Raw genomic sequence first — 72,089 nt, 5'->3', positions numbered from 1 at the left:
TGTGACCCCACAAAATCAGCCTTGTATACATATTAATATTCGCTTATTACATAACCGCCCGGCTCCACCCACAAGTGCTTATACTGGAGGCGTCTTTGGGTTACATTACAGGGGAATAATACAATGGAGTCATCAGGAACTTTCTAGAACTGTGAATTAAAGGGGTTGTGCCAAGTTATAAAGAGCCTCCTCTCCACAGGATCCACAGGACGGGGTAACTTTATGATCAGCGGGGGTCCGACTGCTGGGAAACCCACCGATCCCAAGAACACAGTTCTGGTCAGTCCCTGAGTGAATGGAGCAATCGGACCCCCACTGATAATTCGGGATAACTGTATAACTTGGCACAACCCCTTAGAACATAGAAGAGACATCATTCCATTACCTGAGATCACACAGAAACGTGCGGCTGTCCGTCGTCACTCACTGCTGAGCTCTAACAGACTGAGCACAAGTGACAGTTGGAAGACTTTCAAACTCCAATCCTGCGATCCTATTGGTCGGTCACTGATGCTGTCGCCATGGTGACAGCTGCAGACTCACTATATGGATATCCTTATATCATGGTGTGAGATGTGACGCCGTAGAGCTGAAGTGACGCCATTATTCTGCTTCCGGCCACATTCACACAACATTTAGGAAGATTACTTTATCTTTCAGTTTTATTAGTTTTCCCCCTAAATGATAGAAAATGCTTTATCTGCTGTATTCCGACTATAATAAAGTAATGTTTTATCTCCGTGCCCCACACACTGGGGTCACATTTAATGCTTTACTACTAGAGATTTTTCGGGTTCCTGTTTTTTTCATCCCCCCGTTCCAAGCTATAACTGTTTTTGAGCCCTTCCTTTGCCCGCCGGCAGCCACGGAGCGCCTGCTTGTACTTTGTAGGACAAGTTGCAGTTTTTAATTGTACCATTTAATGTGCCATATAATTATACGTTTTTAAGTGGGGGGAAATGGAAAAAAAACGCATATATGTGATATTTGGTGGTGTAAATGGTGACTTACAAATGACACCCCCTTCATCCTGTACGCCGGCACCGTTACCAGGATTCCAGATTTAGAGTTTTTTCATTGTTTACTTCTTAGAAGTAAACTTTTCCTAGTTCGATTCTGAGCCCCGCGACATCTTTACTTTTCCATCAATGGGGGAAGGGGGGGGGGGGGGACTTGGTTTCTGTAGTTTTAGTGCTATTTTGGAGTACAGACAACTTTCCATCACTTTTATATAATTTTACTTGTGAAGTCGGGGGCCCAGACGGGCTATTATGGCATTATGGACTTGTGTTTTCTGACAGTGTTTGATAAATAATGTGATACTCAGGCCGTCCGTCCACGGGCGAGTTGTCATTGTGAGATCCGCGATGATAAATTGCCCGCAGACCTCGCATGACACGCTTTCCATAGGCTAACTACAGAAAGTGCAGCCTGGCGTCTAGAAGAAGAGAATCATAGCGATTCTCCGCTCGCAGGACTGAAATCGCGGCATGTTGTGATCTGCCTCAGTGAGACCATCTATCAGATAGGCTCATCATGGAGGCCTGTCAGTGCGCCCCCTCCTCCCCTGTGGTGGAATATCACTAGCGATATTCTGTCACAGCCGTGGACAACCAGCCTTAGAAAGTTCAGGCTTTTTCAGATGCGGTGATGACAAATATGTTTGTTTTTTATCATTTTGTGGAAAAATATAGAAAGAATATTTTTACATTTTCCACTTTATTTCACTTAAGTTATACATTTTTTGGTGTTCTCAGGGGACATGAACTTACAATTGTTTGATCACTTCTACAATATACTGCAATACTCCAGTATTGCAGTATATTGTATTTTTTACATTCACATATTAGGGCCAGCCACAGGCAAGGATTAATGTGATTAAAGGGGTTGTCCTAGTTGTACCACCCCTGGACAGCCCCTTCCCCATGCACTAATGTAACAAACTGTCATGCCGGTGTCAGAGGCAGAAGAGACAGAAGTGTAATAGATGCTTCAGCTTGCATTGATTTCAGTCAAAGTGAAGCCATCTATCACATTTTGGCTGTCCTCTCCTATGACGACGCTTGGGGCTGCTGCATTGACAGCGGGCTGGGCGATCAGTGCATCACCAGAGATCCCAAGTGATTAACTATTGATGACCTAACCTGAGGATCGGCCATCAATAGGTTTGTACCTGGAAAACCCCTTTATGTATTTGCATTCTGCAGGCGGATGGATGTCTCTTATCTGTGTCGGACAATTTCTGCACACAGTTCCCATTTTTCGTGTATGAGGGTCTCCACTCAAGGACCAGTGCTGTCTGCTTGCCCCCAGGTTAAAATCTGGCAGCCAGCCCCTGAGTGTTCTTCAAAAGACCCCTGCACATGGGCGGAAATTCCACGGCGGGATTTCCCGCAGAATTTCCGCCCGTGGAAGCTGCCATAGGATTGCATTAGAAAACGCAATCCTAGGCAGACGGCCGCCATTTGTCCGTGTAAAAAACACACGCGGCAAACAAATCGCGGCACGCCCTATTACTGTGCGGGTCTCACAAATTGTAGGTCTGATCTGTTATACATATGTTAGGAACCTATTGGGGCTGGGGGGGGGCAGTTATTATTTCTGTACATGATTTAATATCTTATTCATTCACATAATAAAGCTTACTTTTTCTTCTGTGTATTTTGCGGTATTTATGCAATTCTGCTTTATACTCGGCCGCTCTGGTCCGTGGGATGCAAGGGTTAATATGTCAGCTGCTACTAATTGGTTTTAAATATTCAGATACAGAAGAAAGTGATGCAGTCTGTGATGAAGGTGATCCAGATTCGTACTGCGGATTGAAACGCCTCCTGTCTTTGCATCTGACTAGAGATGAGCGAGCCTACTCGGCCACGCCCCTTTTTTGCCCAAGCGCCGCAATTTTCGAGTACTTCCGTACTCGGGTGAAAAGATTCGGGGGGCGCCGTGGGTGAGTGGGGGGTTGCAGCGGGGAGTGGGGGGGAGAGGGAGAGAGAGAGGGCTCCCCCCTGTTCCCCGCTGCTACCCCCCGCTCCGCCACGCCTCCCCCCGCCCCCCCGAATCTTTTCATCCGAGTACAGAAGTACTCGAAAAACGCAGTGCTCGATCGAGTAATTACTCGAAACGAGTATACTCGCTCATCTCTACATCTGACCTTTAAACATGTTCACACTGATTTAATAAAGGCTTTGGATGTTTTTCCCTTTTAAAAGCAGCAAGTTTTTTTCTGCATCTTATTCCTGATCGTTATTGCCGTGGAGGACTGAGCGGTGAAGCTGCCGAAGTGATAAACCAAGCCGACATGAAGAGGGTGTAACACGGGGAGAGACGGGGAGCACTTTTCTCTTTTTTTCTTCTACTCACTTCAATAAGACTCAGCATGCAGTACCAACCCAGGCCACTGTTCAATGTATGAAGCTGTCTGCCATCTACAGCAAAAAACACAAGAAACAGAGCAAACCCTTTAACCCCTTAGTGACCACCCCAATTTTTTTTGCTCCCTGGTTTGCTGGGCTTTAATCCCCAGGGTCGTAAAAACACGCTTTCTCTGGGGATTAAAGACCTGCAGGCTATGGACATGACAGCTCCAAGCTGCCAGCAGTAGCTGACAACCTGGAGCTGCCATGGGAAGCTTTCCCCGGTCACACAATTGCCGCTATCCACCTGGATACCGGCGATCGCATTAAAGTCAATACAAAGTTAAAAAAGTTAAAGTTTCAGCTCCCCTTACGGACCGTCCCCGTGAGAGGAGCTGAGAATACTCACCCCCGTCCTCCGTGATGTCCCGCAGCGTTCTGGTCCTCAAGGACCAGACGCCGGGGTCTGCGTATGTGCGCCAGACGTCATTATGTTATGTACACAGGGCTGGCAGGCCAGGGAAATGTAAAAACGCTCTGCTCCCGGCTAGTATGAGTAGCCGAGAGCAGGGAGCTGTCACCAGGAGCCGTTGTATGCGGTTCCCAGTCACATGACCGCTGCTATCCAATGGATAAAAGCAATCATGTTAAAGCTAAAAAAAAAGGGTAAAAAAAAAAAAAGTTTGTTTCATCTCCCCTCATGGATCATATCTATGAGGAGAGATGAAATTACATATCAGAGGGGGAGGGGGGGGGGCGTGGTCCTTTGTCGCGTGAATGCCGCTATTCAATAGAAAAACAGCGATCACGTAAAAGTAAAAAAAATTAAGTTTCACCCCCCGTCTCTGATCTGATCCGTGAAGGGAAATTACTTACCTAAGGCATCCGGCGATGTCCCCCGACGAGATCTTTATCCGCGGACCTTTCCCCAGCTTTGGCGCATGCGCCTGTGCCAAAATAGCAGACACAAGCGCAGAAGCTGGGGAGGGCCCGGGAAATGTAAAACGTCCTTGCTCCTGGCTACTGAAGGTAGCGAAGAGCCTGTAGCAGTGACCGAGGGCCGCGGTGAGCCGTCTCAATGGCCATCAGGTAAAAGACAGTTGAAGTTTGATACTCAGTTCGGTTTGGGCCCCGTTGTGCATCCAGACATAAGATTAGGGCCACAATGGGTATGTCTCTGAACACAGGACAAACAGGGGTATCCATTTTGGGGTGAAAGTCTTCATTCTGATGTGTGCTGTACAATAAAAAAAACTGTTTTTAAAATGACTCAATTGCCAAAAAAATGAAAAATTGCTATTTTTTTCCTTCTGATTTGCTTAGATTCATTCAAAAACTGTGCAGTCAAAATACGCTGCACCCCCCTAGGGGAATTCGAAGAGGGGTCTAGTTTTCAAAATGGGGTCATTTGTGGGGGGTGGGGGTTCTCTGTTTTTGGCCACTCAAGGGCTCTACAAGTGGGCAGTGGGCCCTCAAACACAATGCCACGCTCCTTCAGTGTGTTATTTCCTTACATTTGGTATATATTCTCTTTTTGGTCCCTGTTGCCTTTTTCTCTAAGTGCCGCCTGCTTACGGTCCGGCGTTAATATACTTACCACCATAGGAAATAAATAAAAGCAGAAAAACACTAAAGCCTCTAAAATAAAATCTCGTCTATTGGGGGACAGCTTAGGACCATGGGGTATAGCTACTGCCACTAGGGGGCAGACACTAAGCAATAAAGTGTGAGCTCCTCCTGCCAGCTATTCCCCACCCGCAGGCACCAAGCTAGCCAGTTTGTACGCAAGCAGTAGGAGCAGCAAGTAGACTAGGAACAGGTTAAAAACCAGAAACAATGTAACAGAGTTCAGAACCACGAGTTAAAGGGGTGAGCTCTATGACCTCTTCAGCCCTCTGCACACAGGCAGAAATGCCGTGGCACGATTTCCCGCAGAATTTCCGCCTGTGCCCGCTGCCATAGGATTGTATTAGATAATGTAATATGCAGACAGCCATGATTTGACACGGTAAACAAATCACGGCACGTCCTATTTTTGTGTAAGCTTCCCAGAGGCCCGCACAGAAACGTCACCGCTGACGCGCCGACTCTGCACTGCGCATGAGCAGCTGTGCGCCAGCCGGCACATCCCAGTGCAGAGAGAGTAGATGCCAGACGGGTGAGTATAGGTGAATACCGGGGCATGGGTCGCATCCCGCTGTGAGAATTCTTGCAGGCCGCCTTCCTCAGACGGTGATGTCACATTCATCCGTGCCATGACATTTATATAACTCTGCCCCATTCAAGTGAATGGACTGAGCTGCAATACAAGGAACCAGCACTACACACTGCGCAACACTGAGCCTGGTATACAATAAAGAGGCCGCAGCGCTCACCCAAGCATCGCAGCCCTATTAAAAAGCTGATACCAGAAGTCAGCCCACCCCACTGATTAGATATTGATGACCTATGACAATATGGAAGACCCAGAAAACCCCTTTAAACAAACAGCTGATGTCACCGGGTGCCACATACTGCTCCATGTTCCTCACAGTTACTTAGTAGCGGACCTGTACATATAGAACATCCCGCTCATTGATGAGCAGTAGTGATTTCTTACATTCCCCCCGTGTATCGGCACATCTGCTTCTATATCATCATAATGCAGAAACTGTAACGCATCCCACCAGTCACAATGTGAGAACCAAGTTCTTCCAATGCCCTTGCCAACGCCCGGCAATTAGAGATGACCCCTTTCTGCTACAACCTGAACTCTGCGGTCATGGCTTGTTTGTGTCACAGCAATACCTGGAATAAATCACCATATGGAATATATCGGATGAAACCAGAAAGGTTTGGTGGGTGGTGGATACACCATAAAGCCCATTTAATGTCGGTGGGTCGTACCTGCAATAGCGTGATTATGGGGTCCACCTTGTAAGCCAGGAAACACAGCTGATTAATCAGCCTCTTGTAATTGTACAGCAGTTTCTTCCCCGTCTTTGGATCCAGACTGCGAACTCCTGAAGAAATCCCATTAGTTTAGCGTTCGTAAAAGTCCCTCATTCAATCCCCCTGAGGAGGACAACTCACCCTTTCAGTAACAGATAACGCCAGCTCGGCAGCCGCACAGGGCCTTGTGGGTTGTGGTGGTCCCAACATCACAGTGTACAAAAGGAGAAGGCACAGGGGGCGTGGCCTGGAAGGGGAGCGGGATGGACGCACGTTGTCACAGCTCTCCTCCTAATCTGTCTAGTGACTGAACAAGCGACGGGAAAACCAGCTCAAATCACCGCCATTGTACCCCTGGAGACCACCACCCTCTTACAATATGCCCAAAAGGGTGAAAAAGCTCTCCCCCAAGAAACTTTTATGCCACACGAAGCCGGCGAGAGGAGCTTAAAGATGGCAGACCCGGATTCCTGTGCTCCGTGGGAGAGGAGGGGCCACAGGACGCCATAATAGGACCTGCTGGGGGAGACACGGGCCGCGGCGGAGGAAGAAGCTTTCCCAAACTACCTCCAGGAAGGAGGAATCTCCCCTCTGTTTCACCGTGTGAGACACTGCTGACAGTGGTCGCCGCTGATATGGAGGGCTGCCGCTCAAAGCAGAAGCCGGGAGATTCCCCTGCCGCTGATGTGGTCGGCTCCCCAGTGGATTTCCCTGCTATGCACCCTGACGCCGGCGCCGAGGGCTGCTCGAACCAGAGTCCCGGAGCCTCCCGTGCCACACCTGCGGGATCTTCGGCCGCGATCTGTATGGAGGCAGGCAGTGACAGCTCGTCCAGACGCATGAAGGCTCTCCTGCTCTTCCCGGGCACGCAGCTGCGCCTCTTGCTGTTAGTGCTGCCGCTCACTTAGACCGGGTGCATACAACTTCTGCTGACATGGTGGACTGCCCCCGGACTGTCTCAGTAGCGGGGCTCCCAGCCGGGATCGCTTCTTCAAGCCCCAATAAATGCCTGCACCCTACCTTTGGGGCCCCCGCGGGCAGGGGAAGTCCCTTTCGGGAGGCATCTCCTGCCAGTCTTTGGGCCGCCAGCCCTGGGGCGGACGCTGACAGCCGTCTTAAGCCGACAATTAAAGCCTTCACCAATACAGTGTCTGCTTCCTGGGCCAGTTCAAATGCTGAACTCCATAAGCCAGGTACTTTCCTGGAAGATCACAATAACCCAGCATGGGAGGATGATGCCTCTTCAGACATACGAGCCCCTCCTCACGCAACTTCTCCTGAGGAGTCTCTGAGTAAATTGGCACCCATAGCTGACAACAGCCACCCAAACCGGGCATGCAAAAACCACACCGACATCTCCTCTGCCAACTATGCCGTGACTAGCAGCAAGAGAGGAAAGCAGAACTCGCCATCCAATACAGAGGTGACAAAGAACAAGAAATCAAACTCTTCCAGCCCTTGAGGCAGCGAGCTCGCTACTCCTCTAATCCCGATTACTCGCCCGAAATGACCCTACAAGATATGCCAGCTTACAACCAAGCAGCCTCTGAAATGTTGATGAAGGAAGCAATGCTGGCATTACCCACCTCAATACAAAAAGACATTGCCAACAGCCTCGCTGGCATAAGCGCGTCGGTGGAAGAATTGGGAGGTCAAGTGGACCATACAGAGCGTAAAATGGGAGAATTCGCCCACAACTCATTGGTGGACTCACATCACAACTAAGAAGAAGAAGTTGAAACTTTGCGAAACAAGTCGGCGGATATCGAGGATAGAAACCGCCGGAATAACGGCAAATCCAGAGGTATCCCAGAATCAACACCCCCTACTGAACTCGCCTGATCCGGGCGGTCATCCCACAGTGCTCCTCTTTAGATCTTACCATCGACCGAGCCCACAAACTACCAAGAGCTCAGAATCTTCCGACTTCCTGCCCTCGAGACAGTATTGCACGAATCCCCTTTTTTCATATTAAAGACCAACTGATGCGGGCCTCGAGACAACTGCGGGCATTACCAGCTCCTTCCAGAACATTACGCTCTTTGCCGACCCCTCAAGCCACAATAACAGCAAGGAAAAAGTTGGCCCCTTATTGTAAACTTTTGCAGCAATGCAGGTGAGCCATTTGTAGAATTGATGTAACTAGAGGATGGCAGTTGTAGTGCTCACCAGCAATCATTAGTTTGGGATGAAACAAGCGGGCATCTTCCTCTAGTCTGTCGCAGTCTATATAACCGGCGTTTGGATTCACCTGAAACGCAGCCGCATAAATCATCTCATAATAGAAGAGCCATATAGACAGAGTGCATGAAACCAGAGAATAAGTGACATACAAGGATGCCCTCAGTGTAACGGCCATCACTAGAGCTCTGCAAGGACCCGCTGCAATGGCTGCTTACCCGGTACGGCATAGATCCAAAGAAGATGGATGTGGCAGAGGTTTTCTTCTTGCCAGTCATGAAGCCATGGGTAAGGTGCCCCCCATCAGGCAGGTCCAGTCCCATGATCCGTCCATGAGGCTCCACCAGAGCCGTGTACACTGCAACGTTTGCAGGGGAACCTGAAACCAGAAGTTATAAGGAGATTAGAGCAATAAAGTCCATCAGGTGACGGATCCAGCGCTCCACAACACATCCACAATACCCCGGATGTCCGCATCTTCTGGCAACCTTTATTCAGTCAGGAACACGTACAAAAGACCCCCGTCTGTGAGGGAAGTGTAGCCAGCCCTATATAAGTGACCAGGCCACACTGTAGTTTCTGCACAATGCCTGGTGAGGGCGCTGTTGGACACGGATAAGCAGTGAAGGGGCCACAGTGCTAGATCAGTGCTGCAGTCACTTCATCAACCAGCGAGGAGCCCAGCGATGGTAAAGTGCCGACCTCCATCAGCAACATATCACCAGTGTATAATATAGGAATACCCCCTTAAAGCGACCCTCCAGCCCCGGACAAACAGACGGCCGGACCGCTATGCCCATCTGATGCGCATGTGTGTTAGTGTGCAGCCGCAGTCTAAGGATGTGTTCACATGCGCAGTCCGTCCTTGAGTCTCTCCCTTTATGAGCCTCGCCTGGTTCTGGTTTCAAAATCCACATCCAAACCTCCATGTGTAAATGACCACATCCTGAGACACGGCACGCTGCTCCGACTGGTTAATGCTGCGCACGTTGGCAACGCTGGCCAATCACAACAGGTGTAGTGTCTTAGACTACCGATGTGTACTCATTCACAGTGTGCAGCAGTCAGAGATCCAGTGCGGCCATGTTGGGTTGTCTAGGACTGGAGGGTTACATCAGGCTTTAGTTTCCCCACTGAGACTAGTGTCACACGGCCGAGCGCTATTTGGGGCAAGGAAACTGGTCCGAGTATCACGCTTGTGCGATGTCCCCGCGGATGCTGGGCATGTGTGTCAAAAACGCCTCCCATGACTTCAGTGCGGCTGCGATCCAATGGGAAACCTCGCATAGCACGCTGTGTAATATATCCAGCCCCATTAAAAACAAGGGGTGAGGCGCCCAGAGATAAGACAGGCAGCGGGGGAGGAGAACAAAAAGCTCATGCATATTACCCCAACCAAGAGAACAGGGCTCATAGTCGTGCGTCTCGCAACGCGGGATTTTCTTGCCTGCATGAAAGCAGCCCGAATGGCACAAAGACCTCCAATACTGTGGAGTGTAACATGGCATAATGCAGGTGTCCATGACATGCAGAATCCATGGAAAGCTGGATGACAACTGCGATGGCCACCGTAATGGATTCCATTAGTGGTCAGCACAACAACAATCACAGGAAATGGCCGTATACTTACTGACTGAGGGCTTATGCAGACGCCCGTATTTCGGCCGGGTATTCCCGCCGTCTCTCTCTGCAGTATATAAAGGTTGGGTGTCAGCGGCTCATAGTTTTTAGAGATTTCAATCTCGGTGAATAATGAACAAACTCACCTGGTGCTCAGCGGGACTCCCAACCTGAGAGCCCGCTGGCACCCCATATCCACGATCGCCCGTAAACCACCCTGGGTTCCAAATCCGAATTGCGAAGAGTCGACTAAGGGATGCAGCCCACCACGGGCTGTGATACAAAGCAGCAATCCAAAAAATAAACAAAAAGTGCCCCGCGCTCATGGATCCAAGGATACGCTGTAGGACTCTGCCGTCCGTATATTACTTCTTTACTTTACATGCAACACGTTTCGGCAAGTTCCTAAGCTCGCCCTTTTCAAGCATTACATAAGCTAAAACAATACTCACATTTAGACATTTCACTAAATTACAAAATGTTACTCCCATTCCATGATGGACACCGCTGCCGGGATTGTCTCTCTCTGCAGGGGGAGGAGGAAGAGTCGGGAGCAGTGCTCTGAGCTCCTGCCACCTCTCTGCCTCCTCTCCACCCCCTCTCCGCCCCTCGGCACTATCTGCAATGAGAGGAGGCGGGACAGGGCGGGGCTAAGTTGTGGGGTTTTGTTCAATTAGCACCGCCCCCGTCCCACCTCCTCTCATTGCAAATAGTGCAGAGGGGTGGAGAGGAGGCCGAGAGGGGGCGGGAGCTCAGAGCACTGCTCCTGGCTCTTCCAGCCTCCTCCCCCTGCAGAGAGAGACGCCGTATATCGGCCTGCGTGAATACGCGGTCGATATACGGTCGTCTGAATAAGCCCTAAGGAGGGCAGATTGCTGCATCCTCTCACCATGCAGGTAGCAGACTACCAGATGAGGGAGCTAATTACACCTGTGAGGGACACTACATGCAAGGAACCTTGACGAGGTTAGTGGGCCGATGTATCTTGGCCAAAATCCAACTAATGCCTTGCATTTATTATCTATCATTCACATGCAGTGCGGCTTTAAGACTCCAGGGGGAGCCCAGCGTGGCAGTACCAATGTGGTTCACTGATGGAAGTGCAGGGCAACCTGCCAAACTATTATGGCGTCATTAATAGGTTGCTGGTCTGCATGGTGCACTACATGTATCAGAATGGTCTGCCACTTTGTATTTACTCTGTGTGGGAGTATACACCAAGCAGCCACCCCCACTATATAGGAGGCTGTGTGAGTGGCTGTCTCATCGGTGTCCCTCACAGGTGTAATTAGCTCCCTCATCTGGTAGTCTGCTACCTGCATGGTGAGAGGATGCAGCAATCTGCCTCCTTAGTCAGTAAGTATATGGCCGTTACCTGTGATTGGTTTAGGTTTCCCCTTCTGTGACGTAGCATTAGTGGTCAGCACCCGGCATCTATTACCCGATGGAGGGAACCAAGATGCCTTGGAGACTTGGATGTGCGGGTCATTCTGTAAGACCCTTTTACATGGGAACAAACATTTGTCAGAAGGTTATCTCCCCGATCATCCGCCCGCCTGAATGCGCCCCAATCAGCTGATGAACATCCAGAACGCCCGCTCACCGGCTGACTGGGTCTTATCCGTGGGCAGGACATCCTCCGTGTAATTAGGGGGGCGGCTGCTGACAAGAGCTGCTGCGGGTGAAGGATGACCAATATTAGTGACCGTTCCCCCCAATACTAGTGATCCTCCGCGCCGCGAGCGGCAGAGCGAGGACTGATCGGCCGGCTGTACTGTCAGCCGCTCATTACAGCCAGCAGGGGATCCGTCTGCTGTGTAGAAGCGCCTATAGTGCAGTGAGAGCGGAGCGCCTCGATGTCTGACCTCTGGACCATTTGTTTCAGGAGGTTCCAGGACCATCTGGTTATGAGATGCCCACAGATCGGCATGCCCGCCATTCATCACCGGGGAGTCGGCCGTCATCCTGCCTCAGATACTTCACCCCTGGAGCAAAGACAAAACACAAAGCTTTAATTCTGCAGCATTTCAAGATCTTTGCTTGCTGTTAATGAATGGAAGCATTCTTGTTTACTCCCAGAGTTGTATCCGGTCCGGGTAATCCTCTGCGAAGCCGGACCAAACACCCAGATACCGGGGTCTGAGGGAACAAGGCAAAGCGCTCTTTAACCCCTTAACGCTGCAGGGCGCCGGATCTTTATTACAGCGGACACCTGCGGGCAATAGCTGCAATCAGCCACGCGGCTGCTTGGCACTATTTACACTTTAAATGCCCTCAATGGTGTTCAGTGGTCCCATATTGCCCCCCTACCCGAGATGAGATCGCAGGGAGCAGTGTGGGTGTCATGGCAACTGGGGGTCTTCTGAAAGGCCCCAGGGCTGTCTTGGCAGAATGCCTTTCAAGCCGCCCCCGTGGGGATGCCCGATCGCAGTATGATGTAAAGCATCGCCAGCTGTGGTCCCCTGTGGGGGCTAAAAAGGAAAAAATTTGAAAAAAGTTGTACTAATTATTAAAAAAAATGATAAGTTTAAAAAAAATTTTTTCCATGTTTACAATAAAAACCTGAGTAATAAAACAAAAATCCATATCTGGTATCGCCGCGTCCGTAAGAGTCTGATCTATCAGAGTAACACGTTATTTATGTCACATGGTAAACGGCCGGGAAAAAAATAGTACAGAACACCAGAAATGCCCCCCCCCCCCCCCCCGTCTGAGAGTAAAAATGCAATGAGAAGCGATCAAACAGTTGTATGTATTCCAAGATGGCGGCAACGCAAACAACAGGACGTACCGCGCAGAATGAGCCCTCGCACAGCGACGGGGAAATAACTAAGTTACAGCGGTCGGAGGACGGCGGCAGAACAACTCAAAAACATTAAATGGCTGAAAAACAAGAATCTCACAGAAAATAACGTTCTGTCACTTTTGTTGCGGTTTTTGTGCCGTAGAAACGAGACAAACGAGAAAACGGCGGAATGTCGGATTATTCATCTTACTGCATTTAGGATTCCTGTACATTATATGGAACCGCGGAAAACTACAACAAAACACCCTGATAACAGCGACAGCAACGGGCAATAACGGAGGCGGGAAAAACCAAGATGGACAAGAGGACGGCGTCCTTAAAGGGTTAAGGGGCAACTTGGGACCAACCTTTGTACCCGCTGCGGCTCACCAGCAATCACACTACTTAAAGAAGGGTACCACAAACTAAATCCCCATCTGCCGGGGCAAAGGTGACCTCCTCCCCCTCCTCCTGACAGCACCCGACCGCAGGGGCAGAGGCCGACCTTCCCCCGACAACCCTCGTCCGCCGGGGCTGAAGCCGACCTTCCCCCGACAACCCTCGTCCGCCGGGGCTGAAGCCGACCTTCCCCCGACAACCCTCGTCCGCCGGGGCTGAAGCCGACCTTCCCCCGACAACCCTCGTCCGCCGGGGCTGAAGCCGACCTTCACCCAACAACCCTCGTCCGCCGGGGCTGAAGCCGACCTTCCCCCGACAACCCTCGTCCGCCGGGGCTGAAGCCGACCTTCCCCCGACAACCCTCGTCCGCCGGGGCTGAAGCCGACCTTCCTTCGCTCAGACAATCCCCGTCCGCCGAGGCGGACCTCAATGACAGCCAACTTGATATCACAGTACAGCCCGCCCGCGCACCCCTCCGCGCCCCCAGCTCCTCTGTGGACCCCCGGGCTGCCCCCCGTACACCCTCCCCGGTCACTCACCTCTCCGCCGCCCCCTGTCTGCTCCCGGTCCCACAACGCGGCACAGTCTGACAGCCATAGCTGGGTGCTGAAATCTTACTGTCCAATCATCCAGAGGCACACGCAGCGATTGGCCAATCACTGTCAAGTACTCCTTCTCGCCAGCCAATGAGAGGACGGCAAATTTCACGCGGGAAAACGCAGTTTCTGTCAAAGTGACAGCCGGGATGAAGGAAGGAGAACGTGAGAGAGTGATACATGCCCCGCTATATGTCCGTGCAGGGGCCCCGGGGGCCACAGTGTGGGGGATATTACCTCAGAGGGCAGAAGAGGGCAGGACATTGCTGGACTAGCAATCCCTCCCCCCAGCGTCTGGTCACTGTATTACGTCTGCAGTGTGTGGTGTAATACGCAGGACCGATCTCCCATAGACTTTACTGTGACTCAGCATGAGAAATACGTGCGCAAAACATCATGGCGCGCTCCATGTTGGCACACATACCCATCAATACTGGGTACGGGGCATGGCGGCACGCAGCAAGTACCCATGTCACTGCATACCTCCTGGCACGCAGCTAACGGCGCCCGTGTGAGAGGCCTTAGGCCGTGTTCACACGCAGGGGATCTGCCGTGGATGTACCACATGGGCCCTCGCACTGTCATCCACACGCCGGGGACGAGATCCGCCGCGGACATTGACTGCGGAGGGGATTGTGGGTCCGCCGAATGCCAATCATAGCGCCGGATCTTGTGCCGATTCACCTCGTCAGATGAAGGGCGAATTCTGCAAATCCGTGCGGACATAGCCGCAATGTGCGCGGTGTTAGCAGCCACGGCTATGTATTGGGCCCCACCCCCAGGGCGTTGGTCCCGGACCGGATTCACGCGTGGACGTGTTTTTGCGGATGAGTATTTGTGCCACAACTGCAGGTTTTACTGAACTTTTTGCACAAGCAAGTCGTGCGCAATTGTGTGTGAAAAACGACCGCCGACGCTTCCAGCCAGCAAAACGGCCAAATTATTTGATGTGCGCCAAACATGTTCATTTACTGCGCAGGGAAATAGAGCGCGCTGTTTGTTCGTGCAACGTAATTGTGTACGCAAAAAAAGCGCTTGTGCGCAAATTCACTGAAATCAGCGGTTCTGTTCTCAGCATATCGCACAGACGAAAATGTAATGCGCAAATGCGCCCGTGTGACTCCGCCCTGAGACTTGCCACAAATGGGCACATTTGCATGCGGTTTTTGCGTCTGAACATTTTGTGCGCGCGATATACAGAACATAGAACCCGTATGCGTTCACGCACAAGTGCGGTTTTGCTTGCGTAATTCCATATCTCAAACAATAAACGCGGCTCGCTCCATTTTCCTCCACATTTGCACAGGAAGAGAACTCATCGTGAGCCCATTACACTGATTGGCCATTTCACTGGCTGCGGCATTGTTACGTGTTTTTCTGCACGCACAAATACGCAACGCTCATTCCGAAAAACCGCAGCACAAATGCGAACGCAAATCCGCTGCCGCTGGTGTGACGCAGGCCTAAGGCTGAGCCGCGCATATTATCACACGCCCACAATACGTATCCGTCATACGCACATGCTGCAGGTGACATCACAGCCGGACGCCATCAGCATTGGAGGTTTTGGATTCCGCATATTTTCTCTTACTGGACGAATACCGATCCAGATTTGTCCAATAGGAAAGAACAACAAAACGAGGCGAAAACAGAAATAATGCTGAATTTTCAAAAAATGGCTGCGAAAAATACGTCGGAGTGAAGAGATGCACAGATTTACATTAGCGCCGCATTACAGTCCGCAAAACACGGACCAAATACGGAAGTAAAATACGCCCATCTGAACGCGGCTGAATGTGATGAAAGTTACCATCCGGGAATTCCTGTTTCCTCTGAAATAAACCAAGTGATACAAAAACGGCGAATAACATAAAATGGCGCTAAACGCTGCCGCTGCTGTAAGTAGGAAGAAAACCCATTTGAGAGCCCAAAGCAGATTGTAGAAAGTGACCCGAGCCTAGAGCGTGTGACTCTATCCTGCTCAGCAGGGACCGGCCGGCCACTGAGCACTGGCCCATGAGCAGCGGCCCCCCTGGGGGCTGTTCACACACGGACGGTTTGGGGGGATTTTCTGTCCCATTTTCTGTGGATTTTGATACGTATTTTGGTCCATATCCACAGCAGATTTCACCTCTTTAGGCCTCATGTCCACTGGTTAAATAGATTTAGGAAATCCGCGCTGGTGTCCCGCACACGTGATCCGCGCCCATAGGGATGCATTGGACACCCGCAGGTAAGTAAATACCTGCGGGTGTCCTTTTTCCCTACCGTGTGGATCGCACGTGCGGCAAATCACCCGCAGCATGCTCCATTGTACTGGATCTTATTTTCCTCCAGCAGGTTTCAGGGTATTCTGTAGCTTCCTAATTGCACAGATAATGAAAGAAACCAATCGGACACAAGCCATCAGCCTTGAATCTCAACCAGCTCTCCGGAGTTACAATTCCCAGAGCCCTAATTTATTGAAACACATTTACCTGCCCTTTATGGGCGTGCAACAGATTACATCAGTAACATACACATATTCTTATTTGCTGGGTCATATAGAATTCCCCGCCCCCCTCCCCACCTTCTCTCAAGTCTCAAGTGTACCTGTGGACTTTGTCCTCTCAGCATGCGCTCAAGCTAAAGGAATTCCTTTGAGAAGTTTCAGTCTGGGGGAGGTAGAGCTGGGGAAGCACCCAATAATGAATACAAGTATACATATAGTATTGTGATTTAACTCTTAGAAGCTGCTGTGGAACTTTGTATTAGTCTAACATTATAAAACACACACATCTTTCACTATGCCATTGTCCAGCAATTACCATAATGAGATTATGCAGCCATTTGCCTCTACAGAGTTAAATCACTACAGCTGCGTAATACATCTAGTTTATTACAAATCAATAGACATTTTACGCTAACTAATCATCATGTCTACTACAATCCCCCCTTAAAATGTCTATTCTCTAACTCTCCCCGTCAAGTTTTCCCAGTTCTCTGCGCGTGAGCCTATAACTGGAGCACGTTGAAGGTTCGATTTAGGGTCTTCAAGGCGGTGTAGGACTTGTCCACTCCTTCTGGAGATACATCCAGCAAACTCATTGTGGAAGCGGCTTTTCCAGCATCAGTTTCACAGGTCTCTCTGACACGGGATAACACAGCAGACTAGAACGGAAAAGATAATCAGTTCACATACAACAGCGACACCTATCTGAGCCAGGATCCTTTGCCACCACTCATCCATGGAAAGTACTGGTCCCGAAGGTTAGCTCTTTTTAGTTAGTACGGTCAGCTTCTTAATGGCAACTGCGTCTTTACCCGCGGGTCACGTGTCGTCTGAGATTAGGTACAACAAGTCTCCCCTATCATCTTACAGACACTCCCCTTTTTCAGTTAAAATCATATCTAAGGCCATTCTATTTTGAAAAGTCTTAGTCGAGGTAAGTCCTAATTGGTCAACTAGTCCCTATAAGGCATCTCCAGTGTAATTTATAAACCGCTGCTAATTATAATAAACATAATTAATCCAGTCAACATTTTATTTACCATAATGATCGGAAAAATGGACTCGAATCCAGCTTTATCTCGGCCTCTAATTTTTAAAACTCGTCAGGTACCCCCCTTGGCTGTCCTATGACGTCAATGTATGCGTGAAGATCGAAACTACCACCTGGGGTCTTTCTTCTCGCTCTAGTGTAATGTTACAATACCAGTAGTGTGCACAGGTACGCACAGCGTGGGACTCCCTGATCTTCACCCACACCAATGTCCCTCCTGGAGATAGCCCTGAAGGTGGTCAGGTCCAGGCCGCCAACACTGACCCTATACTGCCTAGTGACAAGACTGGAAGGAACCGCCGTACCTATGCAGAAAACAAGGATAGACCAACATGACAGGATAACCACAGAACACAGCAGAGTTGGATCGAGATAAAGTAACTATTGGGGGTAACCTCATTATCCTCAATGCTGTCTGACAGGATGTGGAGGAGCATAAGTGCTTTACTAAGGCACACTCCCCTGCCCAATTACCTTCCAGGCGGGTCCTGCACCTCATGTTCCCACAAAGCCAGTAAACGTCTCCTAAGGACTGGACCTGATTCTGCATCCATTCCCCTCCTATCGTACCGTAGGAGGAGCAATACCCGTTAGTGAATTCCCCAAAAATCTCCCTCCCCCCTGCCCGTTTGCATGGCAGGTGTAGTTTCCAGGGTAGTCAGTAATACTCTCTCTGGTGCAAAACACTTAAGTAGTTATAGAGTATTCCTTTTTCCACTTCTCACAAACAGTGTAATTGGTGGAAGTGTTAATGACGAAACTAAGGAAACACTCTTCAGCATCTACAGTGAGATTTAGGGGGACCATCCCTGAGTGTGGTCGGGCACTACCGCACACGCAACAGTTAGACTTGTTGCTCTTGTTATCATTGTACCTCATCAACTCCAACCAGAGATTCTGGTCGGAGTAGCCAGTCTCTTCTGTCAAGGTGTCCTCAAAGGTAGGGTCGGCTATGATCATCATGTTCTTTAAGGTCTTTATCTTACGGCGGAGAGGGTTAATTATGGGCAGAGGACTAAGTGAAGGCCTCCATTCGGGAGCATCTACCATATACCTTATTTTAAACTTCCCTAAGGGATCTGTCCTCCCGTACCGGTATGTCCCCAAACTGTAAGTCCCCCGGGCTTGGATTTTTCATGGTTAGTGTAAGAACCATATTAAAACCAAGTAACATACTAAGTTCAGCCTTCCAATACCCACTGTCCTTATTATTCTTAAGGAGGGTCATACGACTCATTAGGGATTTCCCGCTATCCTTATTATTCTTATTTAAGGCACTTTATAGGACCAGTCGGTTCCTGTGTTCCATCCCACTGATCCCCAATAACGGCAGTCTTCTCCCCAGACATTATCAGTGGCGCACACATATTGTATTCCCCGGGTATATAAGTCATATAACCAGCTGGACTGAGCTAAATCTGATCTGCGGTGGGATTTTGCGCCTAGACACTGGACCACAGTACAATAGTCGAAGGAATATGCGGCCACTTGAGTGTTGGACGAGTTATACCAGAAGGTAACCGTACCCTCATATTCTTCCGACTAAGGATTCCAGTTGCCACCCTCCTCTCTCACTAGCCCCAACCAGAGTAATGTCCTCGGCACAACTAAGACTGGTCTCCCGGATCTGAGGCTTTCTTACAGTATGAAGCGTGGATCCATATAGGTCTTTCGGCTAGTTTCACAGCTGTGGCAGTAGTCAGAAGCACCTGGTAGGGACCATCAAATCGGGGCTCAAGAGGGTGCTTCCTGAGGAACTTCTTGACACACACCCAACCCCCAGGCTGCAAGATATGTGTCGCAGTGTCTGCCTCTAAGTCTGGAAGAGAACACCTGTGCATAGGTTTTGGTTAGTGCTTTAACAACGGACATCACATACTTAGTCAACACATCAGATTGTAATTGTAACTACTGAGGATAGTAGCAACCTAGCCTTGGGGCTAGCCCAAACAATCTCGTAGGGAGATAATGCATGATCCCCCCTGGGTTCATATCTAACACTGAATAGGGCTATTGGATGACAGTCTTTCCAAAGTAGCCCCATTCTCGGCGTCATTTTAAGTATCGTGCTTTTTAGCGTGCCACCAAGTCTCTCCACCTTTCCACTACTCTAAGGGTGGTAGAGTGTGCAACAGGCCTGGGATACACCCAGAGCAGACATGACATGTTACATTCACCTGCGAAGTTTGTACCTCTGTCTGACTCTGAATCACTTCTGGTACCCCATATTCACAGTTTACCTCGTTCATGAGCTTCTTTGCGGTTACTTACTTGTTTGCCTTGGTAACAGGGTCGGCCTCCAACCTGCAAAGACATCAACAACAACAAGCGCATATTCATACTTCCCAACAAGTGGGAGCTGAATGTAGTCAATTTGCAATCCCTGAAATGGGTAGAGTGGTCTAGGCAAGTGTGATGTGGCAAATTTACTTCTGCCCTGTCTCACCTATGGCATAGATCATGCTAAACTGGACAAATGATGCAGCAGCTACAGAGAACCCAGGAGTCGCTCGTCCTCTTTCAAGCATCAACGTCATTGCTGCTTTACTAGGTGGGTCTTTCCGTGCGTCAGCTGGGCCATCATGGGATACAGGAACTGTGGTAGGCAAGTGCTGTTGACTGTTCACCATACACGGTTCTATTTCTGCTGCTCCCATTTTAGTCCATTTATCCTTTCCTTCCTTGCTGGCTTGTAACTGTAAAGTCTTTAGCATATCAAAGTCCAAATTCTGTCAATGTCCAAAGTTTTTGCCACTGACTCATGCTGTCAGTATCTTTTCTTCTTTCTTCCACGGCTTGAGGGCCGCTGCCTTTGCTGTGCTGTCGGCGAGGGTGTCGTCTCTCACTTCTCCATTGTAGGAATCCGTGTGAACTCTCCTCTGCCAGGTAGTAGTAGGGCCTCCATGAGACTCTGCACCGCTGCACCATTCTCAATTGGTTGTCCTGCTAAGGTAAAAAACTGTCTGGCCTTCCATATTGGGCCGTAATCATGAGCTATGCCAGATGCATACCAGGAGTCAGTGTAAAGGGTTGCCGCCTTACCTTTTGCCACTCTACATGCCTCAGTGAGGGCTTTCAGTTCCGCTTCTTGTGCTGAGACATGCGGAGGCAGAGCTTCTGCTTCTAGGACATCTTGTTGTGTGACCACTGCATATCCGATGTGGAGTCATCAATCCTCACCCTAGTACCATCTGCAAAAAGCTCAACATATGCATTGTCAACAGGGGTTCCAGTAACTGTTTGCATACCTGCAGTTTCTTGCTGTATCAGTACTAAATAATCATGTTGATGTTCTATTTCACATGGATCAGAGTCTTGTAGCACAAAATCATTTATTTCCTTTTTATTTTATTTATTTATTTTTTAAAAATCCAATAGCTGATCTACAACACCTAGATCACCTATGACCTAGATCACCTATGCCTCCCCCCTTTTGAACCGGAATACTCAATTGAAAAAAGAGTAGTCGGGTTCAAACTAGTACAACGTTGAAAAAGGAAACCAAGAGGCACAAAAACAAGCACTTTGTAGGTCAAGGTGACATTGTATGCAGCGAAGTCTGAGCGAAAATATCCTTTTTTTTCAAGTCGCAGTTAGCATTTCTAACACAAGGAGGCGCAACGCAAGCAAAATTTACAGCCACCCAGTGAAATAGCATCCAGGGAATTTCACCGTTTAACTTTCACTATCCTGTCAGAATATAATTATACCTTCAGTGTAGACTGACACTAGAATATACAAAGACATAAGGAAAAAAACTAAAAAGAATGCGGATGAATTGACATCCTACTCTGAGCAATTAAGTCCCTCTTTCTCACGTAAAAACCAAAACTACTTAGTCAAATTACGTGAAAAAGTTTGCTGGGTGACTGTAGGGAAATTATTCCATCTGTAGGATCCTTCCTTAAAGGGGTTGTCCCGCGCCGAAACGGGTTTTTTTTTTTCCAACCCCCCCCCCCCCCATTCGGCGCGAGACAACCCCGATGCAGGGACCTAAAGAAAGCTTACCGGAGCGCTTACCTTAATCCCCGCGCTCCGGTGACTTCTATACTTACCGGTGAAGATGGCCGCCGGGAACCTCTTCCTCCGTGGACCGCAGCTCTTCTGTGCGGTCCATTGCCGATTCCAGCCTCCTGATTGGCTGGAATCGGCACGTGACGGGGTGGAGTTACACGGAGCCCCATAGAGAACAGGAGAAGACCTGGACTGCGCAAGCGCGGCTAATTTGGCCATCGGAGGGCGAAAATTAGTCGGCTCCATGGGAACGAGGACGCTAGCAACGGAGCAGGTAAGTATAAAACTTTTTATAACTTCTGTATGGCTCATAATTAATGCACAATGTACATTACAAAGTGTATTATTATGGCCATACAGAAGTGTATAGACCCACTTGCTGCCGCGGGACAACCCCTTTAACATCATCTGTCTGAACATCCATTGGAGAAGCAGGCAGCGGAAAACAGAGCCCCTGGGAACACACCATGAGAGGGCGTCCCCTACTCATGGGTTCACGGCTTCTGTCCTCCATGCATCAACTCCAATCTTCTATACACTATAAACCAGCTTAGTCATCTACTATGTCCTAAGCTGCATCTTCACAAAGAACAAAGGTTTGTTTCCCTGAACTTATCACACATCCAAGGTGGCCACATTTTGGAGTGTAACAAAGTCTGGTCAAACAAGACCTTACTTCAGACAATCTTGATGTTAGCACTAGATACAGTGGCATTGGGGAATGTAGGCCTCCCAAGTGCAGCAAGATGGCCACCAGAGGCAGAAAGGGGCCACCAGAGGCAGAAAGGCCCAGGTGAGGCAAGATGGCTGCTGGAGGAGGAAGGGGCAGGGGCTTAGTCCTGTCCCGGATCGGAATGACCGGAAGTAACGTCACACACCCTGAAAGTGAGCAAATGGGGGGAAGTAATTTCAGGATGGGGGCAGGGCTCACCACACTTGCTGCAGAGTCACACTATGTGGGGGTTTTAAACATTGCAAGGGCAGCCGCCATTATAGGGATGGGCTATAGTCAACACAAAGGCATTACATTGTTCATGATACAGGCAATACACATCCCCCACTACACTCCCCCCCCCCCCCCCCAATTCTGCTCGCGAACCCCTTTCCTACATTATACAACCTCCTAGCAATCTAAAGCACCATTCTGTCTGCCAGGGCCTCCTGCTTATCTTCTGAAAACCTTTCTGCGGTCTGTCTACAACCCAACATTCCTTTCTTTCAGCAACTTTCCTGATCCTTATCTTTGCTTGCTTTTTTTCCCACCATTCTCTAGAATTCCTAGACAACCTAGATCTATGCCGTATTCTATTCTGCCTGCTCATTCTATCCTATTTGAAATTTCTGGACGCAGTAAAACTTTACTAGATTCCACCTATCTCTTCTTACCTCGCAAATCACAATGTACATTAACTGTATAAACACAAAACAAAAGGAACAGACGGGTTAACTGAGAAATGCTCAGTGGCTTAACATCAGCCCACTCTCTTATCAGTAAAACCCCCAGTAACAAACACTGCACATTCTTTAAACAAGACCTTTGACTATACACAAAGACTGACGATTATATTCAGTGACCAAGACTAACAGTATTTGGAGTATCAAGCCGTCTCACACCACGGCTATAATCCCCGCGTATCCCTTTCCACATATGAGAACATAACACGCTCGATCATACAGGTAAATACGCCTATTTTAACCCCTGCGTATCCCTCCTTACGTATGAGAGCATATACCACGCTCGATCATACAAGTGCATACGCCTATTTAAAATTTTCCTGGCCTCGCTCTCCAAGTGTATTAGAGCAAACCGTGCACTATTACATAGGAGAGTGCGCCCTGGGCGCGCTCCCTCAGGCTTATACAGCCAAGTCCGCCCTTCTGACACATTAACCCTCACAGAATCTGTCTCTTGGTCTTGTATACACAATCTTTAACCGCCTCAGACACAACATTCACAGCATACAGAATACCACTAGACAGGTTAAACGGTGATAATCGGGTAGACAGAACTATATTACCTGCCTTTCAGTGATTTATTACTCTGGCTGTAGAGGTGGGCAGATAAACAGACAGAAGTCATCTCACACAGGTAGATTAACATAAAGCTATCTTACCATATTCCGTAGATTTTCGGGCCCCTGAGTTCTGCGTTTTATCTACCAGTCTCTGTATCTTTCCAGAATAAAAAAAAAATCACAAATCTACCCGGCCCACCAAGGGACGCCAAATTGTACTGGATCATATTTTTCTCCAGCAGGTTTCAGGGTATTCTGTAGCTTCCTAATTGTATAGTGTGCACACATAATGAAAGAAACCAATCCGACAAAAGTCATCAGCCTTGAAGCTCAACCAGCTCTCTGGAGTTACAATTCCAGAGCCCTAATTTATTGAAACACATAATACCTGCCTTTTATGGGCGTATAACAGATTACATCAGTAACGTATACATATTCTTATTCGCTGGGTCATATAGAATTCCCTGCCTCCCTCCCCACCTTCTCTCAAGTCCAGTGTACGTGTGGACTTTGTCCTCTCAGCATGCGGTCAGTTAAAGGGGTTGTCTCGCGAAATCAAGTGGGGCTATACACTTCTGTATGGCCATATTAATGCACTTTGTAATATACATCGTGCATTAATTATGAGCCATACAGAAGTTATTCACTTACCTGCTCCGTTGCTAGCGTCCTCGTCTCCATGGTTCCGTCTAAATTCGCTGGCGGCTTGCTTTTTTAGACGCGCTTGCGCAGTCCGGTCTTCTGCTCTGAGCACGAGCCGCTTCAGTGTGCTCGCCGCTACAGCTGTTTTGCGCATGCGCAGACGAGCTGTATCTTCTCGGGAGCGCGCTGGAGCGGCCATTCTGCTACCATCCTCTCTTAGAGGAAGGTGCAGAGCCGCCCAGCCCTCCAGCAGAGCTGCCCAGCCCAGCCCAGCCCAGCCGCCCAGGTAAGTGATCGGTGACGGACTGACGGGGGTGACGCGTGACTGACTGCCGCTGTGGCCCCGGAGCCTACCATTGTGGCCCCGGAGCCTACCGCTGAGCCCCCGAGCCTACTGCTGTGGCCCCGGAGCCTACCGCTGGGCCCCGAGGCCTACCGCTGGGGAGCCGGGGCGTAGCGCTTGGGAGCCGGGGCGTAGCACTGGGGAGCCGGGGCGTAGCGCTGGGGAGCCGGGGGCTAGCGCCGGTTACCTGCTCCCTGGCGATGGGTGACTGGTCGGCCGCGTTCAATCCCGGGGTCCGGTCGGCGGCTGCGGGGCGTCTGGTTGTCAGGGAGACACAGCTGGTAGCGTCTCGGGAGCGCGCACGTCGGGCTACAGCAAGCGACGGGAAAAGAGCCGGCGGCCATCTTGGGAAAATTTTTATAAGTTGCTGAAACGCTGGAACTGTAAGTACAAACCAGCTAGAAAAGTCATTTACAGGGGGGCTTAGTAATGTATGCTTAATTAGGGGGACTGGGCAAAAAAAAAATTCACTGCTTCCTCGAGACAACCCCTTTAAAGTAATTCCTTTGTTGGAGAAGTTGAAGGTGGGGGGAGGTGGGAGGAGAACGCCCAAAATGCATACAAGTAAAACACACAGTATAGGAATGTGATTTAAAGGGGTTGTCCCGCGCCGAAACGGGTTGTTTTTTTTTCAACCCCCCCCCCCGGTCGGCGCGAGACAACCCCGATGCAGGGAGGTAAAGAAAGCTTACCGGAGCGCTTACCTTAATCCCCGCGCTCCGGTGACTTCAATACTTACCGCTGAAGATGGCCGCCGGGATCCTCTGTCTCCGTGGACCGCAGCTCTTCTGTGCGGTCCATTGCCGATTCCAGCCTCCTGATTGGCTGGAATCGGCACGTGACGGGGCGGAGCTACACGGAGCCTGCATTCTGCACGAGCGGCTCCATAGAAGACTGCAGAAGACCCGGACTGCGCAAGCGCGGCTAATTTGGCCATCGGAGGGCGAAAATTAGTCGGCACCATGGAGACGAGGACGCCAGCAACGGAGCAGGTAAGTATAAAACTTTTTATAACTTCTGTATGGCTCATAATTAATGCACAATGTACATTACAAAGTGCATTAATATGGCCATACAGAAGTGTATAGACCCACTTGCTGCCGCGGGACAACCCCTTTAACTCTTTCCTTATGTAGTGGAGCTTTATATTAGGCTAAAGTTATAAAACACACATCTTTCATCATGCCATTGTCCTGCAATTACCATAATGAAATTATGCAGCCATTAGCCTCTACAGAGTTAAATCACTACAGCTGTGCAATACTTCTAGTTTATTACAAATCAATAGACATTTTACGCTAACTAATCTTCATGTCTACTACAAATGCACTGCTCAGATATGCTGATGTGAAGGAGCCTGCAGGCGGGTGGTGCTCCACCGCAGGCACAACGCTGCTCCTGCCTCACACTTTTGGGTTTCTCTAGTCTGGCTGTCTTGGCCTTGCGCCCTTTGGGGGACCCTACACACCGGTATACACCCTGTGAGACCCAACGCTCAACCACCTCCTAATTCCAACTGAAAAGGTAAAAGTGTTATCAATTTGGTACATTGCACACTCTCTCATTGCATCATTTAAATGCCCCAATCGGCGTTTGGAGGTCCTGAACGTCCCACTCTGCCTTCAGTGTTATCGGAGAGTTAGGATCGGTTGTCATGGCAGCCTAGGGCCTCCTGAAGGCCCCCAGGGATGCCATGAATGACCATCTATCAAGGCACACCTTCATAGATTACCCTTTCAGAACGCGGTATAATGCAATACTATTGTACTGCAGTATACTGTATGAGCGATCAAAAGATTGCAAGTTTAAATCCCATTAAAAACAAGTTTATAGGAGTTTTTTATTAAATATTAGAAAGAAAATTAAAACTTGTAACCCCCCCCAATAATGGCACAATTTTATTTCCTATGTCTTTTCACACATTAATACTTCAGAGTTTTCCAGCACATTATGGGGTACACCAAAGAACGGAGAAAGGCTGCAGCAGGAAGGGTTAAACAAGTTCTATAATTATGCTCTAGTCACATCCAGAGCTGCATTCTCTTCTCTTATATAGGCTACAGCCATGGCTAATCGTCCTGCGATGAAGGTGGTCGGTGGGATGCCCCTCCTAGGGCCTTTTGCAGAAAACTGGGAGAGTGTTCAGTGTTTCCAGGCCAGAGAAGAGGACTTGCTGATCGCTACATACCCGAAATCTGGTGAGACTGAGGAACTTTATACACAGGGGCGTCCCTATCCTTGTCAGTCCCAGAGTCTCTGCTCTTCAGGTAGTAGCACTGCTGGCTGGGGTATCGGTATGTGGCACCGCTCCTCTTCCACTGTCCTTGTAGCTTCACCAGTCTTGTTGCGGGTCTGACTTGTCGCTACCTCTGACCTACCCTATAAACCTGCCCTTGTGTGCTCTGCCCCGCTCCTGAGTGCTTCATAATACCATCTTTAGGCTGCCTGTCCACGGGCGTTGCGGTATCTTGCGGGAGATCTCTGCCATATGGGAGCAGGGGCTGTCAGACGGATCTCCGCTGTCAGCCTATCTGACAGATAGGCTGACCGCAGAAAATCGCAGCAAATCACAGCATGCTGCGACTTGCTGGCTGCAGCGAAGAATCGCAATGATTCTCCACTCGTGGACAGGGGGCATGCGCATACTGTCAGGGGTTGAACCGGCGACCCAGCCCCTGTGCTTGAGGGGGCCCAGAGGCCGTCCTCCACCATATACAGGTACACTTTCAGATCGCACTGTCTGCGGCCGCCTGATTAGTGCGGTCTGGCCGACAGCATGAGCCAGAGACGAGAGTAGGAGGAGGAAGGACTAGATGAGGACAGGGGAAGAGGAGGGGGGATGAGGGAAGGAGCAGAGAGGACACAGACTCGTGCACAGCATGGCATGGAGCATGGATGATGAGGTCCTCTCCTTGCTGCTTCCCTCCTGCTGACACTGTGTACAGCTGCTCTCCTCACCACAGAAGTAGTCCAGGCCCCGGGGTATCTATCTAGTATCTATCTGGCCTCATGTCCACTCGCACGCACGGATTTCACTGCTGAATCCTGCACATGCGCACCAATTTCTTTTAAAAAATCTGTCTTTCCGCATATCCGCGGCACAGCACAAAAACAGCTGCGGATACGGACATCTTCCATAGGCTTCAAAGGAAGCTGCGGGAGCCGCCTGTGTGGCAGATCCACAGGAAAATGGAGCATGCTGCGATTCCTTCTCGTGCATGCGACCCGCACGCCAGGAAGGAATTCATCTGCATGCTTTTAGCTGCCTTACTGATGCTAATGCATCCCTATGGGCAGCAAGAGGCACGGATCTCCCTGCAGGGGCCACGCGCCAGTTTTATAAGTAAAATCTGCACGTGGGCATTGGCCCTCAGGTATAGGGAGGGGGGGAAAAAGGGCCTGGGGGGGAGGGCGGACGGCCCAAGCTGAACTTTTGCACCCGGGCCCGTGGTACGCCTTTAGGTATGCCCCTGGTTCACTGCGTTCCCTGCGGCCGAATTATCACTACAGGGAATACAATCCAAACCCGCCCATGGACCACCAGCCTTATGCCTGCATCACACGAATGTATTTGCAAAGTGTTTGCACGTACAATATGTAGTGAATAGAACGCTCTGCAGCTCGGTAGCCTCACGCACGTGCCATGCCTGGCCCACGTCTTTAATTTGGTGGTTCAGCGCTTTCTGAAAAGCTACCCACGCTTGTCAGACCTGCTCGGAAAGGTGCGCCAGCTCTGCGCACATTTCCGCAAGTCCCACACAGACGCTGCCACCCTGTGCACCCTGCAACATCGGTTTAATCTGCCAGTGCACCGACTGCTGTGCGACGTGCCCACATGGTGGAACTCTACGCTCCACATGTTGGCCAGGCTCTATGAGCAGCGTAGAGCTATAGTGGAATACGAACTCCAACATGGGCGGCGCAGTTGGAGTCAGCCTCCTCAATTCTTTACAGAAGAGTGGGCCTGGTTGGCAGACATCTGCCAGGTCCTTGGAAACTTTGAGGAGTCTAACCAGATGGTGAGCGGGGATGCTGCAATCTTTAACGTCACCATTCCTCTGCTATGCCTCTTGAGAAGTTCCCTGCAAAGCATAAAGGCAGACGCTTTGCGCTCGGAAACGGAGGCGGGGGAAGACAGTATGTCGCTGGATAGTCAGAGCACCCTCCTATCTATATCTCAGCGCGTTGAGGAGGAGGAGGAGGTGGAGGAGCATGAGGAGGAGGGGAAAGAAACAGCTTGGCCCACTGCTGAGGGTACCCATGCTGCTTGCCTGTCATCCTTTCAGCGTGTATGGCCTGAGGAGGAGGAGGAGGAGGAGGATCCTGAAAGTGATCTTCCTAGTGAGGACAGCCATGTGCTGTGTACAGGTACCCTGGAACACATGGCTGACTTCATGTTAGGATGCCTTTCTCGTGACCCTCGCGTTACACGCATTCTGGCCACTACGGATTACTGGGTGTACACACTGCTCAACCCACGGTATAAGGAGAACTTTTGCACTCTCATACCCAAAGAGGAAAGGGGTTCGAGAGTGATGCTATACCACATGACCCTGGCGGACAAGCTGACGGTAAAATTCCCATCCGACAGCGCTAGTGGCAGAAGGCGCAGTTCCGAGGGCCAGGTAGCAGGGGAGGCGCGGAGATCAGGCAGCATGTATAGCATAGGCAGGGGAACACTCTCTAAGGCCTTTGACAGCTTTCTGGCTCCCCAGCAAGACTGTGTCACCGCTCCCCAGTCAAGGCTAAGTCGGCGGGAGCACTGTAAAATGATGGTGAGGGAGTACGTAGCCGATCGCACGACCGTCCTCCGTGACGCCTCTGCCCCCTGCAACTACTGGGTGTCGAAGCTGGACATGTGGCCTGAACTCGCGCTGTATGCCCTGGAGGTGCTTGCTTGTCCTGCGGCTAGCGTCTTGTCAGAGAGGGTGTTTAGTGCGGCTGGGGAATCATCACGGATAAGCGTACCCGCCTGTCAACCGACAGTGCCGACAGGCTTACACTCATCAAGATGAACAAAGCCTGGATTTCCCCAGACTTCTCTTCTCCACCAGCGGACATCAGCGATACCTAAACAATACGTAGGCTGCACCCGCGGATGGAAGCATCGTTCTCCATCACCATCAAAAACGGGGACCTTTTAGCTTCATCAATCTGTATATTCTATTCATCCTCCTCCTCCTGCTCCTCCTCCTGAAACCTGACGTAATCACGCCGAACGGGCAATTTTTCTTAGGCCCACAAGGTTCAGTCATATAATTTTTGTAAACAATTTTTATACGTTTCAATGCTCATTAAAGCGTTGAAACTTGCACCTGAACCAATTTTTATTTTAACTGGGCTGCCTCCAGGCCTAGTTACAAATTAAGCCACATTAACCACAGCGATTAATGGGTTTCACCTGCCCTCTTGGTTGGGCATGGGCAATTTTTCTGAGGTACATTAGTACTGTTGGTAATTTTTTTGGGCCCTCACCTACAGTGTAATCCAATTAATTTTTTGCCCACCTGCATTAAAGCTGACGTTACATCAGCTGTGCTGGGCACTGCAATGGGATATATTTATGTACCACTGGTGGGTTCCAGGGAGCCACCCATGCTGTCGGTCCACACGGAGTTGTAACTGCATGTGTCCACTTCTAAAGAACCCCAGTCTGACTGGGGCATGCAGTGTGGGCCCAAGCCCACCTGCATTAAACATGACATTACCTCAGCTGTGATGGGCAATGCAATGGGATATACTTATGGACCGCCGGTGGCTTCCTGGGACCCACCCATGCTGTCGGTCCACACGGAGTTGTAACTGCATGTGTCCACTTCTAAAGAACCCCAGTCTTACTGGGGCATGCAGTGTGGGCCCAAGCCCACCTGCATTAAACATGACATTACCTCAGCTGTGATGGGCAATGCAATGGGATATACTTATGGACCGCCGGTGGCTTCCTGGGACCCACCCATGCTGTCGGTCCACACGGAGTTGTAACTGCATGTGTCCACTTCTAAATAACCCCAGTCTGACTGGGGCATGCAGTGTGGGCCCAAGCCCACCTGCATTAAACATGACATTACCTCAGCTGTGATGGGCAATGCAATGGGATATACTTATGGACCGCCGGTGGCTTCCTGGGACCCACCCATGCTGTCGGTCCACACGGAGTTGTAACTGCATGTGTCCACTTCTAAAGAACCCCAGTCTTACTGGGGCATGCAGTGTGGGCCCAAGCCCACCTGCATTAAACATGACATTACCTCAGCTGTGATGGGCAATGCAATGGGATATACTTATGGACCGCCGGTGGCTTCCTGGGACCCACCCATGCTGTCGGTCCACACGGAGTTGTAACTGCATGTGTCCACTTCTAAAGAACCCCAGTCTGACTGGGGCATGCAGTGTGGGCCCAAGCCCACCTGCATTAAACATGACATTACCTCAGCTGTGATGGGCAATGCAATGGGATATATTTATGTACCGCCGGTGGCTTCCTGGGACCCACCCATGCTGTCGGTCCACACGGAGTTGTAACTGCATGAGTCCACTTCTAAAGAACCCCAGTCCGACTGGGGCATGCAGTGTGGGCCCAAGCCCACCTGCATTAAACATGACATTACCTCAGCTGTGATGGGCAATGCAATGGAATATATTTATGTACCGCCGGTGGGTTCCAGGGAGCCACCCATGCTGTTCGTCCACACGGACTTCACAATAGGGAGTTGTACCTGCCTGTGTCTACTTATAAAAATCCCCAGTCTGACTGGGGCATGCAATGTGGGCCGAAGCCCACCTGCATTTAATCTGACGTTAGCCCTGCTGTCCAGGGCACTGCAATGGGATACATTTATGTACAGCCGGTGGGTTCCAGGGAGCCACCCATGCTGTGGGTGCACACGGAATTCCCATTGCGGAGTTCTACCTGCCTGTGACTATTTATAAAAAACCCCGGTCTGACTGGGGCATGCAGACACCTTGACAGAATGAATAGTGTGTGGCACATAGGTTCCCCATTGCTATGCCCACGTGTGCAGCTCCTGATGGCGGTGGCACAGAATTATATTTCTCATTGCTTCTGTACAGCATTGTGGGCTATCGTCCTGCCCCTTTTAAAGAGGGTCGCTGCCTAGCCGTGCCAACCCTCTGCAGTGTGTGCCTGCGGTTCCTCCTCATGGCAGACGCACTTATAAATAGACATGAGGGTGGCGTGGCATGGGGGCAGCTGAAGGCTGCGCAGAGACACTTTGGTGTGTGCTGTGGACACTGGGTCGTGCGGGCGGGGGGGGCAGCATCTAACCCAGGAGAAGTGGCAGCGGAGTGTCATGCAGGAAGTGATTGTGCTTTGTTGGAGGTAGTGTGGTGCTTAGCTAAGGTATGCATTGCTAATAAGGGCTTTTCAGAAGTTAAAATTGTTGGGGGGGGGGGGCACTCTTGCCGCTATTGTGGCTTAATAGTCGGACCTGGGAACTTGAGATGCAGCCCAACATGTAGCCCCTCGCCTGCCCTATCCGTTGCTGTGTCGTTCCAATCACTTTCTTGAATTGCCCAGATTTTCACAAATGGAAACCTTAGCGAGTATCAGCGATATACAAAAATGCTCGGGTCGCCCATTGACTTCAATGGGGTTCGTTATTCGAAACGTACCCTCGAGCATCGCGAAATTTTCGTCCCGAGTAACGAGCACCCGAGCATTTTGGTGCTCGCTCATCTCTAATTGGTACGGGTTGAGACCTCAGGTGCCAGTTCAGAAGAGTTTTGTAAACTAACTGCTCTCTTGGTGGATCCGGCTCATGTATTTGTCTTGACAGCCACTGCAGAAACTGAGCTTTCTGCAGGTCCTGACAAATAGTAAGCCACGTCCAATTCTGCAAAACAAAGGTTCTCCTGGGTCATCGCTTAGCCCAAGGAACTAGACATCTGACATAGGAACAAAAGCCATACCTGTACTTACACCTGCTTCTAAACTCCGCACCTTTCTGGGCTTTGTTTCATGCTGCCGCCCATGGATCCACTCTGTTTCCTCTCTTATGCAACTACTCTATGACTGTCTTTCAATCATTCTTTTCTCTCTCTCACCCCTGCACCCTTTTACACTTTATCATTTATTCTTTTCTGTACTGAATTTTCTGGCCATATGACGACAGTATTGACACAAAAGCACGGGGGACAACCACGGCCACTTGGATACTACTCCATGAGGCTGGATCCAGTGGCTCGAGGAGCTCCCTCATGTATGTGCGCGGTGGCAGCAGTACAGGCAATGGTTGACAAATCTTCGGAGTTGGTATTGAACTACCCCGTAGTGGTCCTCACCCCTCATGACATCCGGAGCATATACACGCAAGTGCAACCCAAGCACTTCTTTCTGGCCCATCAAATCTAGCCACAATGTGCTCCTGTCATTCTTTTCAATGTTACTACTACCTTGAACCCGGCTACTCTTCTTCCAATTAAGTATCCTAGTTCAAAAGGGGGGGAGGAGAAGACATAGGTGATCTAGGTATTGCAGGTCAGCTATTTTTAAACAAGGTTCTGATCTGTTTGAAATAGAATACCAGCCTGATTGTCTAGCGGTAATCGGTGCAAGGGGTTTCAGGAGTTCCAATTCAGCTGGCAGAAACTGAACCGCTTGAGGTAATATTTAAAGGGTAGCGATGCCTCACGCGCTTCCTTGTGCTGGAAGGTCCTGAAAGCATATTGGGAACCGATGTGATGGGACCCTTGGGATGTTGTATCGAACTTCACCCGTCCGGTGAGGCTCGTATACACCCCGGGTCTGAAAGTCACCCGACCTTCTGTCGGATGGCAGCAGACCAAGCGACACCTCTCCCTGTCCTCACTCTTATGCACGCAGAGGAGCAAGATTTTAATGTCATTCTCCGAGCCTTTGGGCTACCAGACAGACGGACCTTGGCAGACTGTCAGTCTCATTGGTAATGGTCTACCTAAAGGAAGGGGAAAAAGCCCCCTTGGTCCGTCAGTACCCCCTGGCACATGTCCAGGAAGATACAATTGCAGACACTGTCTCTTCTTTATGTTAACTTAATGCCCTTAAGGACTGTGTCTTCCCAGCCAATACCCCTTTTGTTCCCCGTTAAAGAGAAAGAGTTTAAAGGGCCAGCCAGACTGTCAGTATTTGTTTGCATTTATTTTCAGAGGAAAGCAGTACTGTTGGACAGTGCTGCCATAAGGGGCACAGAATAGCCCAAAACCAGTTCACCAGATGCATGAAGCTGGTATTAGATGCCTGGCCAATTCCCGAGGGCACCGCCCTCTTGTAATATGTTGATGATTTACTTTTTTTTATGTACTCCTGACCCAAATAGTTACCTCAATTCATCACTAAGCCTTCTGTGTTTCCTCCATCAGAGTAGAATGGCCGCAAAGCCAGCAAAGACAAACTTCAGTTCTGCAAATCTCACGTAGTGTTCCTGGGCCACTGCCTAGGTCCAGGTGCTAAACACCTGACGCCAGAGCGCACGAAGGTGGTAAGTGACATGCAACTTCCCACCTCCCATGCCCAGTTGCGTACCTTCTTGGGACTGGTTTCATACTGTCGTCCGTGGATACGCTCTGCCTCCATGACCATGCAGCCTCTGTACGACTGTTTGGGTTCACGGCCATTTGCCCTAACCCCGCAGGCCGAGTCAGCCTTCCATCAGCTGAAAGTACAGATAACCAGACTGCCAGACTATGACAAACCTTTCCAAATGTACATCACTGAGATGGCGGGACACGCCACCGCTGTACTGACACAAATGCATGGTGACAAAAAGCGACCTGTAGCATACTACAGTGCCCATCTTGACGCGGTGGCTAGAGGGTCTCTATCATGTGTCCGAGCGGTTCTAACAGTCCAGGCGCTACTGGACAAAAGTTCTGACGTTGTCCTAGATCAGACCATGGTGATCTACACCCCACATGACATACATGGTATCCTGACACAGGTAAGCCATAGACATCTGTCTCTTGCCAGACAGATAAAAATTGAACTCGCAGTGCATTCCTCCTCGAACATCTCATTCCAAAGGTGCACTACCTTGAATCCAGCCACCTTACGTTTACTAGGTGACGTAGATTCAAATGGGGGGAGTAAGTACAGGGGACCAGTTGTTTTACAACTCCCTGAGTGACGAACAGGAGGCATTTGACACCCGAAACCAGCATGACTGTGTGGCCCTCATGGCCCAGGAAATGGCTGGGTTTGCGCATGTCACAGACAAGCCCCTGCAGAACCCCCAGTTTGAGCTGTTTGTGGATGGATCCAGATACATGAATGACGAAGGAAGGTTTGTAACCGGTTTTGAAGTAGTCACACTGAATGAGATACTTGTACAAAACCACTGCCGCCACACATGTCAGCGCAGGCCTGTACAATCGCGAAGGATACCACTGCTAACATCTACACTGATTCCAGGTACGCCTTTGGTATTGCACTTGACTATGGGCCTATCTGGCGCGCGCAGAGCTTCACAGCTCAAGGCAAGCCGATCAAGAATAGAAAAGCTGTAAGTTTACTAATGAAAGCCATCATCTTGCCAGAACAGGTGACCATAATAAAGGTTACTGAAGCCCCTGTTAACAAATGCATATTTTGAGTTGTTTTTTTTTATATACATGGTCCCAGGGTGAGGATGGACAACTCCACACTGGATATGCAGTGGTCACACAACAAGATGTCCTAAAAGCAGAATGCCTCCGCATGTCTCAGCACAAGAAGCGGAACTGAAGGCCCTCACTGAGGCATGTAGAGTGGCAGAAGGTAAGATGGCAAACATTTACACTGACTCCCGGTATGCATTTGGCATAGCTCATGATTACGGCCCAACATGGAAGGCCAGACAGTTTTTTAACCTCAGCAGGACAGCCAATTAAGAATCATGCAGCGGTGCAGAGTCTCTTGGAAGCCCTACTTCTACCTGACAAAGTGGAGAGCTCACACCAATTCCTACATCAGAGAAGCAAGAGGCAACGTCATCACAGACCACACAGCAAAAGCAGCGGCCCTCAAGCCGTGGAAGAAAAGAAGAATTTGACAAAAACTTTGGACATTGACAAAAACTTTGAACTTTGATATGCTAAAGACTTTACAGTTAAAAGCCAGCAAGGAAGGAAAAGACAAATGGACTTAATATGGGAGCAGCAGAAACAGTACGGTGTATGGCGGACAGTCGACAGAACTTGCCTACCACAGTCCCTGTGCCCCATGATGGCCCAGCTGATGCCCGGAAAGACGCACCTCTCAAAGTAGCAATGATGTCGACGCTTGAACAAGGAAGGGTGGCTCCTGGGTTTTCTGTAGCTGCTGCATCATTTGTCCAATTTTGCATGATCTTTGCCTTAAGCAACAGGGCAGAAGGAAATTTGCCACATAACACTTGCCTAGACCACTCTACCCATTTCAGGGATTGCAAATTGACTACATTCAGCTCCCACTTGTTGGGAAGTATGAATATGTGCTTGTTGTTGTTGATTTCTTTTCAGGTTGGAGACCTACCCTGTTACTAAAGTAAATAAGCAGGTAACTGCACAGAAGCTCATGAATGAGGTAATCCGCAGATACGGGGTATTAGAGACAATTGAGAGTGACAGAGGTACACATTTTACAGGTGAAGTGATGCGAGAGGTGATGTCAGCCTTTGGGGTGGAACAAGCGTTTCACACCCCATACCACCCGCAGAGTTCAGACAAGGTTGAAAGACTAAATGGTACGCTTAAGTTGAAAGAAGTGTTGTTTGGCTCTATGCCAAGATTGGGGCTATATCATCCACAGGCCCTACAGCAGGGCTATGACACAGTAGCCGAATATGTAAAGCACCTGTGTGACCAACTAACAATAACACAGAATCTAGTCTTTTTCTTCCATTCCAGACCCAGACAATTTAGAGGTATCACACTCTCTACAACCTGGAGACTGGGTGCTCATAAAGAGGCGTGTCCGGAAATCCCTAGGGCCCAGATTCAAGGGGCCCTATCAAGTCCTGCTGACCACACCTACTTCAGTAAAAGTTGAAGGAACTGTTGCTTGTCTTGGGACTAATGGGACTTTTCACGCCCTGCTTTGCCCCCCCCCCCCCCCCCCCCATGAGAAGGAAAAATGAAGGACATTTTGTTTATTGATGGACTTTTTGGACTCCTCACTCCATGCTTCGCCCCTATGAGAGGGTGCAAAATGACAATGCCCAGAACCACTTTGTTAGACACCACCAAATACTGGTAGATGGACTGAACACCGCACAGGTGAAGGACTGTTGGACTTGCACACACACACCTGGTGCCACTAGTTTTCTTTTCCTGGTTGTTACTGTTCCGCCGAAAGAATTGCTTACATGGACAAATGAAAACTCAGAAATCTGAGATAGCTGGTGGGGTAACACATTTAGTTCTTTGAACCCTGCCAATTGGTTCTCTGGTCTGGGAGGGTGGTTCATGGGAATTTTACAAGGTATGCTTCAAGTAGCAATGATTTTGCTCGTCACATATATATTGCTTTAAAGTTAATCACGTCTTGTACCACACGTTGTAGTGAAAAAGCTTTTGCTAAACTTTAACCCAGATGGACTTTGGGACCACCACATGACTCTAGGGAATCTGGCAGGAGCTGGCACCACTCGGGTGAAGTACCTAGCATGATGGTGGACCCTATGTCCAAATGGGGGAATGTGAGGGGTTAATTCGTGTTTATGCTTTTCTAAAGAGAAAGATAAGTGTATTTCATCTTCTTAAGCTTAACCACAAATACATGTAAGGGTTGACGCTTTTAAAATGGACTACAAAGACTCCATTTTGTCTCTTTGCTTGTCTGCTATAATACACATATATTTTGTATTAATTTCAACTTTCACTTGAGAAAAATGTTAGATTTCAGTTAGAATGATCCACCTGGAAATATTAATTGGATTACCACTAGGTTTCTGTCCTGTTCTTATCTTTAAATAATTCTAGTTGAAACTTAGTAACAAGCTTACAGGAATGTACCTCCCGATTACACCTACACAGAGGAAGACATACCGATAAGAGGCTGAGATGTTTTAAATCAATACATGTGCTTATTAATTGTAATTGTATCTGGCATAAAGCCACTTGCTTCGTAGAAATGTATAAAGATTGAATACATTGTACATTAAACAGGCATTTCTTTGGTTAACACATACGGTGTGGTATCCATTGAACTCCTCAGAGTATACTCGCAAGATTCAAACAGATTGGGAAGCAGACAGCATCAGCTGACGGGTCCCCTTGTGACCCCCCCCAAACAATATGGTGTGTATGGTGGCAGTAGGTCAGGGGGGCAGTGATATGGTCTGTATGGTGGCAGGAGGTCAGTGGGGCAGTCATATGGTCAGTATTGCAGCAGGAGGTCAGTGGGGCAGTCATATGGTCAGTATTGCAGCAGGAGGTCAGTGGGGCAGTCATATGGTCTGCATGGCGGAGGGGTCTCTGCATACACAGTGTATTATAGAGGTAATGTATCCATTGTTCCCATATAATCTTATTTCCCCCTATTTATACTTGAGTGATGTATTATATATAAGGGATGCACTATATACACGGTGCAGACAGGATCGCTGAGCAGAAGAACGATTTATAAAAAATCACTGATTACAGTTGTGTTTGTATTAGTTTGTAATCAGTATCTTCTACCACCAGGTGGCGACATTGCACTGCTGAGGCAATCACTAGTACAATGCAATGGTGTGTTGCTGCCACCTAGTGTTTCTACACAGAATGTGGATTGTGTTTAATATATTACCGAGTATTTAATGTCAAAGCTGTTCTACAGGTCCCTCCCCTTTATAATGGCTCCTCCTCTTTGTAGAGGCTGCACCCCTCCATTTATGCATAGGAATTATCAAACAATTTTGTCCTGTCACCAGTAGTTTACTTTCTTGTAGTTTATAACTGTTTTGCCCTTACCATCATGAAAGTCATTTTTGCAGGAGGTGGCAGGAGGTCAGTGGGGCAGTCATATGGTCTGCATGGTGGCAGGAGATCAGTGGGGCAGTCATATGGTCTGTATGGTGGCAGGAGGTCAGTGGGGAAGTCACATGGTAAGTATTGCAGCAGGAGGTCAGTGAGGCAGTCATATGGTCTGTATGGTGACAGGAGGTCAGTGGGGCAGTCATATGGTGTGTATGGTGGCAGGAGGTCAGTGGGGCAGTCATGTGGTCTGTATTGTGGCCGGGGCTTAGTTGGGCAGTCATATGGTCTGTATGGTGGTAGGAGGTCTGTGGGGCAGTCATATGGTGTGTATGGAGGCAGGAGGTCAGTGTGGCAGTCATATGGTGTGTATGGTGGCTGGAGGTCAGTGGGGCAGTCATATGGTGCGTATGGTGGCGGGAGGTCAATGGGGCAGTCATATAGTGTATATACAGGCAGGAGGTCAGTCGGGCAGTCATATGGTGTGTATGGTGGCTGGAGGTCAGTGGGGCAGTCATATGGTCTGTATGGTGGTAGGAGGTCTGTGGGTCAGTCATATGGTCTGTATGGTAGCAGGAGGTCAGTGGGGCAGTCATATTGTGAGGGTATATATATATATATTGCCATATGTTTTTTTATGCTTTATACCTATATGCAAGTTTTATTCAATTCCAAATGAGAAAAAACTTATATATCGCCTTACATCAGATATTCCAAGGCTTTGCAAGGCTGAGAGATGTTCTAGAAATTCAGAGATGATACCGAACCAGACATGAAGGCCGCGTGTACTTGGCCGTTTCCCCAGAAGCGCTGGAACAAGATATCAAGATGTTCAACCATGTACATAATTTTCACTGTCTCAGGCCGGAAATCCGGACTGCCCATATATGGTTATTAGCCCATCACCCCTTGATGGTGATGGGACAAAGGGTATAAGATCTCATGTAATCTGTAATAAAGCTCGACACGTCGGCAAAGCGCAGCCATGTTCCGTGTGAGGAATTATACCAGACCTCCCTGTGTGGTGTCTCTTCTTACCGCCGGCAACGGGGCAAGTGGGGTGGGCCCGATTGGTGCTGTACTTAGAATATTTTACCCTGACAATATGGTGTGTATGGTGGCAGGAGGTCTGTGGGGCAGTCATATGGTGTGTATGGAGGCAGGAGGTCAGTGGGGCAGTGATATAGTGTGTATGGTGGCAGGAGGTCTGTGGGGCAGTCATATGGTCCGCATGGCGGAGGGGGTCTCTGCATGCACAGTGTATTGTGGAGGTAATGTATCCATTGATCCCATATAATCTTATTTCCCCCTATTTATACTTGAGTGATGTATTATATATAAGGGATGCACTATATACACGGTGCAGACAGGATCGCTGAGCAGAAGAACGATTTATAAAAAATCACGGATTACAGTTCTGTTTGTATTAGTTTGTAATCAGTATCTTCTACCACCCGGTGGCGACATTGCACTGCTAAGGCTCTCACTAGTACAATGCAGTGGTGTGTTGCTGCCACCTAGTGTTTCTACACGGAATGTGGCTTGTGTTTACTATATTACCCTGTATTTAATGTGAAAGCTGTTCTACAGGTCCCTCCCCTTTATAATGGCTCCTCCCCTTTGTAGAGGCTGCACCCCTCCATTTATGCATAGGAATTATCAAACAATTTTGTGCTGTCACCAGTAGTTCACTTTCTTGTAGTTTATAACTGTTTTGCCCTTACCATCATGAAAGTCATGTTTGCAGGAGGTGGCAGGAGGTCAGTGGGGCAGTCATATGGTCTGTATGGAGGCAGGAGGTCAGTGGGGCAGTCATATGGTCTGTATCGTGGCAGGAGGTCAGTGGGGCAGTCATATGGTCTGTATGGTGGCAGGAGGTCAGTGGGGCAGTCTTATGGTCTGTATGGTGGCAGGTCGTCAATTGGGCAGTCATGTGGTGTGTATCGAGGCAGGAGGTCAGTGGGGCAGTCATATGGTGTGTATGGAGGCAGGAGGTCAGTGTGGCCGTCATATGGTGTGTATGGTGGCAGGAGGTCAGTGCGGCCGTCATATGGTGTGTATGGAGGCAGGAGGTCAGTGTGGCCGTCATATGGTGTGTATGGAGGCAGGAGGTCAGTGTGGCCGTCATATGGTGTGTATGGAGGCAGGAGGTCAGTGTGGCCGTCATATGGTGTGTATGGTGGCGGGACGTCAGTGGGGCAGTCATATGGTCTGTATGGTGACAGGAGGTCAATGGGGCAGTCATATGGTGTGTATGGAGGCAGGAGGTCAGTGGGGCAGTCATATGGTGTGTATGGAGGCAGGAGGTCAGTGTGGCCGTCATATGGTGTGTATGGAGGCAGGAGGTCAGTGTGGCCGTCATATGGTGTGTATGGAGGCAGGAGCTCAGTGTGGCCGTCATATGGTGTGTATGGAGGCAGGAGCTCAGTGTGGCCGTCATATGGTGTGTATGGTGGCTGGAGGTCAGTGTGGCCGTCATGTGGTGTGTATGGTGGCTGGAGGTCAGTGGGGCCGTCATGTGGTGTGTATGGTGGCTGGAGGTCAGTTGGGCAGTCATATGGTGCATATGATGGCGGGAGGTCAATGGGGCAGTCATATGGTGTATAAGGAGGCAGGAGGTCAGTGGGGCAGTCGTATGGTGGCAGGAGGTCAGTGGGGCAGTCATATCATCAGTATTGCAGCAGGAGGTCAGTGGGGCAGTCATATGGTCTGTATGGTGGCAGGAGGTCAGTGGGGCAGTCATATGGTCAGTATTGCAGTAGGAGGTCAGTGGGGCAGTCATGGTCTGTATGGTGGCAGGAGGTCAGTGAGGCAGTCATATGGTGCGTATGGTGGCAGCAGGTCAATGGGGCAGTCATATGGTATATATACAGGCAGGAGGTCAGTGGGGCAGTCATATGGTCAGTATTGCAGCAGGAGGTCAGTGGGGCAGTCATATGGTGTGTATGGAGGCAGGAGGTCTGTGGGGCAGTCATATAGTCTGTATGGTGGCAGGAGGTCAGTGGGGCAGTCATATGGTCTGCATGGCGGAGGGGTCTCTGCATGCACAGTGTATTGTGGAGGTAATGTATCCATTGTTCCCATATAATCTTATTTCCCCCTATTTATACTTGAGTGATGTATTATATATAAGGGATGCACTATATACACGGTGCAGACAGGATCGCTGAGCAGAAGAACGATTTATAAAAAATCACGGATTACACTTGTGCTTGCATCATTTTGTAATCAGTATCTTCTACCACCAGGTGGCGACATTGCACTGCTGAGGCACTCACTAGTACAATGCAGTGGTGTGTTGCTGCCACCTAGTGTTTCTACACGGAATGTGGATTGTGTTTAATATATTACCGTGTATTTAATGTCAAAGCTGTTCTACAGGTCCCTCCCCTTTATGATGGCTCCTCCCCTTTGTAGAGGCTGCACCCCTCCATTTATGCATAGGAATTATCAAACAATTTTGTCCTGTCACCAGTAGTTCACTTTCTTGTAGTTTATAACTGTTTTGCCCTTACCATCATGAAAGTCATTTTTGCAGGAGGTGGCAGGAGGTCAGTGGGGCAGTCATATGGTCTGAATGGAGGCATGAGGTCAGTAGGGCGGTCATGTGGTCTGTATAGTGGCAGGAGGTCAGTAGGGCAGTCATATGGTCTGTATGGTGGCAGGAGGTCAGTGGGGCAGTCATATGGTCTGTATGGTGGCAGGAGGTCAGTGGGGCAGTCATATGGTCTGTATGGTGGCAGGAGGTCAGTGGGGCAGTCATATGGACTGTATGGTGGCAGGAGGTCAGTGTGGCAGTCATATGGTCTGTATGGTGACAGGGGGTCAGTGTGGCCATCATATGGTGTGTATGTTGGCGGGAGGTCAGTGTGGCAGTCATATGGTCTGTATGGTGGCAGGAGGTCAGTGGGGCAGTCATATAGTCTGTATGGTGGCAGGAGGTCAGTGGGGCAGTCATATGGTGTGTATGGTGGCAGGAGGTCAGTGGGGCAGTCATATGGTGTGTATGGAGGCAGGAGGTCAGTGTGGCCGTCATATGGTGTGTATGGTGGCAGGAGGTCAGTGTGGCTGTCATATGGTGTGCATGGAGGCAGGACGTCAGTGTGGCCTTTATATGGTGTGTATGGTGGCTGGAGGTCAGTGGGGCAGTCATATGGTGCGTATGGTGGCGGGAGGTCAGTGTGGCTGTCATATGGTGTGCATGGAGGCAGGACGTCAGTGTGGCCTTTATATGGTGTGTATGGTGGCTGGAGGTCAGTGGGGCAGTCATATGGTGCGTATGGTGGCGGGAGGTCAGTGTGGCTGTCATATGGTGTGTATGGAGGCAGGTGGTCAGTGTGGCCTTCATATGGTCTGTATGGAGGCAGGAGGTCAGTGGGGCTGTCATATGGTGTGTATGGTGGCAGGAGATCAGTGGGGCAGTCATATGGTCTGTATGGTAGCAGGAGGTCAGTGGGGCAGTCATGTGGTAGGTATGCTGACAGGAGGTCAGTGTGGCAGTCATATGGTAGGTATGCTGACAGGAGGTCAGTGGGGCAGTCATATGGTCTGTATGGTGGCAGGAGGTCAGTGGGGCAGTCATATGGTCTGTATGGTGGCAGGAGGTCAGTGGGGCAGTCATATGGTCTGTGTGGTGGCAGGAGGTCAGTGGGGCAGTGATATGGTCTGTATGGTGGCAGGAGGTCAGTGGGGCAGTCATATGGTCTGTATGGTGGCAGGAGGTCAGTGGGGAAGTCATATGGTCTGTGTGGTGGCAGGAGGTCAGTGGGGCAGTCATATGGTCTGTATGGTGACAGCAGGTCAGTGTGGCCATCATATGGTGTGTATGTTGGCGGGAGGTCAGTGGGGCAGTCATATGGTGTGTATGGACGCAGGAGGTCAGTGTGGCCATCATATGGTGTGTGTGTTGGCGGTAGGTCAGTGGGGCAGTCATATGGTGTGTATGGAGGCAGGAGGTCAGTGTGGCCGTCATATGGTGTGTATGGAGGCAGGAGGTCAGTGTGGCCGTCATATTGTTTGTATGGTGGCTGGAGGTCAGTGGGGCAGTCATATGGTGTGTATGGTGGCAGGAGGTCAGTGGGGCAGTCATATGGTCTGTATGGTGGCAGGAGGTCAGTGGGGGAGTCATATGGTCTGTATGGTGGCAGGAGGTCAGTGGGGGAGTCATATGGTCTGTATGGTGGCAGGAGGTCAGTGGGGCAGTCATATGGTCTCTATGGCGGCAGGAGGTCAGTGGGGCAGTCATATGGTCTCTATGGCGGCAGGAGGTCAGTGGGGCAGTCATATGGTCTGTATGGCGGCATGAGGTTAGTGGGGCAGTCATATGGGTCTGTATGGCGGCAGGAGGTCAGTGGGGCAGTCATATGGTCTGTATGGTTGCAGGAGGTCAGTGGGGCAGTCATATGGTCTGTATGGTGGCAGGAGGTCAGTGGGGCAGTCATATGGTCTGTATGGTGGCAGGAGGTCAGTGGGGCAGTCATATGGTGTGTATGGTGGCAGGAGGTCAGTGGGGCAGTCATATGGTGTGTATGGTGGCAGGAGGTCAGTGGGGCAGTCATATGGTGTGTATGGTGGCAGGAGGTCAGTGGGGCAGTCATATCATCAGTATTGCAGCAGGAGGTCAGTGGGGCAGTCATATGGTCAGAATTGCAGCAGGAGGTCAGTGGGGCAGTCATATGGTCAGTATTGCAGCAGGAGGTCAGTGGGGCAGTCATATGGTGTGTATGGTGGCAGGAGGTCAGTGGGTCGTCATATGGTCTGCATGACGGAGGGGTCTCTGCATGCACAGTGTATTGTGGAGGTAATGTATCCATTGTTCCCATATAATCTTATTTCCCCCTATTTATACTTGAGTGATGTATTATATATAAGGGATGCACTATATACACGGTGCAGACAGGATCGCTGAGCAGAAGAACGATTTATAAAAAGCACGTATTACAGTTCTGTTTGTAATCAGTATCTTCTACCACCAGGTGGCGACATTGTACTGCTGAGGCACTCACTAGTACAATTCAATGGTGTGTTGCTGCCACCTAGTGTTTCTACACGGCATGTGGCTTGTGTTTACTATATTACCCTGTATTTAATGTGAAAGCTGTTCTACAGGTCCCTCCCCTTTATAATGGCTCCTCCCCTTTGTAGAGGCTGCACTCCTCCATTTATGCATAGGAATTATCAAACAATTTTGTGCTGTCACCAGTAGTTCACTTTCTTGTAGTTTATAACTGTTTTGCCCTTACCATCATGAAAGTCATTTTTGCAGGAGGTCAGTAGGGCAGTCATATGGTCTGTATAGTGGCAGGAGGTCAGTGGGGCAGTCATATGGTCTGTATAGTGGCAGGAGGTCAGTGGGGCAGTCATATGGTCTGTATGGTGGCAGGAGGTTAGTGGGGCAGTCATATGGTCTGTATGGTGGCAGGAGGTGAGTGGGGCAGTCTTATGGTCTGTATGGAGGCAGGAGGTCAGTGTGGCCGTCATATGGTGTGTATGGTGGCAGGAGGTCAGTGGGGCAGTCATATGGTCTGTATGGTGGCAGGAGGTCAGTGGGGCAGTCATGTGGTCTGTATGGTGGCAGGAGGTCAGTGAGGCAGGGATATGGTCTGTATGGTGGCAGGAGGTCAGTGGGGCAGTGATATGGTCTGTATGTTGGCAGGAGGTCAGTGGGGCAGTCATATGGTCTGTATATTGGCAGGAGGTCAGTGGGGCAGTCATATGGTCTGTATGGTGGCAGGAGGTCAGTGGGGCAGTCATGTGGTCTGTATGGTGGCAGGAGGTCAGTGAGGCAGGGATATGGTCTGTATGGTGGCAGGAGGTCAGTTGGGCAGTGATATGGTCTGTATGTTGGCAGGAGGTCAGTGGGGCAGTCATATGGTCTGTATATTGGCAGGAGGTCAGTGGGGCAGTCATATGGTCTGTATGGTGGCAGGAGGTCAGTGGGGCAGTCATATGGTCTGTATGGTGGCAGGAGGTCAGTGGGGGAGTCATATAGTCAGTATTGCAGCAGGAGGTCAGTGGGGCAGTCATATGGTGTGAATGGTGGCAGGAGGTCAGTGGGGCAGTCATATGGTCAGTATTGCAGCAGGAGGTCAGTGGGGCAGTGATATGGTGTGTATGGTGGCAGGAGGTCAGTGGGGCAGGCATATGGTCTGTATGGAGGCAGGAGGTCTGTGGGGCAGTCATATAGTCTGTGTGGTGGCAGGAGGTCAGTGGGGCAGTGATATGGTCTGTATGGTGGCAGGAGGTCAGTGGGGCAGTGATATGGTCTGTATGGTGGCAGGAGGTCAGTGGGGCAGTCATATGGTCAGTATTGCAGCAGGAGGTTAGTGCGGCAATCATATGGTCAGTATTGCAGCAGGAGGCAAACGAGGCAGTCATATGGTCTGTATGGTGGCAGGAGGTCAGTGGGGCAGTCATATGGTTAGTATTGCAGCAGGAGGCAAACGAGGCAGTCATATGGTCTGTATGGTGGCAGGAGGTCAGTGGGGCAGTCATATGGTCAGTATTGCAGCAGGAGGTCAGTAGGGCAGTCATATGGTCTGTATGGTGGCAGGAGGTCAGTGGGGCAGGCATATGGTCTGTATGGTGGCAGGAGATCAGTGGGACAGTGATATGGTCTGTATGGTGGCAGGAGGTCAGTGGGGCAATCATATGGTCAGTATTGCAGCAGGAGGTCAGTGGGGCAGTCATATGGTCTGCATGGCGGAGGGGTCTCTGCATGCACAGTGTATTGTGGAGGTAATGTATCCATTGTTCCCATATAATCTTATTTCCCCCTATTTATACTTGAGTGATGTATTATATATAAGGGATGCACTATATACACGGTGCAGACAGGATCGCTGAGCAGAAGAACGATTTATAAAAAATCACTGATTAGACTTGTGTTTGTATTAGTTTGTAATCAGTATCTACTACCACTAGGTGGCGACATTGCACTACTAAGGCTCTCACTAGTACAATGCAATGGTGTGTTGCTGCCACCTAGTGTTTCTACACGGAATGTGGATTGTGTTTAATATATTACCGTGTATTTAATGTCAAAGCTGTTCTACAGGTCCCTCCCCTTTATAATGGCTCCTCCCCTTTGTAGAGGCTGCACACCTAAATTTATGCATAGGAATTATCAAACAATTTTGTCCTGTCACCAGTAGTTTACTTTCCTGTAGTTTCTAACTGTTTTCCCCTTACCATCATGAAAGTCATTTTTGCAGGAGGTGGCAGGAGGTCAGTGGGGTAGTCATATGGTGTGTATGGTGGCAGGAGGTCAGTGGGGCAGTCATATGGTCTGTATGGTTGCAGGAGGTCAGTGGGGCAGTCATATGGTCTGTATGGTGGCAGCTCGTCAGTGGGGCAGTCATATGGTGTGTATGGACGCAGGTCATCAATGTGGCTGTCATATGGTGTGTATGTTGGCAGGAGGTCAGTGGGGCAGTCATATGGTCTGTATATTGGCAGGAGGTCAGTGGGGCAGTCATATGGTCTGTATGGTGGCAGGAGGTCAGTGGGGCAGTCATATGGTTTGTATGGTGGCAGGAGGTCAGTGGGGCAGTCATATGGTCTGTATGGTGGCGGGAGGTCAGTGGGGCAGTCATATGGTCTGTATGGTGGCAGGAGGTCAGTGGGGCAGTCACATTGTATGGTGGCAGGAGGTCAGTGGGGCAGTCATATGGTCTGTATGGTGGCAGGAGGTCAGTGGGGCAGTCATATGGTGTGTATGGTGGCAGGAGGTCAGTGGGGCAGTCATATGGTCTGTATAATGGCAGGAGGTCAGTGGGGCAGTCACATTGTATGGTGGCAGGAGGTCAGTGGGGCAGTTATATGGTGTGTATGGTGGCAGGAGGTCAGTGGGGCAGTCATATGGTGTGTATGGTCGGGAGGTCAGTGGGGCAGTCATATGGTCTGTATGGTGGAAGGAGGTCAGTGGAGCAGTCATATGGTCTGTATGGTGGCAGGAGGTCAGTGGGGCAGTCATATGGTCTGTATGGTGGCAGTAGGTCAGTGGGGCAGTCATATGGTCTGTACTGTGGCAGGAGGTCAGTGGGGCAGTCATATGGTCTGTACAGCAGCAGGTCAATGGGGCTTACATATGGCCTGTTTGTTCGCAGGAGGTCAGTGGGACAGTCATATGGTCTGTATGGTGGCAGGAGGTCAGTGGGGCAGTCATATGGTCTGTATGGTGGCAGGAGGTCAGTGGGGCAGTCATATGGTCTCTATGGTGGCAGGAGGTCAGTGGGGCAGTGATATGGTCTGTATGGTGGCAGGAGGTCAGTGGGGCAGTCATATGGTCTCTATGGTGGCAGGAGGTCAGTGAGGCAGTGATATGGTCTGTATGGAGGTAGGAGGTCAGTGTGGCCGTCATATGGTGTGTATGGTGGCGGGAGGTCAGTAGGGCAGTCATATGGTGTGTATGGAGGCAGGAAGTCAGTGTGGCCGTCATATGGTGTGTATGGTGGCAGGAGGTCAGTGGGGCAGTCATATGGTCTGTATGGTGGCAGGAGGTCAGTGGGGCAGTCATGTGGTCTGTATGGTGGCAGGAGGTCAGTGGGGCAGTCATGTGGTCTGTATGGTGGCAGGAGGTCAGTGGGGCAGTCATGTGGTCTGTATGGTGGCAGGAGGTCAGTGAGGCAGGGATATGGTCTGTATGGTGGCAGGAGGTCAGTGGGGCAGTGATATGGTCTGTATGTTGGCAGGAGGTCAGTGGGGCAGTCGTATGGTCTGTATATTGGCAGGAGGTCAGTGGGGCAGTCATATGGTCTGTATGGTGGCAGGAGGTCAGTGGGGCAGTCATGTGGTCTGTATGGTGGCAGGAGGTCAGTGAGGCAGGGATATGGTCTGTATGGTGGCAGGAGGTCTGTTGGGCAGTGATATGGTCTGTATGGTGGCAGGAGGTCTGTTGGGCAGTGATATGGTCTGTATGGTGGCAGGAGGTGAGTGGGGGAGTCATATGGTCAGTATTGCAGCAGGAGGTCAGTGGGGCAGTCATATGGTGTGAATGGTGGCAGGAGGTCAGTGGGGCAGTCATATGGTCAGTATTGCAGCAGGAGGTCAGTGGGGCAGTGATATGGTGTGTATGGTGGCAGGAGGTCAGTGGGGCAGGCATATGGTCTGTATGGAGGCAGGAGGTCTGTGGGGCAGTCATATAGTCTGTATGGTGGCAGGAGGTCAGTGGGGCAGTGATATGGTCTGTATGGTGGCAGGAGGTCAGTGGGGCAGTGATATGGTCTGTATGGTGGCAGGAGGTCAGTGGGGCAGTCATATGGTCAGTATTGCAGCAGGAGGTCTGTGGGGCAGTGATATGATCTGTCTGGTGGCAGTAGGTCAGTGGGGCAGTGATATGGTCTGTATGGTGGCAGGAGGTCAGTGGGGCAGTCATATGGTCAGTATTGCAGCAGGAGGTCAGTGGGGCAGTCATATGGTCTGCATGGTGGCATGAGGTCAGTGGGGCAGGCATATGGTCTGTATGGTGGCTGGAGGTCAGTGGGGCAGTCATATGGTGTGTATGGTGGCAAAAGATCAATGGGGTAGTGATATGGTCTGTATGGTGGCAGGAGGTCAGTGGGGCAGTCATATGGTGTGTATGGTGGCAGGAGGTCGGTGGGGCAGTCATATGGTCAGTATTACAGCAGGAGGTCAGTGGGGCAGTCATATGGTCAGTATTGCAGCAGGAGGCAAACGAGGCAGTCATATGGTCTGTATGGTGGCAGGAGGTCAGTGGGGCAGTCATATGGTCAGTATGGTGGAAGGAGGTCAGTGGGGCACTCATATGGTCAGTATTGCAGCAGGAGGTCAGTGGGGCAGTCATATGGTGTGTTTGGCGCCAGGAGGTCAGTGGGGCAGTCATATGGTCCGTATTGCAGCAGGAGGTCAGTGGGGCAGTCATTTGGTCCGTATTGCAGCAGGAGGTCAGTGGGGCAGTCATATGGTCTGTATGGTGGCGGGAGGTCAGTGGGGCAGGCATATGGTCTGTATGGTGGCAGGAGGTCAGTGGGGCAGTCATATGGTGTGTATGGTGGCAGGAGATCAATGGGGCAGTGATATGGTCTGTATGGTGGCAGGAGGTCAGTGGGGCAGTCATATGGTGTGTATGGTGGCAGGAGGTCAGTGGGGCAATCATATGGTCAGTATTGCAGCAGGAGGTCAGTGGGGCAGTGATATGGTCTGTATGGTGGCAGGAGGTCAGTGGGGCAATCATATGGTCAGTATTGCAGCAGGAGGTCAGTGGGCCAGTCATATGGTGTGTATGGTGGTAGGAGGTCTGTGGGGCAATCATATGGTCTGTATGGTGGCGGGAGGTCAGTGGGGCAGTCATATGGTCTGCATGGCGGAGGGGTCTCTGCATGCACAGTGTATTGTGGAGGTAATGTATCCATTGTTCCCATATAATCTTATTTCCCCCTATTTATACTTGAGTGATGTATTATATATAAGGGATGCACTATATACACGGTGCAGACAGGATCGCTGAGCAGAAGAACGATTTATAAAAAATCACTGATTACAGTTGTGTTTGTATTAGTTTGTAATCAGTATCTTCTACCACCAGGTGGCGACATTGCACTGCTGAGGCACTCACTAGTACAATGCAATGGTGTGTTGCTGCCACCTAGTGTTTCTACACGGAATGTGGATTGTGTTTAATATATTACCGTGTATTTAATGTCAAAGCTGTTCTACAGGTCCCTCCCCTTTATGATGGCTCCTCCCCTTTGTAGAGGCTGCACCCCTCCATTTATGCATAGGAATTATCAAACAATTTTGTCCTGTCAACAGTAGTTCACATTCTTGTAGTTTATAACTGTTTTGTCCTTACCATCATGTAAGTCATTTTTGCAGGAGGTGGCAGGAGGTCTGTGGGGGACTCATATGGTGTGTATGGTGGCAGGATGTCAGTGGGGCAGTCATATGGTCAGTATTGCAGCAGGAGGCAAACGAGGCAGTCATATGGTGTGTATGGTGGCAGGAGGTCAGTGGGGCAGTCATATGGTCTGTATGGTGGCAGGACGTCAGTGGGGCAGTCATATGGTCTCTATGGTGGCAGGGGGTCAGTGGGGCAGTGATATGGTCTGTATGATAGCAGGAGGTCAGTTGGGCAGTCATATGGTCAGTATTGCAGCAGGAGGTCAGTGGGGCAGTCATATGGTGTGTATGGTGGCAGGAGGTCAGTGGGGCAGTCATATAGTCAGTATTGCAGCAGGTCGTCAGTGGGGTAGTCATATGGTGTGTATGGTGGCAGGAGGTCAGTGGGGCAGTGATATTTTGTGTATGGTGGCAGGAGGTCAGTGGGGCAGTCATATGGTCAGTATTGCAGCAGGAGGTCAGTGGGGCAGTCATATGGTCAGTATTGCAGCAGGAGGTCAGTGGGGCAGTCATATGGTCAGTATTGCAGCAGGAGGTCAGTGGGGCAGGCATATGGTCTGTATGGTGGCAGGAGGTCAGTGGGGCAGTCATATGGTCTGTATGGTGGCAGAAGATCAATGGGGCAGTGATATGGTCTGTATGTTGGCAGGAGGTCATTGGGGCAGTCTTATGGTCAGTATTGCAGCAGGAGGTCAGTCATATGGTGTGTATGGTGGCAGGAGGTCAGAAGGGCAGTCATATGGTGTGTATGGTGGCAGGAGGTCAGAAGGGCAGTCATATGCTCTGTATGGTGGCAGGAGGTCAGTGGGGCAGTCGTATGGTCAGTATGGTGGCAGGAGGTCAGTGGGGCAGTCATATGGTCTTTATGGTAGCAGGAGATCAGTGGGACAGTCATATGGTCTTTATGGTAGCAGGAGGTCAGTGGGGCAGTCATTTGGTCTGTATGGTGGAAGGAGGTCAGTGGGGCAGTCATATGGTCATTATTGCAGCACGAGGTGTGTGGAGCAGTCATATGGTGTGTATGGTGGCAGGAGGTCAGTGGGGCAGGCATATGTTCAGTATTGCAGCAGGAGGTCAGTGGGGCAGTCATATGGTCAGTATTGCAGCAGGAGGTCAGTCATATGGTCTGTATGGTGGCGGGAGGTCAGTGGGGCAGGCGTATGGTCTGTATGGTGGCAGGAGGTTAGTGGGGCAGTCATATGGTCTGTATGGTGGCAGGAGATCAATGGGGCAGTGATATGGTCTGTATGGTGGCAGGAGGTCATTGGGGCAGTCTTATGGTCAGTATTGCAGCAGGAGGTCAGTGGGGCAGTCATATGGTGTGTATGGTGGCAGGAGGTCAGAAGGGCAGTCGTATGGTGTGTATGGTGGCAGGAGGTCAGTGGGGCAGTCATATGGTCTGTATGGTGGCAGGAGGTCAGTGGGGCAGTCATATGGTCTGTATGGTGGCAGGAGGTCAATGGGGCAGTCATATGGTCTTTATGGTAGCAGGAGATCAGTGGGGCAGTCATATGGTCTTTATGGTAGCAGGAGGTCAGTGGGGCAGTCATTTGGTCTGTATGGTGGAAGGAGGTCAGTGGGGCAGTCATATGGTCATTATTGCAGTAGGAGGTGTGTGGAGCAGTCATATGGTGTGTATGGTGGCAGGAGGTCAGTGGGGCAGGCATATGTTCAGTATTGCAGCAGCAGGTCAGTATTGCAGCAGGACTTCAGTGGGGCAGTCATATGGTCTGTATGGTGGCGGGAGGTCAGTGGGGCAGGCGTATGGTCTGTATGGTGGCAGGAGGTTAGTGGGGCAGTCATATGGTCTGTTTGGTGGCAGGAGATCAATGGGGCAGTGATATGGTCTGTATGGTGGCAGGAGGTCATTGGGGCAGTCTTATGGTCAGTATTGCAGCAGGAGGTCAGTGGGGCAGTCATATGGTGTGTATGGTGGCAGGAGGTCAGAAGGGCAGTCATATGGTGTGTATGGTGGCAGGAGGTCAGAAGGGCAGTCATATGGTCTGTATGGTGGCAGGAGGTCAGTAGGGCAGTCATATGGTCTGTATGGTGGCAGGAGGTCAGTGGGGCAGTCATATGGTCAGTATGGTGGCAGGAGGTCAGTGGGGCAGTCATATGGCCTTTATGGTAGCAGGAGATCAGTGGGACAGTCATATGGTCTTTATGGTAGCAGGAGGTCAGTGGGGCAGTCATTTGGTCTGTATGGTGGAAGGAGGTCAGTGGGGCAGTCATATGGTCATTATTGCAGTAGGAGGTGTGTGGAGCAGTCATATGGTGTGTATGGTGGCAGGAGGTCAGTGGGGCAGGCATATGTTCAGTATTGCAGCAGGAGGTCAGTATTGCAGCAGGACTTCAGTGGGGCAGTCATATGGTCTGTATGGTGGCGGGAGGTCAGTGGGGCAGGCGTATGGTCTGTATGGTGGCAGGAGATCAATGGGGCAGTGATATGGTCTGTATGGTGGCAGGAGGTCATTGGGGCAGTCTTATGGTCAGTATTGCAGCAGGAGGTCAGTGGGGCAGTCATATGGTGTGTATGGTGGCAGGAGGTCAGAAGGGCAGTCATATGGTGTGTATGGTGGCAGGAGGTCAGAAGGGCAGTCATATGGTCTGTATGGTGGCAGGAGGTCAGTAGGGCAGTCATATGGTCTGTATGGTGGCAGGAGGTCAGTGGGGCAGTCATATGGTCAGTATGGTGGCAGGAGGTCAGTGGGGCAGTCATATGGCCTTTATGGTAGCAGGAGATCAGTGGGACAGTCATATGGTCTTTATGGTAGCAGGAGGTCAGTGGGGCAGTCATTTGGTCTGTATGGTGGAAGGAGGTCAGTGGGGCAGTCATATGGTCATTATTGCAGCAGGAGGTGTGTGGAGCAGTCATATGGTGTGTATGGTGGCAGGAGGTCAGTGGGGCAGGCATTTTGGTCAGTATTGCAGCAGGAGGTCAGTGGGGCAGTCATATTGTGAGGGGTTAATTCGTGTTTATGCTTTTCTAAAGAGAAAGATAAGTGTATTTCATCTTCTTAAGCTTAACCACAAATACATGTAAGGGTTGACGCTTTTAAAATGGACTACAAAGGCTCCATTTTGTCTCTTTGCTTGTCTGCTATAATACACATATATTTTGTATTAATTTCAACTTTCACTTGAGAAAAATGTTAGATTGCAGTTAGAATGATCCACCTGGAAATATTAATTGGATTACCACTAGGTTTCTGTCCTGTTCTTATCTTTAAACAATTCTAGTTGAAACTAACAAGCTTACAGGAATGTACCTCCCGATTACACCTACACAGAGGAAGACATACTGATAAGAGGCTGAGATGTTTTAAATCAATACATGTGCTTATTAATTGTAATTGTATCTGGCATAAAGCCACTTGCTTCATAGAAATGTATGAAGATTGAATACATTGTACATTAAACAGGCATTTCTTTGGTTAAAACATACGGTGTGGTATCCATTGAACTCCTCAGAGTATACTCGCAAGATTCAAACAGATTGGGAAGCAGACAGCATCAGCTGACGGGTCCTCTTGTGACCCCCCTAACATTACTTGGCGCCAGAACGTGGGGCAAAAGTTAACTTCTTACCTGCAGCCGATACCTGACGACCCTACCTGCCGACCAGCTGGACCAGAGGCCACGGGACCCCAGATCTACAAAACACCGGTGTAAGGTAAGCCCTTGACTTACCACTTCAGCTCTGGGCTCCCCTGACTTCGGTAACGTGTTGACAGGAGGTGAGTCGCTGCATCTTTATAGGACGCTACTGCCTGTTATTTACGGTGTTCTTAGTAACCGTGCTAGACGGAAGAACCCTTGTGTGTATATTGCCATGCTGTCTGCTGTAGAAATTATTGCTTTTTGCCGCACTCATAATGTTAGCTGTAATTTGTAATAAGATTACTAAAAGCCGCCCAGCAAGGCAAGCTGTGGTCCTTCCTCTATCCCCGTAAGAAGTAAAGATATTGCGAATGAATATCCTGCCTGTTGCGGACGTAGCAGAAGGGACTGAAAAGTCCATAAGTATTTCTGCCAGTTGCGGACTCGCAGAAGAGAAGTATCCTGCCAATACTTGGCAGGAGGGCCCTAAATAAATATCCTGCCCGTTGCGGACGTGGCAGAAGGGACTGAAAAGTCCATAAGTATCCTGCCAGTTGCGGACTCGGCAGTAGGGACAATAGTGGTAAATCGAGAGCTAAGTCCATAGTTAGAATGGGGTCCGACCAGTCTCAGACTTTCTTGACACCCATTGAAATAATAAGATTGGGGAAAGGGAAGGACATTTGTAGGCAAGCCTATAAAATATATCAACAGATAGGACTTAAAAAGAACAGACAATATAGAAAACAGCTAGAGAATGTAGTAAGTTGTTGAGAAAAGCAGGTGTTTAGAATTTTGGGAACCTTAGACCAACGAGTTTGGGAAAGATTCAGAGATAGTCAAAGGTTGGATAAAAGTAAGCTAGACAGATGGATTGAGGCAAGTGTAGATACGGCAGTTATCAGAGAAAGGGAATCCTTTATAGCATGGGTCCCCAACTCCAGTCCTCAGGGACCACCAACAGGTCATGTTTTCAGGATATCCTATGGTAATAACACCTGTGGCAATGTCTGAGGCACCGACAATAATTACATCACCTGTGCAACACTGAGGAAATCCTGAAAACATGACCTGTTGGTGGTCCCTGAGGACTGGAGTTGGGGAACCCTGCTTTATAGTCTGTGTTCCTTTGGGACATAAAGCAAGTTCATGCAGAATCTGTTGACAATTATGTGACAAATAACCATCATTGTTTGTCTTGTATGTCTTGATGTTATGTAATCTAATCTTTGTTGTACGTCTTAGTCTCCGTCATACAAGTGTAAGAAAGTGTAAGAAAGTTATACCCTCCTCACGGCTGTGGGGGCTTTTAAGAATACAAGGGTTAAAAATGCTGCCATGTCAAAAGCGCTTAGCATGTTGTCTTTTCTATGTGTTTAACTATTCCCCTGCCGTCCGTGTTTGATAGTCTGTGCAGAGAAATATACCTCTTGTTGTTGCTAATGATTGGTGTTGTTTGGAGTCTGAATGTTCTGGCCACTTTCTAGAGTCTTGGTTGTTGTTCTATTTCATAGAGAGATAAAATTCAAGGTCATAGAAAGAAAGATGTTGATGAAATAAGAAACTTGTAATGAATTACATAAATTAATTGTCTTGAAAGTGGAAAGCATGTAGGGATTTTGAGGTATGTTTTTGCTTTTTGGGTAAATGTCAGTTCTGTGATTGGTTGGATGTCTGTATCACTGCTGAATGCTGTTAGTACTGTACTGTCTCTGAGAGAATGTTCTGCAGGGGCTTGTTGTAATTCATGTCTTTTGTTATTTGTACTGATATCTTACAAGCCTTATCTGCATCCATCAAATTCTCACCAGATGGATCGGTACTAGAGATGAGCGAACGTACTCGTCCGAGCTTGATACTCGTTCGAGTATTAGCGTGTTCGAGATGCTCGTTACTAGAGGCGAGCACCACTCGATGTTCGAGTTACTTTCACTTTCATCTCTGAGACGTTAGCGCGCTTTTCTGGCCAATAGAAAGACAGGGAAGGCATTACAACTTCCCCCTGGGACGTTTAAGCCCTATACCACCCCCCTGCAGTGAGTGGCTGGCGAGATCAGGTGTCACCCGAGTATATAAATCGGCCCCTCCCGCGGCTCGCCACAGATGCATTCTGACGTAGCTCAGGGAAAGTGCTGCTGATGGTGGAGCTGCTATAGGGAGAGTGTTAGGAGTGATTTTAGGCTTCAAGAACCCCAACGGTCCTTCTTAGGGCCACATCTGACTGTGTGCAGTACTGTTGAGGCTGCTTTTTGCAGTGTTGCACTTTTTTTTTTTTTTTGTATATCGGCCATGCAGAGCATTGCGTCCTAAGTCTGCAGTAATTTTACATAGTCCAGGGCCAGTAGTGGTGAGGCAGGGACAGTGAAAGTGATATACTGTGTATATAGGCAGTGGGCTTTTCCAAAAACATTTGTGAAAAAACATTCTATTTGGGCTGCTGTGACCGTCCTGAGTGTACTGCGTCTCTGCTGGGGGTAGTAGTCCTAATTAATACGCAGCCAGCTAAGTGTTAGAGCAGGCTTGCGCAAAATTCTTTCCTGGCTCTGCTGTGCGTTACACATCACCGCTGTCATCCTGTCCAGAGGGAAACAGTCTGCAGTAATTTTACATAGTATAGGGCCAGTAGTGCTGAGGCAGGGACAGTGAAAGAGATATACTGTCTATATAGGCAGTGGACTTGTTCCAAAGAATTTGGGGAAAAAAAATCTATTTGGGCTGCCTGTGACCGTCCTCAGTGTACTGCGTCTCTGCTGGGGGTAGTAGTCCTAATTAATAAGCAGCCAGCTAAGTGTTACAGCAGGCTTGCGCAAAATTCTTTCCTGGCTCTGCTGTGCGTTCCGTAAACGAAGTCAGCCTCCAACCACAGGCCAATAAGCGGCACATTTAATTACAGCATTCTGTTTCTGCACTACTGGTAATACACCATGCTGAGGGGTAGGGGCAGGCCTAGAGGACGTGGACGCGGGCGAGGACGCGGAGGCCCAAGTCAGGGTGTGGGCACAGGCCGAGCTCCTGATCCAGGTGTATCGCAGCCGACTGCTGCGGGATTAGGAGAGAGGCACGTTTCTGGCGTCCCCACATTCATCTCACAATTAATGGGTCCACGCGGTAGACCTTTATTAGAAAATGAGCAGTGTGAGCAGGTCCTGTCGTGGATGGCAGAAAGTGCATCCAGCAATCTATCGACCACCCAGAATTCTGCGCCGTCCACTGCTGCAACTCTGAATCCTCTGGCTGCTGCTCCTCCTTCCTCCCAGCCTCCTCACTCTATTACAATGACACATTCCGAGGAGCAGGCAGACTCCCAGGAACTGTTCTCGGGCCCCTGCCCAGAATGGGCGGCAATGGTTCCGAATCCTCTCCCACTGGAGGAGTTTGTCGTGACCGATGCCCAACCTTTGGAAAGTTCCCGGGGTCCGGGGGATGAGGCTGGGGACTTCCGGCAACTGTCTCAAGAGCTTTCAGTGGGTGAGGAGGACGATGACGATGAGACACAGTTGTCTATCACTCAGGTAGTAGTAATTGGAGTAAGTCCGAGGGAGAAGCGCACAGAGATTCGGAGGAAGAGCAGCAGGACGATGAGGTGACTGACCCCACCTGGTTTGCTACGCCTACTGAGGACAGGTCTTCAGAGGGGGAGGCAAGGGCAGCAGCAGGGCAGGTTGCAAGAGGCAGTGCGGTGGCCAGGGGTAGAGGCAGGGCTAGACCGAATAATCCACCAACTGTTTCCCAAAGCGCCCCCTCGCGCCATGCCACCCTGCAGAGGCCGAGGTGCTCAAAGGTCTGGCAGTTTTTCACTGAGAGTGCAGACGACCGACGAACAGTGGTGTGCAACCTTTGTCGCGCCAAGATCAGCCAGGGAGCCACCACCACCAGCATGCGCAGACATATGATGGCCAAGCACCCCACAAGGTGGGACGAAGGCCGTTCACCGCCTCCGGTTTGCACCGCTGCCTCTCCCCCTGTGCCCCAACCTGCCACTGAGATCCAACCCCCCTCTCAGGACACAGGCACTACCGTCTCCTGGCCTGCACCCACACCCTCACCTCCGCTGTCCTCGGCCCCATCCACCAATGTCTCTCAGCGCACCGTCCAGCCGTCGCTAGCGCAAGTGTTGGAGCGCAAGCGCAAGTACGCCGCCACGCACCCGCACGCTCAAGCGTTAAACGTGCACATAGGCAAATTTATCAGCCTGGAGATGCTGCCGTATAGGCCTGTGGAAACAGAGGCTTTCAAAGGTATGATGGCGGCGGCGGCCCCGCGCTACTTAGTTCCCAGTCGCCACTACTTTTCCCGATGTGCCGTCCCAGCCCTGCACGACCACGTCTCCCGCAACATTGTACGCGCCCTCACCAACGCGGTTACTGCCAAGGTCCACTTAACAACGGACACGTGGACAAGCACAGGCGGGCAGGGCCACTATATCTCCCTGACGGCACATTGGGTGAATTTAGTGGAGGCTGGGAAAGAGTCAGAGCCTGGGACCGCTCACGTCCTACCCACCCCCAGAATTGCGGGCCCCAGCTCGGTGGTGGTATCTGCGGCGGTGTATGCTTCCTCCACTAAACCACCCTCCTCCTCCTCCTCCTACGCAACCTCTGTCTCGCAATCAAGATGTGTCAGCAGCAGCACGTCGCCAGGAGTCGGTGTCGCGCGGCGTGGCAGCACAGCGGTGGGCAAGCGTCAGCAGACCGTGCTGAAACTACTCAGCTTAGGAGAGAAGAGGCACATGGCCCACGAACTGCTGCAGGGTCTGACAGAGCAGACCGACCGCTGGCTTGCGCCGCTGAGCCTCCAACCGGGCATGTTCGTGTGTGACAACGGTCGTAACCTGGTGCCGCCATTGACTTGAATGGGTTTGTTTGCATAAATGCATCTGGTGTCCACGGGCGTGATGCTGGCGGTAAATCGCTGGCAAATCACGCTGTCTGAAGCTTTCGCGAATAGTTGTGATTCTCCATGGTCAGCCTAGCTGTCAGATAGGTTGACAGGGGAGATCCGTCTACCGTTTCCTGCGGCGACCGCAATGCCCGTGGACAGGCAGCCTAAGCTGCTTGACACATGGTGATTTCCACACTGGTGTGGAAGACTGGGGCAGGCAGAATAGAGAAGCTTCCTGGTCTGGGTCGGGTGCAGGGGCTATTTAGGAGGCTGTCGGCAGGGCGGGTTTCCCTAGGATGGGTGCAGGGGCTACTTAAGCCCCCGGCAGGGCAGGTGCCTTCTGGATGGCTGCAGGAGCTACTCGGGAGGCTGCCGGCAGGGCGGGTTCCTCCTGGTCAGCTGCTGAGCACCCTTGGCGGTGAGTGACATGCCAGCCGTTTCCTCCAGTACGGCTGAGCTGTGTCCATGGTGTGCTTGATGGCAGGAGACGTACCTGGCTTGGTGTGGAATTATCTCTCTAGCATAACTGCACTTAACAACAAAAGTTACAGACTGTTTTCAATAACTGAAGTCGTAGAGCAGTAACCCATGACTATTGGCACCGTGCACAGTGTCAATTCCCACAACTCCTCTAATTACCATTGACAACGGGGACCTTCACATGACCATGCTCAATAGATGTTGACTCTTTACAGGTACCACTTGGGTGAGCAAGGTTGTGGACTTAATGCTCCAAAATGGAGATGTTGCAAAAAGCCAACGTGGAGCCATATTTGAGCGGGTGCCCTTTCTGGAGTATGCGGTGCCTGACATGTCGTCAGGTAAGTGGTGCCAATAAAGTTATTTTACAGTGTTTTTTGGGGTTTGAATTTCCCAATAAATGAGCAGGTAACACCAAAACCTTAATGAACCATCGGCCTTGTAGGAGTCCATGTCTTATGTTGTCATCACATTCCTTCATACATAAGTCCAACTTGTCACCTCTTCCTCAGGAACGGAGATCCTTGATGCTATGGACTCTCCCCGCGTGATTAAAACTCATTTACCCGTGCACCTCCTGCCAAGCAGCTTCTGGTAGAAGAAGTCCAAGGTAGTGAGTTCTTTGTAGACCACAGCTGATCTCACTGGAGTCTGGTTTGATATGGAGTCTTGATTTCCTTCACTTTGGTGTGAATCCCCGTTTTTCCTCCCCTTATAGCCAGGCCTTTTACATTTTCCCTCCCATGCTATAATGGCTGGCCTATAACTCTTGCTGTAGTTCTTGATTTATCAGTATAGAAGGCTTGTATGATGAGGTCTACCTCTCTCTAGATAACAGGCTGGTCCATATAACAGGTCGGTCTTTCCTTCTTTACAGCCTGATTCTTTTGCTATCTGTCTTCCCTTAGAACCTGGTCTGTTTTTTTGCAGTGCCTATTGGAAGAGTCTGGTCCATTTCTTGCTTGAGCAAAATCTGTCTTGTAGAGTTTGGTCCCCCTACTACAATGTATCCAGGTCTATTGGACTTGCTGTAGAACCTAATCTGCCTACTTGCCTGCAAACAGCCTATATAAAGAGTTGCACAGTCTCTTTTTCCCTTTAAAGCAGGGGTGTCAAACTCCTTTTCACCGAGGGCCACATCAGGCTTATAGTGACCTTCAAAGGGCCGATTGTAAGACAGTATAGTGAGGTCCTGTTCACACCAGCGTATTTGCGTACAAAATGTGCAGTGAATAGAAGCCATTGATTTCAATGAGTCATTCACATGAATATAGATTTTCACAAAGCATGACCTATTATGTTACATACTACGTACCGCAATAGGCCATTAAAGTGAATGGGCCGCGCAAATACATGGTGAATGCGCAGGAAACCTGTGTATTCACTGCTTATTTGCGCACCATTTCAGTGGGCCCATCTGCGTGTTTTTTTTTTCTCTATTGTGGAAATACGCAGTGTATTTGTACGACCGAAACACTATTACGCCCTCGTGAACGAGCCCTAATGGTGACACACTCACCTCCCTCTCCCCCCTATAGTGGTCGCAGTAGTCATAGTGACTCTCATAGTAGCCCCAGTAGTAACAGGGTACCCCCACAGTAATAGTAACCCCCCATAGTAATAAATCCCCGTCAGTAATATTAACCCCATAACAATATTAACCCCAACCCATATACTTCCTCCTTGCTGTCAGCACCGCTCCTCCTCTGCTCGCGCTGAGCCTGGATGCACACTGACGTCAGCGTGTAGCCTGGCACACTTCCTCCCTGAGTCCTCTCCTGCGGAACTGAGGAGCAGAGGACTCAGGGGAGGAGGATCCTGCCTGCACACTGACGTCAGAGTGTGCGCCAGAATCAGCGCTGCCAACGTGATTTCCAGTGGGGAGCTACAGCACCCCAGCTGGTAATCACTACAGTGGTGAGCGTCTGTCGGCACGCCGCGAGCCACATAAAATGAGGCAGCGGTCCTTGTGTTTGATACCTGTGCCTTAAAGGCACTGTTTTGTTTTGTTTTTTGCTTCTCCAACTTACAAAAAATCTTAACTCTTATTTTTCCAACAATGTGGCTGTCTGAGGGCTTATTTTTGTGGGGCAAGTTATATTTTTCAATTCTACTATTTTTAATGTATCATTCACATTAATGTAAACATTTATATATGGTGTAAAATGGAAGAAGACACTATTTCAATATCTTTGGTGGGAGGGAATTGTTTTTACAGTGTACACACAGCGGCAAAAATTACATGATAACTTTATTCCATGGGTCAGTAGGATTACGACGATACCAAATTTATACATATATAATTTTATTTTTTATTTTTTTTTACGACTTTTTGATCACTTCATTAAGTTTCTACTTGGAGATGGGATGACCAATAGAAGTGCAATTTTGCCTTTTTTTATTTATTAGTATTTAAATGTTTATTATGTTCACCATGTAGTGTTGATGTGAGGAGAGAGAACCGACCCCAACTTCTTAAAAAAAAAAAAAGCAGGTACCCATTCACAATACAGGTGTTTTTCTATGCGGCCATCCGACTCTAGGATCACCGCACAGAGGTGCTTGATTGTGACACCCATGCGTATGTGGGGTGTATCTAGGCTAAGCCTTTTCTGGAGTAACTGCCTGCCAAAGAGTCTGTGGGGGGACTCCTTACCCCCCCCCCTCCTCCTCCTCCTCTGGACTGTATTGATCCTGTGTATCCTCCCTACCTCTGAGCTATAGCCTGTCAGTACGTCAAGTGACTTGTACCTGTAATACCTGTTCAAGTCTTTTTTCAGGTAAAAGTTATACTGGGCCTTAACTGTTCCTAAGGACTCGAGGTTATATATCTATATCTTTCTCTGTGTTTATTACTCCGCCGCATAGAATAATGGTATGTGGGAAAGGTTGCATCACAAGTGATATCTACTACAACACCCACACACACCACTATCATCCCCTTTATTGGCACTCCCAGCCAAAGGAGTGTTGAAGCCTGGCATGCAATCTACACTGGCCTTGGCAGCATGTCATCCCTCCGGGACCAGAGCATGGCGAGTGACACGTCAGCACTTAACCTTCCCAGCTCTTCACGTTAGCCAGGTGCCCAGGGTCACCCCTCTGGAGTGTTGCACAATCTCATCACTGTGGAGCCATTCGGGACACCCTAATGCCGATTGGGTCATTTGAATTCCGCTGTCAAAAGTGGTGTGACTGCTGCTTGCAGTTGTTGTGGATGGTGTCAGAGGCAGTTGGCCCTCGCTGTGTATGGAGCAGGATGGGCTCACCATTCATACAAACCCTGCTGCTGCTGGGCGTCTATGTATGCCATCTAGTGTCAAGGAGTTAAGGTGGTCATACACGTTCAATAGCTTTCTCCCCTCCTGTAGACCCTGATCACCCCCTGCTCCTATACCCAGGGCCATCTCTCTTGCGTAGAGCCTGGTTCATAAATCAATGTGTTCCCTCATCAGGCCGATCACATCTCTATCTCTAGTTCGCCCTCCTTTCATGGCAGAATCAGTAACTTCTTGTCGCCTTTTCTCCCTGCAGATAATTTACGTGGCTCGGAACCCTAAGGATGTATTTGTGTCATATTATCACTCTTATCGCATGTCCTATGTGCACCCAGATCCGGGGACGCTTGAAGAATATCCAGAAGATCCTAAAAGGAACAGGTACAAGTAATGTATCCTCTCATTATGCTGGTAGCATAAGGGTTAACTCCTATAGGGGTCTGTAGTAGGGGAACTGGACTGCAGCCTTCTCTGGTGCAAGGAAATGCTTCCTCTACCAAACACATACCAGTTACTAAACCGGTGGTCTGCAGCCTGTGAGACCCCCGCTGTTATAGAATTACGACCCTCAGCAGGCACCTTCTAGATGTCCTGTCCATGCTCATACTTGTCCTTTCTCCCATAGTTGCCTTTGGGCCATGGAGTGACCATGTGAAGTGCTGGTGGAAGATCAGACAGCAGAAGGACGTCCTCTACCTGTTCTACGAGGACCTGTTAGAGGTAGCAATAGATATTTACTCATCCTAGGTATCCATTGTGGATTAGATCCGAGTGCAGAGCACCCTGGAAATGACCAAGATAATGTTCACTTTATATTAGACAGACGGGGGTTAGCCAAATCAGTAGCTATATTGTGCACACCAGGGGCCGATTACGGTTACCAAGGGTCTTGGCCTGTCTGGAAACTGTGGACCCCCAAGGAGTCTAAAGTTCTATAATAATCTGATATTTACTACAGAGACAATACCAGAACCAAGCTCATTCCATAGATACGATAACAGAACCAAGATATCTACATACCAACCTCTAAACAAGAAAAAAAGGACCCACCATGATCACATAGTATCACCATATAGTAACTAATACCACCATAGTGTTACTAAAGTAAGACCACTGCAAAGATCAGTACTGCTAATAGTGAAACTATATAAGAGCCAAATAATACCGCCATACTGTTACTGAGAAAAATACTATACAAAGACCAATATTGCCGCTATATAGTGGTAGATATCTGCTCTAGACAGGCTCTCTGCAGACCATATCAGTAATTACAGTACCGTTACCTCTAATGATAACAGGTTATGTCCTCTCTGACTGGAGTTGTTCACTTTCCCTTTTCTTCTCCATCCGACCCAGAATACCAAGATGACTTTACCAATTCCCCATAATGTCCCCTCTGTGGCCCTGCTTCCTAGTAGTGTCCCTTCTAAGGCCCAGCTTCTTATTAATGCCCAAATTTGTAATATTGCCCCATCTATGGCCCTAATTCCTAGTTGTCCCCACTGTGGCCCCAGTTACTACTAGTGTCCCCTCTGTGGCCCCATCTGCTTATAGTGCCCCTTCTTTGATTCTGCTTACTAAAGTGCCCAGCCACCACCCAATACAGGCTTCAGCCTAACAATCCCACATGCGTTGCACTGTCTGTTGCTTGATGCTGAGCGCTCTATGTAGAGTTTAACATGTCTCCTCTCTCCCGTCTCCTGCGGTCAGTACAGTGACCCAGGAAGCAGCAATGTTATAGCACCCCTGCTGCGCAGTATGAAGGTACATTTAGTCACCGAGTAACCTTTGGTTTCATAGAATTGCACAGTCCCTGTTAGTAGTGATGGGCCGGCCGCTAACGAGCCGGCTCCTGTAAGTAAACGATGGGGGTGGGGGAAGTAGGACTTCATAGAGCGGTGCCACACACCCATAGATGCCGCTCTAAGCCCACATAACCTGCAATGATGACAGTTTTTTCGCTTTTTGCTGAGCCAGATCATTTAGCTCAGTTCAACAAGAAGAAGACGCTCACTGTTCAACTAGTCCCAACTGGGGTCATTGCTGCGCAGAAGAGAATTTCAAGTTATCCACTAACCACATGATAGGGAATAACTGATTAATGGGGGTCTCACCTCAATCTTGAGAACAGGACTCCCATGTCCTGCTCTCCTGTCCTTATGGGGATCGCTTCTCTCCCCGCAGTGACGTCACTCTGAATGCAGCATTGGCTGCTCATGTGCGGTCAGTACTCCATTCACTTCAATGGGGCTGATGGAAATACCCGAGCGAGAAGTGAATGTATCACTGGTATACTTATATGACCAGCGCTTCATTCAGTCTCTTCCTTACTGGGGGGTGCAGTAACATCGCACTGAGGAGGATGGGGGACATGAGACCCATCGATCAGCAAGTTACACTTTGCCCTGTGGATAGGGAATAACTTGAAATTCTTGTACAGCTCCTTTAATGATACTCTACAAATTCTGTGCAACTTTCTTACCCTTGACGTACCCTTGGATGAGGGGTTGAGGCGGTTTTCTAAACTTCTCCATCTGCTTGGTACAGGACTCAAAACGTGAGATCAGGAAGGTGATGAAGTACATGGGGAAGTATCTACCTGAGGATGTTCTGGAGAAGATCCACCAGCGTACAACCTTCAAGACCATGAAGGAAAACCACATGGCCAACTACAGCTCCATCCCGACCCATGTTATGGACCACGAGGTCTCTCCTTTCATGAGGAAAGGTACCGTCTATTTCCGCGTTACTATTAACTACTGATAGCGTGTTACTTATGGTCACTAAATCCTGCACTTCTGCCTTTCTAGGAATTTGCGGCGACTGGAAGAACCATCTCACTGTGGCTCACAATGAATTACTTGATGCCTGTTATAAGAGGGAGATGTCTGACACCGACCTGACCTTCCGCTTCGAGGTCTGAGTCAATGACCTGCTGACTGTCTCGCTTCCATTCCCAGTCTCTGCCCGCATTGCACATGGACAGACATCCTAAATACTATTACTGCCCCATGACTTCTTATCACCTTTTCTTCTGTATTTACCCCGTTCCAAAAATAAAGACATTTCATGATTTATAGCAGTGGAGGAATACGTCTTCTGGCAGGTAAATGGCAGCCAATTTGTGTACGGGTCATTACTTAAAGTCTAGGCTGGGGGCGAGGAGGTAACAGTGCTGTCGGGCTTTCGGCACCTTAATGACCCCCACACCTGATTAGGTCTGTAGTGGAGATTACCTTCATCATTAATACACGCACTAGCTGTCTGATGCTGCGTGCGATGTGCACCGTATAGCTTTTTTACTCCTCCTCCTGGCTCCAGTGCTCGGAGTACAGCGAGTACCGGGGAGAGGAGGAGTAACGAAGCTATGCGTGTAACATTGCCAGACTGCTATTGTGTGTATTAATGATGAAGGTAATCTCCACCATGGATCAGATACCAGTTCTGGGGTGATAAAGGGAGTTCTGTTACTAGATGGGGCCACACAGAGGGTCCAATTATTAGGTGGGGCCACTAAGGGTGGATCTACGTAGCGGGATCCCTTTTACTAGATGGGCCTACACAGAGGGTCCAATTATTAGGCGGGACCACAGAGGGTGTCTCATTATAAAGGTGGGTCTACATAGTGGGATCTTTATTACCAAGTGGGGCCACATAGGGGATCCCTATTCCCGAGTGTCAGGAAACTACTGAATGTATGAATATTTAGATTCAATTTCATTTTAATTCCTTCAGTCAGGAGTATACAGTGTGTGATTCTTTCAGACATGACTTCTGAACCATCATTGTTGTGGACCGAGAGCCAAGGCAGATAGTCGTGTCTGGGGAGAGGTATTTATTGGTGTATGCACACACCAGAATCAACATGTTGAGTGTGTAGTTTGAGATATATCTTGTCTTGGGTAGAGAGACGTACAATGGATGGGGGTAAGTGGTGAGTCCCTATTACCTAGTGGGGCCATGCATAGGGGGGTAGTCCCTATTACCCAGTAGGGCCATGCATATGGTGAAGGGGGGTCCCTGTTATCGAGTGGGGCAATACATTGGGGGGGGGGGGGAGACCCTATTACCGAGTGGGGCCATGCATATGGGAGGGGAAACCCTATTACTGAGTGGGGCAATGCATATGGGAGGGGAGACCATATCACTGAGTAGGGCCATGCGTGGAGGGAGTCCCTATTACGAGTTGGGCTATGCATGGGGGCAGGGAAGTCCCTATTACCGAGTGGGGGCATGCATGGGTGGGTGTCCCTATCACCTAGTGGGGCCTACATATAGGGGAGGGAGGGGAGGAGTCCCTATTACCGAGTGGGGCCATGCATATGGGGGGGATGTAAGTCCCTATTACCGAGTTGGGTCATTCAGGGGGTAAGGGGGAAGTCCCTATTATCTAGTGGGGCCATGCATACGGGGGAGAGGGGGGAGGGAGTTCCTTTTACCAAGTTGGGTTTTGCATATGGGGGTGGGGGAGTCCCTAATAATGAGTTGGGTCATTTATGAGGGGTAAGGGGGGTGTCCCTATTACCGAGTGGGGCCATGCATATGGGGGGTGGGGGTGAAGAGTCCCTATTACAGAGTTGGGTCATTAATGGGTGGTAAGGGGGGGGGGGAGTCCCTATTACTGAATGGAGCCATGCATATGGGGTATCCGTATTACCAAGTGGGGCCATGCATATGAGGGGGGTCCCACACATTTGTTACCTCTAAAGCAGTATCCTAGGGTGTCCGTGTATATGAGGTAATTGTCACATCCATAAAAGGGACTGAGTCTTTATTGAGCCCATGTAAGAAAAGACGTTTCGGTTGCTAACTGCTTTGTTAAGCCAATATGTGGTTTATTTACATTGGGGGGAGTCCCTGTTACCTAGTGAGGCCATGCATGTGGAGGATGGGTGAATCCCTATTACTGAGTGGGGAAATGCATATGGGCGGGGTCCCTATTACCTAGTGGGGAGATGCATATGTGGGAGTCCCTATTACCGAGTGGGACCATGCATATAGGGATGGGGAAGGGGGAGAAAGACCCTATTACTGAGTTTGGTCATTTGAGGGAAGGGGGGGAGTTCCTATTACCAAGTGGGGCCATGAATATTGGGGGGGGGGGGAAGTCCCTATTACCGAGTGGGGTCATTTGTGGGGGGGTAAGGAGGGAGTCCCTATTACTGAGTGGGCCATGCATGGGGGGGGGGTTTCCTGTTACAGAGTGGGGCCATGCATATGGGAGTGTCATAATGACCCAGTAGGGGCATGCATATGGGGAGAGGGAGTCCCTATTACGGAGTTGGGTCATTCATGGGGGGTAAGGTGAAAGTCCCTATTCTCTATAGAGAGAAGAAAACCGTATATGGACGATTCCAAGCTGAAATGTCACCTGTGATCACTGGAGGTAACTGCACTGTAATGACTATCACTGTAGAGAGCTGTTAATTGAGTACATTATATGGTGACTGCATTATTTATAGGTAAACTAGAACAGATCCGCTGTACCTAAGCCTGCCACATTATAAGGTGGTTATATAGGGTGAGTTTAATATGTTCTTCTTTCCTGTAGTTCAAAAGCAGCGCATATACATATTTATTCCCCTACCTCATGTTTTGAACAGATGACACAAAGAGTTAAAAGGTATAGAGCAGCCCTATAAAAGGGTCCTAAGCCCCTCCCCCTTTGTGTATTTTAAAAGAAGGTACCAGAAACATTAACTAAAAAAAAACTTGATTGGGAGGGAAGTTAAGTGCTGCTGTTTGGAGTACAGCAACAAAGGCTAGTATAATAAATTCTACCATCTGAAACAGCAGCTCATATATATATATATATATATATATATATATATATATATATATATATATATATTAGTGTGTATGTATATTATAGCACAATTTCTTAAGGGTGGGAAATACCAAAAATTTTATATTGAAGGTCCAACGGAAGATTCTTCCCTTGCTGAGAAGTCTAGTCTATAATGGCAAATGGAGGTATTAAGAGTTCTCCACCATGTCACCCGGCAGATGCTTTCAGTTGGAACTTGAGCACCTCCTGCTCATAAAGTTGCTGTTGGTCTAGTAGATGAACCTGAATTCCATCAGAGGGAAATATTCCTTTCTGCTATAACAAGATCTGGTAGCCACCATCAAGCTATGGTTAATTTTGAGGTCTTATCCCCCTTTTTTGGGCCACTATTGAGCACAAAAGATGATCTGTCCTCCAGAAGACTTCTGTCCGGGCCAGATAGATCCTTAGACTTCTGCTTACATCCAATGTCCAGTGTGATTGTTCTCAGTAAGAGAAACCAGGCAATCTTGTAGATATGATACCTTTTAATGGCTAACAAAAATACATGATGTTACAGCAGGCTTTCGGATGGTTCTGTTATCCACACTTCATCAGGCTAAAATGAAACTGGTTTGGATGGCACACAATTATAACACACAGATGCGGAGGTGAGGGGGAGGGGTGGGAGATACACCTTTTGATCTAAATAAATGTTCACAAACAGAAATTTGAGACTTAAGGCTGACTTGGACACCGATTTTTCCCTCAAATCGCTCAAAGCCATCTTTTGAGCGATAATCGTTCGGTCTAACTGCACTGAGATTGTGCAGTTTTCGTTAACTGATTGCTGATCCTTCAGCAACAACTTATCAGTGATTCACAGCGGGATACAGCTGATACTATTGTTTCAGCTGTATCCCGCTACCTGAAGACAGGCGAGGTATGAAGAACACAGCTGTCCAGCTGCGTTCTTCATACCCCGCTCGGAGCGCTCAGCTGTATAACAGCTCGGCGCTCCAAGCAGAGAGCAGCTGGATGCAGAAGACAAGCGATCCGGCTTGTCTTCTGCATCCCCCGCTTGAAGCGCAAGGTGATCGCTCAACGTTTTTTGGTTTTAGTTTATCGCTCAATCTAAACAAAGACACAGATGCTTAATTAGTCCACTGAGCTGCAGAATGTGACAGTTTTATGATGCCTCTTATTTTTACTTAAACTGCACATGGAAAGATGGTAATACTAGCTCTGTAGCACCACCTATTGGATGGCAACATTCCTACAATAAATTTCAGAATTTTTATTACAAAACCAAAACACAGACAATGGTTGTGAAGAGGACAAAGTCTTGACTTTCTTCAGACCTTTCATATTCTCCACTTATGCAAGAATCCCGGGCTGAGGTTCATTCCATTCTTGAGGGTATCAGACATTGCCATAAATTTATACCCCCAAATTATTCTGTGACGCTGTGACTTGAAGGTGCCCTTCAGTATATCATGTATTTAGCATCAAGTATTTTTGTTGGCCATTAAAAGGTATCATAGCTACAAGATTAACTGGTTTCTCTTAATGAGAACAATCACACTTTGCTCTACTGGCTAACACAGTACCAAACCCCCTTTTTTTCATACATTCAGTGTCTGTAGTGCCTTTCCTTCTCCAAGAATGGTTCAATGTTGGTATGGGAAGGACACTTGGGTTTGAATGAGAGGAGAGTTCTTAGTAGCACCTTGTCTTGGTGAAACAATAGAAAGGGTTCTTTTGCAGCTAGTGCTTGCAATTCACTCATCCTCTTGGCCGATGTAATTGATACTAAGAATACAACCTTTCTGTAAGAGATGATAACTCTGCTTTTGCAATGGCTCAGAGTGGTTCATGCAATCTTCTTAGTACCAACGGCAGGTCCTGTTTTGAAAAAAAGATTGGTTGTGGATTGACAAAGCTTTTGGATGGCCACCAGAAACCCTTTTTTTTTTACCATGGGTGCTTGGCAAGAGATCTTCCAAAGAAAGCTGATAAAGTCGAGCCCTGAACCCTAATAGTATTAAGTCTAAGCCCTTTTTCAAATACATCCTATTAAGAATTGTAACAGGCTTGCTATTGAGGGTTGTTCTGCTGAAAGCCTTCTTTGGTCACACCATATTTAAAGGTGGACACCATAATGGAGTAGGCCTTATTTTTTGCAACACCTCTGGCAGCCATCAAGGTTGAGACTACTGAGTCTGACTGGCCTAGGTTTCCCTATTAGGGGCCCGTCAATCTCCATGTCGTCAGGCTGAATATATTAATGTCCTTGGACAACAATCTGTTCTGGTACACCATGTGCGGTCTAAGCGGAAGACTCCATTAGGTTTCTTGTCTCATCCTCAAGAGCAGGGGAAACCACGCTCTTCACGGCCAAAATGGTATGACGGCAAACACTGGGGCTTGGTCTTGCCTGTCCTATGCCAGGACTCTTGAGACCATCGGCACAAGAGGCAACACAGAAGCCAGCTGAAAGTTCCGCACGATGGAAAAGGCATCTAGCAAGTACGGTTTCTCCCGGTGATAGAGTTAAATTTCTCAAGCTTAGTGTTGGCCCTCATTCAACAGCTGGTGGGCAGATGGGATCAGCCCAAAATTGACCTGACAGCAAACACTTTTGGGTATAGTGCCTATTTATCTGGAATCAGTTGAAACCAGCTTAGATAATCAACCCATATGTTCAGCTTTTCCCGAATGTGGACCATTTCTGTAGGACCCTGAAGTGCCATATAGTCCATGAAACAGCCTGTTAGTTGCAGACATCATCCCTGGACCTGTCATCACCTAGCGAAATGAGACTTGACCCGGTATCAACAATGCCTGTACCTGTGAGTTCAGGCTTTTAAATCTTCTCAATGTGATCAAAAGGAAATTGCAACTCTGTTAGCTCCTCACCTCTGAAGAGGAGCAGCCAACTTCATTTACTGACTTGAAAATCTCTTTCAGAGGGGCAGGAAGTTGGACTTTTACCTCATCGGCACTCTTGAGAAGATCCCTGGTCTTGCAAGTTCTCGCGTAGCTCCCTCATGGATGTGCGAACAAGGTCCTTTACCCAGGACATCATCCCCTGATAGGTGGTAGAGGAAACTAGTGCTGACTCCCAATTTAGAAAGTCCCCTAAGGAGAAGGATAGGATTATAGATTAAAATCTCTTACCTTCAATACTAAGGAAGGTTGGGCAAAAAAGAAAAAAACCTTTACTGCAAAGCCAATCTCGACAGCCATCTGGAAGTGGTATTACACAATTCTTACAAGATGCATGATGTCTTTTTGAAGTCCTCACTAGATATAATTCTACAAAAGAATCACTGATCAGCAATAGGCAGAGAGAGAAGGATGCTTACCTTGCACACATCCTATGGTTTAAATAGCTCCCCCCCCATTAATTGGGATGCAGGCTCTACAGCACAGCGTTCTGCCCCAGTGTTGGCACAATGTGCCCATAAAAAGACCAAACACAGCACATAGAATGCAGAACAATGAATCCCTGTCTGATTAGGAAGCCTAATGTGCTTCTCCCATTATAGTGCACCACTTTCCAAGTTGGCAATGAGGCAAAAAAGGTACCTTTTTAACAGTGCGACTTTTAGCAAGAAGGCCACTGCTGCTTCACCCATAGACTCACTAGCAGGGACACTGACAATTTACTTTTTGCTTATCTGATCACTGCTGTCCAGCTTTAGCAAGATGGCTATGACAGCTCCACAGTCCAATATAGCACAGCTTCGATGTAGAACCATAATGGAATTATCAGCATAGCTGGATATATCAGCGCCGGCTTGTCATCCTCAGCTCTAGTAAAAACACTGTAATGCCCTTTACGTGGGCCGAGAATCTCACAATTCTCGTTTGTCCCATGGTACGAGCT

The 72,089-nt window shown here is 49.3% G+C and overlaps 1 pseudogene; it reads left to right on the top strand.

Moving 5' to 3' along the window:
* Window positions 1-26,485: 26,485 nt before the first annotated feature.
* LOC136577352 (sulfotransferase 1A1-like) lies at window positions 26,486-65,412 on the top strand (annotated as a pseudogene).
* The last annotated feature ends 6,677 nt before the right edge of the window (window positions 65,413-72,089 follow it).

This window comes from Eleutherodactylus coqui, chromosome 8 (genome assembly GCF_035609145.1).
Source record: "Eleutherodactylus coqui strain aEleCoq1 chromosome 8, aEleCoq1.hap1, whole genome shotgun sequence".
Classification (NCBI taxonomy): domain Eukaryota; kingdom Metazoa; phylum Chordata; class Amphibia; order Anura; family Eleutherodactylidae; genus Eleutherodactylus; species Eleutherodactylus coqui.
This window is presented reverse-complemented; position numbering and strand designations above follow the sequence as displayed.